At 30.9% G+C, this 70,966-nt stretch overlaps 9 protein-coding genes and 1 pseudogene across 13 annotated transcripts in view; 4 read left to right on the plus strand and 6 right to left on the minus strand.

Annotated features, from left to right (window-relative positions):
- Window positions 1-5,698: 5,698 nt before the first annotated feature.
- Window positions 5,699-6,495, minus strand: LOC124820483 (NAD(P)H-quinone oxidoreductase subunit S, chloroplastic pseudogene; annotated as a pseudogene).
- A 1,300-nt stretch (window positions 6,496-7,795) lies between these two features.
- LOC124820490 (uncharacterized) lies at window positions 7,796-11,067 on the minus strand. Of its 2 annotated transcripts, none has more exons than XM_088099090.1 (7): window positions 10,792-11,067; window positions 9,975-10,307; window positions 9,786-9,879; window positions 9,139-9,260; window positions 8,824-8,973; window positions 8,519-8,608; window positions 7,796-8,153 (listed from the first exon to the last, which is right to left on the minus strand). In XM_088099090.1, the coding sequence occupies exons 2-7, from the start codon at window positions 10,290-10,292 to the stop codon at window positions 8,103-8,105; spliced, it is 825 nt and encodes a 274-aa protein (XP_087955216.1). In that variant the 5' UTR covers window positions 10,293-10,307; window positions 10,792-11,067; the 3' UTR covers window positions 7,796-8,102. The 2 variants fall into 2 exon arrangements, with proteins under 2 accessions (XP_087955216.1, XP_087955215.1); XM_088099089.1 differs by having other exon boundaries at window positions 10,867-11,066.
- A 991-nt stretch (window positions 11,068-12,058) lies between these two features.
- On the plus strand, window positions 12,059-16,288 carry LOC124820516 (digalactosyldiacylglycerol synthase 2, chloroplastic). Its single transcript, XM_047292229.2, has 5 exons — window positions 12,059-12,235; window positions 12,993-13,386; window positions 13,491-13,757; window positions 14,508-14,857; window positions 15,584-16,288. The coding sequence occupies exons 2-5, from the start codon at window positions 13,105-13,107 to the stop codon at window positions 16,074-16,076; spliced, it is 1,392 nt and encodes a 463-aa protein (XP_047148185.1). The 5' UTR covers window positions 12,059-12,235; window positions 12,993-13,104; the 3' UTR covers window positions 16,077-16,288.
- A 2,003-nt stretch (window positions 16,289-18,291) lies between these two features.
- On the plus strand, window positions 18,292-25,903 carry LOC148192291 (uncharacterized). Its single transcript, XM_088098266.1, has 5 exons — window positions 18,292-18,639; window positions 22,009-22,107; window positions 24,914-25,060; window positions 25,207-25,314; window positions 25,678-25,903. The coding sequence occupies exons 2-5, from the start codon at window positions 22,021-22,023 to the stop codon at window positions 25,774-25,776; spliced, it is 441 nt and encodes a 146-aa protein (XP_087954392.1). The 5' UTR covers window positions 18,292-18,639; window positions 22,009-22,020; the 3' UTR covers window positions 25,777-25,903.
- Window positions 25,904-27,501: 1,598 nt separating this feature from the next.
- On the plus strand, window positions 27,502-28,430 carry LOC124822471 (kiwellin-1-like). Its single transcript, XM_047294476.2, has one exon. The coding sequence runs from the start codon at window positions 27,629-27,631 to the stop codon at window positions 28,193-28,195; it is 567 nt and encodes a 188-aa protein (XP_047150432.1). The 5' UTR covers window positions 27,502-27,628; the 3' UTR covers window positions 28,196-28,430.
- Window positions 28,431-28,537: 107 nt separating this feature from the next.
- On the minus strand, window positions 28,538-37,036 carry LOC148192292 (SPX domain-containing membrane protein At4g22990-like). Its single transcript, XM_088098571.1, has 13 exons — window positions 36,941-37,036; window positions 36,673-36,786; window positions 33,633-33,740; window positions 33,466-33,541; window positions 32,979-33,099; window positions 32,017-32,328; window positions 31,675-31,788; window positions 30,912-31,366; window positions 30,511-30,812; window positions 30,224-30,396; window positions 29,758-29,948; window positions 29,326-29,459; window positions 28,538-28,999 (listed from the first exon to the last, which is right to left on the minus strand). The coding sequence occupies exons 4-13, from the start codon at window positions 33,516-33,518 to the stop codon at window positions 28,761-28,763; spliced, it is 2,094 nt and encodes a 697-aa protein (XP_087954697.1). The 5' UTR covers window positions 33,519-33,541; window positions 33,633-33,740; window positions 36,673-36,786; window positions 36,941-37,036; the 3' UTR covers window positions 28,538-28,760.
- Window positions 37,037-42,204: 5,168 nt separating this feature from the next.
- LOC124833343 (uncharacterized) lies at window positions 42,205-43,469 on the plus strand. The gene is made up of 2 exons (XM_088098565.1): window positions 42,205-43,125; window positions 43,218-43,469. The coding sequence occupies exons 1-2, from the start codon at window positions 42,205-42,207 to the stop codon at window positions 43,467-43,469; spliced, it is 1,173 nt and encodes a 390-aa protein (XP_087954691.1).
- Window positions 43,470-51,751: 8,282 nt separating this feature from the next.
- LOC148192293 (uncharacterized) lies at window positions 51,752-52,462 on the minus strand. The gene has a single exon (XM_088099532.1). The coding sequence runs from the start codon at window positions 52,378-52,380 to the stop codon at window positions 52,045-52,047; it is 336 nt and encodes a 111-aa protein (XP_087955658.1). The 5' UTR covers window positions 52,381-52,462; the 3' UTR covers window positions 51,752-52,044.
- Window positions 52,463-63,255: 10,793 nt separating this feature from the next.
- LOC124838889 (uncharacterized) lies at window positions 63,256-65,849 on the minus strand. Its single transcript, XM_047314601.2, has 3 exons — window positions 64,066-65,849; window positions 63,457-63,495; window positions 63,256-63,330 (listed from the first exon to the last, which is right to left on the minus strand). The coding sequence occupies exon 1, from the start codon at window positions 65,825-65,827 to the stop codon at window positions 64,148-64,150; it is 1,680 nt and encodes a 559-aa protein (XP_047170557.1). The 5' UTR covers window positions 65,828-65,849; the 3' UTR covers window positions 63,256-63,330; window positions 63,457-63,495; window positions 64,066-64,147.
- Window positions 65,850-67,272: 1,423 nt separating this feature from the next.
- The window catches only part of LOC124838888 (uncharacterized), a 7,203-nt gene continuing 3,509 nt past the window's right edge, over window positions 67,273-70,966 (minus strand). For all 4 annotated transcript variants that reach the window (XM_088099051.1, XM_088099050.1, XM_047314600.2 and 1 more), the window contains 8 exons: window positions 70,690-70,785; window positions 70,290-70,403; window positions 69,964-70,017; window positions 69,729-69,776; window positions 68,964-69,114; window positions 68,598-68,763; window positions 68,155-68,224; window positions 67,273-68,068 (listed from right to left, as the gene is read on the minus strand). In XM_088099051.1, coding sequence (XP_087955177.1) covers window positions 67,820-68,068; window positions 68,155-68,224; window positions 68,598-68,763; window positions 68,964-69,114; window positions 69,729-69,776; window positions 69,964-70,017; window positions 70,290-70,403; window positions 70,690-70,785 — 948 coding nt within the window. In that variant the 3' untranslated portion in view covers window positions 67,273-67,819. The remainder of the gene's footprint in view (window positions 68,069-68,154; window positions 68,225-68,597; window positions 68,764-68,963; window positions 69,115-69,728; window positions 69,777-69,963; window positions 70,018-70,289; window positions 70,404-70,689; window positions 70,786-70,966) is intronic.

Below are 70,966 nucleotides of genomic sequence, written 5' to 3' on the forward strand. Positions count from 1 at the left end.
AAATAAAATATATATGAAATTTTTACCATGATAATATTATGCATCTACAATCAACTTGTTTTATTTTATTTTCATCCTAGTAGAGATTTTTCTTTACCCCAATTGGTCACCGGAGAGGACCCAGATGTCTGAACGCATCAAACTCACCTTCGACGCCAGCACATATGACTAGTCACAACTGACTGGACCAGGCCAGGGCTGCTCTATGATCAGGGATGTGCCAACTCAGGTTTTTAAGGTTCCTCTATCCTACCAACAAAGGGAGGCCTTCAATAATTAACAATTTATTTATTTAATTTATCTACCTTGTTTTCTTATGCTCTAAATCTTAAAATGCCTAATTTTACTTCCTCTCACAACAACCTCAAACACTGTATATATATTTAATACCCATATACAAGCTATTATAGAACCCTTATTCCAAACCTTCCAACAAGATTAATTTCAGCCAACAAACTCATTCAATAAAATCATCACAATAAACATCCATAATAGAATTCATACAAGATAATTATAAACAATTAACAATAATAAAACATTACTATAAATGGTCATAGAAGAATACAATATTTGACAATCATAAAAATAATCTTAATATAAAAATTCATGGGGAAACAAGAAGTTGAATCTGGCAGAGCCGGTTAGACAACTTCTAATCCATCCATCAATACAATATAATTAAATAACAAGAACAATACATGTCTGGGGAAATAAGAAGTTGAATCTGGCAGAGCCGGTTAGACAACTTCTAATCCTTCCAAAAATGCAATAAAATAAATAAGTAAAGAAATAAATAGTTTGGGGAAAACAAGAAGTTGAATCTGGCAGAGCCGGTTAGACAACTTCTAATCCTTCCAAAAATGTAATAAAATAAATACGGAAGGAAATAAAAAAAAGTTTGGGGAATCAAGAAATTGAATCTGGCAGAGCCGGTTAGACAATTTCTAATCCTTCCAAAATACAATAAAAATAAATAAGGAAAACAATAAAATGTTTGGGGAAACAAGAAATTGAATCTGGCAGAGCCGGTTAGACAATTTCTAATCCTTCCAAAATAAAAATATAAACCACTAATAACATACAATTGACATAACATAATCAATATCACATTTTACAATTATCACACTTGGATATTAACACACAAAAAAAACATATTCTCATTTAAAATTCAAAATCATACAGAAACAAAATACTCCATATTTAAGATTTAAAATCAGACAAAAGAAAAATATAGCATATTCAAGACTCAAGATAATACAAAAAGAAATACTCAAAGTTAGCTTCCCTTACCTCTATTCCAGACTTAGTTTCCTCTTCTCAAACCGTTCTCCGGAAACTTCCAGAATTTCCCCTCTTTAACTAGAATTTCCTCTAACTCTCTTCTCTCACAATTTCTCTAGAATTTTGGTGTAAATCTTCAGCCTCCCCCCCTTGGCTATTTATAGCCAAAAATTTTACTATTCATTTTTACTATTCATTTTTACTATTCACTTTTACTATTCATTTTTACTATTCAAAAATTATTTTTTATTCACCATTCTTATCTCTGAATGATTAATTCTACGTGGAGTGTTCTCTTCCATAATTTATTTTAATATATTTTTTTTTAACTATTCACTATTCACTATTCACTATTTACTATTTACTATTCACTATTCACTATTCACATTTCTAAAAAAATCCTAAATAAGTTATCAAAAATTTGAAGCTCTCCCTCCAAAATTACTATAACTTTATATCCAAAAATTTACATTTTTCTATCCATTAAAATTATTATTACTAATAAAATGTTAAAATTTACTATTATAAATTTTTTTTTTTTATGGATCTTACATTTTAACATATAAATATTTTCAAGGATCTTACAATAAGGGTTTGCCTTACAGAGATCATCGATCTCGATGAGTGCGGTGGGATCCTCGCCGGAGATGGAGATAGAGTGGGAAGGAGAGAAGCTCGCCGGAGATCTCTGGTCGATGTAGAGGGAAACAGTTTGCCACCTGGAGACGGAGGGAGAGAAGCTCGGCGTGAAGATGCAAGAAGGAATGACATGTTTGAGAAAAAAGAAAAATGATGTGGCACACCGTTAGGCACCTAAGAAAAATATTAAGACCGTTAATCATGGAGGACTAAAAATTATAGTTTCCTTAAGGACAAGGATCAAAGTGTACCAAAGTTTGAAAGAGGGACGAAAAATAAAATCGCTTGATAGTTGAGGGACTAAAAACATATTTAACCCAAAATCAAATAACAAAAAAGAACAAGTTTTTATTTGTCAACAAAATAAACATAAATAAAACAAAATATATATATATATATATATAAAATAAATTAAAAATGTCATTGTAAATGAGAATAAAAAAGAAGATATGTTAAGAGAGAAAAATATTATGAATTTATTTAATTATAAGTGATACAAAAAATTATCAATATTTATTTGTCTTTTGTGTTTATTTTTGGATGCACTTACATCATATGATATTGTTTTAGTGAGCAACGAAGTGAGTCTAATGAGCAAAACTTTTATTTGTGACCAACGAAAAGTGTTGTGCGCAGTGGAAAGGAAAAGTGAGTGTGCGCAAAGGCGACAAAGAAGAAGTGTGTGCGCAGAGGTGATGAAGAAAAAGAAGTGTGCGCATAGACGATGAAGAAAAAGAAAAAATGGGTGCAGAGTGGCGGTTAGAGTTTCAAATTCCAAATCCGTGTGTATCGTGGTGGGTTGATGTGTGAATTTATTAGGAGAGAGAAAATGTTAAAAATATTTACTTAAGTTAAAAATATTTTACCAAGGTCAGTGGTGAAATTTTTTTCTTTTTGGCCTTGTTCTTTTGAGTGGAATTTGAGGGGATTTGAGAGGATTTGAAGATAAATTTTTTTGACGTTTATTTGAGTGAATTTGGAGGTAAATGAGAGTGAATTTGGAAATAAAGTTTGTGAGAATTAGTATAGAATTGTATTGACGTGACAAATTAAAAAAATTTATTTCCAAATTCACTCTTATTTACCTTTAAATTCACTCAAATAAACGACAAAAAAATTTATCTTCAAATCCCCTCAAATCCACTCAAAAGAACAAGGCTAAGTTAGAAGTGTGGGAAGAAGTTCTTGGAGGTGCACGAAGAAACACCCATCAATTAATCCACATGAAAAAATAATAACTCCAAATAAAAATAGCATACCGAATTATATATCTACAATATTAAATGATCGTTTAATAGTAATGAAGTCACTAAAACACTCACAAGTGGATTTTGTTGCGAATAATGGACACTAAAAATATCTAATATATCTTGAGAAACATGTATATCCCATAAGATATGATATTAGCTTATATTACCTTAACTATACACATAAACTTTGAAACATTAGTCTGAACATAATATATATATATATATATATATATATATATATATTAGAAAGAAAACTAGAGAACTTTTAATCTTGTTTAACCTCTTCACTATCATTTATTACATCAAATTTCATAATCATATATAATATATATTATATTTTTACTCTAAAGTATCATAATAAATTATAGGGTTAAATATGTTTTTAGTCCCTAAACTATTCACCGTTTTTGGTTTTCGTCCCTCTTCCAAAGTAAGGTACAATTTAGTCCTCAATCTTTAAAAAACGTTCGTTTTAGTCGAAAAAACGAACGTTTTGAGGACTAAAACAAGGACTAAAAACAAAATTTTGAGGACTAAAACGAACGTTTTTCTAAAGAATGAGGACCAAATTGTACCTTACTTTGGAAGAGGGACGAAAACCAAAAACGGCCAATAGTTTAGGGACTAAAAACATATTTAACCCTAAATTATATACACATTATTTTTATCAAATGTTATAGAAATAATTAATTATATTTTAAAGTAATTTATTGTACTTTATATCATTTGAAAATTTTGAATTAGTTATGTCATTAATAATTAACATTTGATCCATGAAAAATATATTTAAAAGTGATATTCAATTTCTTATACCAGAGTAATTTGATATAAGAATACACATTAGTGTTATAAACTTGTATTACAAAATTTTGCTTTCAAAAACAATGCAACATTGTGTGATGAACGTTCTCCTCTAAACGTTCAAATCTCCTTTTCTCCAAGTATCACGATAAAGACTTCGTGAACAACTTTGACTCTGAAGTGAAATGTGAATTTTAGGGACAGTTTCCACCAAATATGGACCATAGGCCTTTTTCCCATCTCCTTTCTAGCTCTATAAATAGAACCTTTCTTTCATTCCAAAAATATCGTCAAAAACCACTCTTATTTCATTCTTTTCTTTTAGTTTCTTTCTTTCTCTTTTCTTCTTTTCCTAAAAATATTATAAGTTTATTTTTAATATTTTAGAGATTCTTACTAGTTCTAAGATACTTAAACATTTGGAGAAGTTCTTGTTGTATCCTAGGAAGCTCATGCAATACACGCAAATAATTCCTTAAAGACAATGATCTACACACTTCGAAAAATTCTTTACTTGTGATCTTTATTCTTTTATTGTTAACTTCTACCATAGTTTGTTTTTTTACATTTGAATTGCTTTAAAATTTTAATTTTTAATAAATTGCATTTTATCTTCTTTTAACAATGCACTCTAAAATAAGTTCACCCTATCTCATAAGTTTTATTTGATGTTATTAAGCATCGACTTTGATGGCTGATCTTATACTAATTATTTTTTCCATATATTGAACAAAAATTGAATGTAAATATAATAATCGATAAACATACACACAACCTAAAATACATAAAAAGTAATATAATATAATAGAGAATCTAAATAAAAATGTTATCACTCAGAAAACTAACTGGAAAAAAAAAAACTAAAAGACCAACACTTTATTTTATTGCTTCTACCATTAACCAAGCAACATTTAAAATTGGCTGTGTTTATACACAATGCATGCTTGAGGAAGTTTTTCTAAAAAACTAATAGCTCATAAACACTCAAAATGCTATACAAAATATGTAGTCATACATGCATAATTACTATATTTTAAGCAATTAACTAGAGATGTAATCAGTTTTAGATTATTAAAATTTAAAATTGAACAAGTTATAATTAGGATTCAAGCATGTTCAAGACAAACTTGTTTTATTCCTGAGACACACATGATAAAGTGGATATCCCTTATCTTGAGCAATCCTATAAAACAGATAAAAGAAACATAGGATACCTGTTTCACATTTGTGGTGAACAGAATAAGGACAATTTTAACTTTGGACTGTGGCTATGAATCAACCAGAGATATTTTGTCATAGTTTGGAGATAGAAAATTTAAATATTTGCATTCACATTAGTTATTACTAAAAGGTATAGATAATTGATGCTGCAATGATTCCAGTTTATAAATAATAGAAAAAGCACAGGATTGGATTCTATAATTACTGATAATTCTAGAATAAATTATATTTTCTTCTTGGAAAGATTCTGCAGTAATGATTCAGTCCAACAGAAATTACCACATTTTTTTGTTACTTCTTTAACATCAGAATTGGTAGAGCAGTTATCCAAAAGCTAACGAGTAAAAAGAAGAACATGATGTTATACTTTGCTAATCTATTGACCAAAATGAAAGCTCTTCTGAGGAAAAATAGAGAATCTCCTTAATACCTCACTCAAGTAAAGAAGAAGAAAAAGCTCATACGATGAACAATCAGAACATCACTGAAAAACAAAACAACCGCAATAAAAGCAGAATTTGAACTTTGGATGCACTAAATTTTTAACTGTTAATAAAGCTACATGTATGATATCTATGATGAACTAAAAAATGAACAGTCTAAACTATCAGTACAAAAATAGAGTCTCATCTTAAGAAGATCAAAGAAGAAGAAAAGATGGCAAACCTCATCAAAGTATGAAATGCCAAAAATCAGAATGGCAGATATATATACAGATAAATTGATGAAATGTAAGTGAAAAATTGTTTTGGTTGGTCTTCTTCACAAAGGGTCCTCTCAGAATGAGATGGTGAAAACATTATCTGGTTTTGGAGGAGAGTTTTTCTCAATGAACTTTTTCAAGCCTTTCTCACCACCAGGGAACCCCCCAGTAAGTCCCATCATTTCTTTCTCAAAACCATCTGCTGGAAGCTCATCACTTCCTTCATCACCAATTTCATCTTCTTGTTCTTTTGTACTTGATGCTGAGGGTGGAGGCTGATCAACAACAATAGGCCGTCTTTTCAGCTCTTGCTGAATACCCTTTTCTCCATTGCACAGTCCTCTCCCTCCCATCATTTCCAATATGTTGAACTTGGCTTGTGGCTTTAGCACCTCATGAGTTGGTGGAGCTTTTGGATGCACTGTGGAAGGTGGTGGTTTGAGAGGGAAAGGGTGTTCTTGGCCTAGGAATTGAGATCGAGGAAAAGGGTTGTTCAAGCCATGAAGAGTAGCAAAAGTAGCCATTCTTAGTTGTTTAATAAACAAGACACAAACATCTAGATTATGAACACAGTTTATGTATTGGGATATTATAGTTAGTCTCTATCTTTTCTTGTAAGAAAATTTAATGAACAGTTTCCTTGTGTTGTGTGATTTTAACCACATGTTAATGTCGTACGATTTTGACATACAATTGGTGGCTGTCATTGTTTTCGGCTGCACCAATAGCTTCAACTCTACAATGATGCTTTCTAGACTTAAATATATTTTTAGTTAAATTTCATAATTGAAATTCACCTTTCTTTTCATTTCGTATAATTGGTTCTCTAAATTATATATATATATATATATATATATATATATATATGATATCAAACACTCTTTAATGTATTAATGTTATTAAATTAAAAAATTGTATTTATTTATTTTTAAAATTTAGAAACCAAAATATATTAAAATTTATAACATTAATAAATTTTAATTTTATGTACAAATTTAAAAAATAAAAACCTATTTAATCTTAATTTATATGTTCTTCTTACCTTGAAAACACTATTTTAGCCTAGAAAAAGACTAATACACTTCACATCCTTCGAAAGTTAGTGTAATTTCAATCTTGTGTTAAAGGTGATAAGCATAGTTTCAGATTGCAACTCTACCATAGAAAAACAATAGGTAAAAGATTTTACTAAACAGTTAATAAGGTTTTCTGATAGCTATTTATTATTAATAAAATTAGTGAATATTTTGCATTGATAAAACATTATATTTAATTTTAAAAAATAAGTATACATTTTGAAATTGCAAAGAGTGGAGCTAAGCATGTTTAGGTTACAAATTCAGGGGAGTTTCATGTAATCTTATTTAATTTAATATAAAAAATAAATATTGAATATAACATGTTTCGGGCAAGAGTTATTTATTTAGTTATTTTTATTCAACCTTCAATATATTTCCATCCATTTGTTTTCCTACCAAAACCCCGTAACTATCATTTTATGTTCATATATATGGGTTTATATAATGTGAATTTTAGTATAAAATAGTTTAAAAAGAATAAAATAGGAAATTTACTAAAAAATTAATAAAGTTTGATAGATTTTACAAAATGACATATTAAGGTTTGAAGAAGAGTATCAAAATAACACAATCTAAACTAGAATGTAGAGCAAGTAAACCCTTTATTCATGACATGGTGTAAACAAAATATCATATATATGATATGTATATTATATGAAATAGAGTTGGAAAGAGTAATACTTCCTGTGTAATTCTAAGATATGCATGAATTTACAATAGGTGTAAGAATACCATAAAAAATTATATCTACAAAAAATTTGTGTGAATAGGAGTTTTATTTGGACGAATAATAAAGACACAAAATGAAAATGGAAGCAATGAGAAAACTTAGTTATTATATGAAGGAAAAACCAATAGAGGCTTTTGGTATATACCAATTGGGCTATATACAATCAAAAATCTAGTATGGAAGAAAATAGTAAAGACAATAATGCAACCAAAATTTGAGGTTCTAAAATCTACAATCCTCAGCCGGAATTTTCTAGAGTCAGTCATTGATAGCAGTGACTAAGTTGCACTAACATAATGAAATCATTATTTACTATTTCCATAGTTAAATAAGGTTCTAGTAATTTGAAAACTCCTTTCAATTCAATTTAATTCTTGCAGTGCTAAACTATGGTGCCTTCATCTGATGGAGGGAGAAGCATGCGACTTCTCAATAAGCAGCTCAAGTCTCTGCTCAAAATAAACACAGAATAAAAACAAGTCAGCTAAAGATGAATGCAAATAATCTAAAACAGAATTGAACAATGCAGTTCCTAGACGTGCTGTTCTGTTACGTTACTGTGATCAAACAATCACTCATGCCAGTGGGGTGATTTTTGAGGGAGGGGAAGAACAGAGATTTATTAAATAAGACCATGCTAATGAAGTTGAGAGCAGTAAATGGTCAACAAATACATAATTTTTTCTGAAGAAACAGTTATGTTTTGGTTTCCTAGTGCAAGAAGAAACTTAGAAATGGTGCTTCTATCTAGTTAGAGTGACAAAAATCTGAATTTCTTCAATAGAATTATGCTCTATTAAGAGAAGACACAAACCTTTACTGATTTATTGACTTCTTCAAGTTTAGTAAGCAGCAACCCTCCAGCTACTCTGCGCTCCAGTGAAGCATGCGATGAGCCTGCTGTCTACAGATGAGAGTACAATTCAATGTTAATCAAATCAACTGTTACAAAGATCACTTATGGCTACAAATCATTCTATGTTAGTCAAAGGTCATATTCCTACCAGCTCAAAGATCATAAAACTAACAACCAAAGTTACTAAAGGTACACAGATCAGCATTCATCCAACCCCTTAAGGGTGAATTTGCTAGGGTGCATGAGAGGAGGTCTAGCATTACCTTCAGACTTTTTGATGGTGATCTCAAATCAACAGATCCTTCAGTAGCTGCTGGCATACGAGTGATGTTTTCCACATCTGTGATTGGAGCAGCATGCATCGCACTTGTACTTGCATCTTGTGTGATCTTTGAAGCCTCTGTTATGATCATCTGCAAACCAATTGTAGCATTTTAAGACGATGGCACCCCCTTTGTTAGTAGTTGGCAGTATAATGATATAAGAATTCCTACAGGGTAAATGTAAAGAATGATACTGAAGATTACAATCTGGCTCTAAAAATAAAAAGAATCATATTAGGAAACATTTTGTTTCACCTTTCTCAAAAGAGACGGGTCATAAACTCCCTGAACTTGTAGCTCATCTACAGTAGCAGCTTTTCCATGTGCTATACTTTCAAGTCGAAAAGTATGAATACCATATATAGACTGCAGGCAACCTGGACATTGAAATGAGAAAATCAAGTCAAAGAAAAAAGGATAAGACATAACAAACATAATGTAGGTAAGGTTTTAAGCACAAGCTAAAATGTGCTTCGTTATTAGTATTTAGTCAATGAGTTTTAGCCATTCGAAACCCCATAGTCCCTCTCACTCTTTTGAAAGATATAAAACTCACAAATTGTGAGTAAAAGTTGATGAGCTAGAGTGTTAGTCTTCAAAAACAAAAAAAAAAAAAAATATTATCCAAATCTAATTACACATTTATTTCAAAATTTAAAATTTGTAGGGTCCAGAAAGGCATTCATATCAGTCCTTTCAATCACACAACATAATCAACAGACTATAAAATATAAACCATTTTCTAGAAGAACACTTCATTATTCTTTGCAATAATGGAGGATGGATACACACACACACATTCAAGTCTCGCGAAACATATCAAGAAAGCAAGATCAATTATTTTAAAGAAAGCGTACTAAAATAGGGTGCAAGAAAAATTTCAGGTATGCCTGCATCAGTACCTTGTTCAATAATAATATCAATCACCAGATAAAGAGGTACACGCCTCTCAATTGTTACAGTCCCCCAAAATGGTATAAATGAAGGCCTTGATACCTTGACCAAGGGAAAAAGGGAATAAACATCACTTGCCGTAACAAAACTCATTTCATATCACAAAATTACAATTATGCAGAACAACTCTTATATACCTTATAAACCACTTCAGTATGTGTAACATATAACCTGCGAGAAGACAAATCCTTTTGAAGCACATATCTCCTCATGGGCAGGTAAAGCAACATAAAAAGGCCAATTCCCCAAGCCAACACCAGTAGCAATGATATAGCAAGCCATATGACTGTGTCGTATTTAACGCTATTGCTTGCAAGCTCTTCAAAGGATGCTGAGTACAGTATCTGTTCCAAATAATCTTCTTCTTCATCATCAACTAATTCAGACCCAGAGTCAGCTATCTGATCCTTAAATGACCTAGACTCCGATATGTGATCTGCGTGACCAATCAACATCTCTTCAACCACAAACTAGTAAAGAAAAAAGGTACACAAATAAAATAACATTAGCACAATAAGAACTACAAAACCTCATTATTCTAGTGCAACTACTTCAGACATCCATAAGGCTCGTCTTTCAGAGTGAAATTAGAAACCTCGGATCTCAGAAGGCTAGCAAATTGAGATAAAAAAAAAAGACATTTCCCACATTAAATATTCATGTTATTTCAACTGGATTAGACAAGGCAGGAAACTCTAAATGCCAAAAAACTGGGAAGCTTTTTCAAATTCCTTTATACTCACATCTCTCAAAAAATACAAACAACTATCGTAGCTTTCCCTCACAACACACTATTAAACTCGAAATATAACTCCAAACAACGACCTAACTGGCAATCATAAAATCAGGACAGAAGAAATATAACAAACACCAACATCACAAACCATTTATCACATCCTAGAGAACACAAATAACAAAAAAGAAATATGGGTACCCATTTGCTTTAGACCCTACCGATAGAGAAGTTCCTCAGAATTTGAAGGAAACAGACGAGATTGATGAAATCCAAGACAAAGGTGAAACCTTTACCTATACTTTGAGGAAAAGCGTTGAAATGATTTAACGGGTACGTGGGTGGAACCTGCAAGATGGTGATTTCAGTACTCTCTCGTGTACAGGGTTTGTCGTATGAGATGCAAGTGAAGTGAAGTGAAACTGAAACTGAAAAAAAGAACACCAAACGTTCAACTGACTGAAAATGTGATTGTCACTGGTTTCACGGAAAAGAAGCAAAATGAATTGCACTAGTTTTATTTTTTTATTTTTATTTTAAATAACACTTGTATATTAGAAAAATCAACAAGTATATTCTACGGGTGTTTCGAATAATAAGGTTTAATTTATCTTAAAGAAGAATATTAAATTAAAGATGCGTGTCTTAAAAGAATTTTTCATTACAACAAACTGATTTGATAGGATTAAGGTTTTTAATTTAGAATTCACGACTCATAAGATCTTTAATTCCAACAATAAAAATATTTAATAATTACATTGATTTTTAAATTACAAAATTGTTAATGTAAATAAAATATTACAGCAATATAAGTTCTTATAATACTTTAAGATAAAAGTAGGGGATGATCAGAGAATTCCTTTTTATTTTTCTATATAGACATTTGTTCCTAATAGATATGCAATGAAAAAAATTAACACTGTAAATTTATATAAGTCCACCCATAATATTTTTTGGGATTATGTTTAGTTATCTTTTAAAAGATTTTAAGAGTTTCACTAATTAAATGTTAAATTACAACAATTATATTAATCACTCCTCACTTATTTTTATTTTACAATTTTTTTTTTAATTTTCGTTGAGACTAACTCATCAAGTATTATTTAGTGTCACTCCTTCAATCACCTATTGAATTGAAGAATTTTACTACAAGAAGATTGATAGACGATTTATATTTATTTACTGGAGAATTAATTCAATGAATAAAGAATATAAAGTATTGCAAGCATTATATATATATATATATATATATATATATATATATATATATATATATATATATATATATATATATATATATTAACTCTTTTATGGTGTGATGAACTAATTTAGTTAAAATATGAATTATAATCACGTTAAATAAGTATAACGCTTCCATGTGAAATCTACATATATGATATTATTTTTGATAATATATGATATACAATTTATATAAAAATAAATAATTGAGGATTGATTTGTTGTTTTTTAAGCTTAGCTTGTGCACGGATTGGTCCCAAAGCGAGCCAGAATTTTGGAAGTATGCATTGGATTTCTCTATCTTCCCTCTTCTCAATTTCCATCGTTTCCCTCTCTTTGCCATTCATTTTTCACCAACTTGTTTCTCTCTCTAAGATCCCTTCCTTACCATTCTTTCCTTCTACCCTTATACCTGACCCCTTCAAGGTACACTCTATATCCACCATTCCACCCTTTCAATCATTTTTTTTTTCATTTGATGTTATTTTTAGCAAAATTTATACGCAAGTTTGAATTTCGGGGTGATCTGGATTGGAAACACAGAAAGGAACCATAAGGGTATGAGATTCGATTGGGTGGATTTTGGTTTTGGAAACTGAGGTGGTTTTACTGATTTCTGAAGTATGCTTTTGTTGGGTGCTTCCTAATCAATCAGTGAATACTAATAAGTCTTTTAGAAAATAGTGTTGGCTTCTGATGAATGGTATGGATTATGGTTTTTCTTGTTTCCTCTAATTTGTTCTGTGATGGGTAAAATATAATTCTTTTTAAGAAAAATGGGATTTGTGACACTTTCCTTTTTATGTATATATATCAAACGTTTTGATGTCAAATGCATGATGGTTAATTCTTATTATAGATCATGTACGATTAAAAGTTTCATAGTCCAGGCAGCACCAAACTTTTTTAAATCCTATTCATGGTTTTTTTGCAGTATACCTAAATACCTTTTAATCTCGATAAGGTGGTGGGGATATGTTTTCTGTGAAATTATAACTTTATTTTTTGAGAAGTTTTGTCTTTAATGGGTGGTACTAATGTTACTTGTAAATTTGTAATATTATATGCACTAATGTGTATTGTTATCCATATGTCTCAGCTAATGTTTGATTTATTTTTCTTTCTTATTTGTGGTACTGTGTATAATAAGTGTCGGATAATATTTTTTTTTACCATTTTGCAGTTTAACTGATCATTTAGTTATCCTCTAAAGCTGTATGTTGCTGGTGATTTTTCTCTGCATTTGAGTTCTGAAACATGATGAGTTTTGTGAGTTGAACCTAACCAAGAAACATATGGATAAGAAAGAGCATATTGCAATTTTTACTACTGCTAGCCTTCCGTGGTTGACAGGAACAGCTGTGAACCCACTGTTTCGCGCTGTATATCTTTGGAAAAGTGAGGAAAGAGATGTTACCTTGGTGATCCCTTGGTTAACTTTGAAAGATCAAGGACTAGTATATCCCAACAATATCACATTTGCTTCACCCAAAGAACATGAGGAGTATATCTGTCAATGGCTGGAGGAAAGAGTTGGATTTAGTCCTGGTTTCAGCATACGGTTTTATCCAGGAAAGGTGATAATTTCTTTTTATGTAAAACTATTTGTTAATAGACTTGAACATCTATCAGCTTTTACTTTTAACAAGTAGTGATAATTTGTTCTATATTTCTAATGTAGTTTTCAATAGATAAAAGGAGCATTCTTGCTGTTGGAGATATTTCAGAAATTATCCCTGATGAAGTGGCAGATATTGCTGTGCTAGAGGAGCCTGAACACTTAACATGGTTTCACCATGGGAAAAGATGGAAGACTAAATTCAGGCTAGTGATAGGGATAATTCACACAAATTATTTGGAATACGTGAGGAGAGAGAATAATGGAACCTTGCAAGCCTTTTTGCTGAAACATTTAAACAATTGGGTTGTTGGTATATATTGTCACAAGGCAAGTTATTATACCCTTATAAAAAAATAGTATGTGTATTCAATGTTACCTTGTCATTCTGGCTTTTTCAATAAGTAAAGCTAGAAATTGGAAATTGTGTTAGTTTTCAATTTTTAGCTGCAAAGATAAATTGAGTTTTCCTCTTGTCATCAGCATTGGTAGCTAAGTTGATACTGTTCAATGCACGTTTCTGGTGGATATGATATTCAAACGAATATATATTGTCCACCTAATATATAAGTGTGTTGTTATGTGTGTGTATTGAAAGAATGTAAGTATCCGTAATTTCCCATATTTGCATGAATTTGAGGTACTGAACAAAATTTGAACATTTGTTGGAGTCAAACACTATTTTTAATTTGGTTTGTTTTTCTCATAAATTGACTTGACTTTATGTGATACAATGTGGAGTCCATTTTGATTTCTTAACTGGTGATTGTTTTAACTCTGAATGAATAGATCAGTTCTGTTTGATAGGCATGCACATGTGCGTGCTGTGCTTAGGTAAAGAAAATGTTTTGATGATGTTTCATAGTGTATTATTCTTGTCTGGATTAAAATCCAACAAAAGCCATCCTCAAAGTAGCAACTTAATGCTTAACTTAGGTAAGTGAATATCATCCTATGAGAGATGAGAATGAGACTCTTTTTTTTTTTATGAATTTTCATGAAAATAATATTAATGTTCATCATAAGCTTGCAAGTTTTGCATGCTTGTTCTCTTAGATCTGATTAGCTGAATAATTGCAGGTTATTAGATTATCTGCTGCCACTCAGGAATACACCGAGTCCATCATCTGTAATGTTCATGGTGTTAATCCGAGATTTCTTGAGATTGGTGAAAAAAAGAGGGAGCAACAACAGGAGGGCGTCAAGGCCTTTACCAAAGGTGCTTACTTTATTGGGAAGATGATATGGAGCAAAGGATATAGAGAATTGCTCCGCATTCTTCAAGATCATCAGCAAGAGTTATCTGAACTTGAGATTGATTTATTTGGCAGTGGAGAGGACTCAGAAGAAGTTCAGAAAGCTGCAGAAAAGTTGCAAATGGCAGTTAGAGTTTACCCAGGTTGTGATCATGCAGATCCTCTCTTTCATGAGTAAGTTCCCTACTGATCTGCATACATAATCACGTTTGACTTTCATTTTGTTTAAATATGTTAAATGTTTTACTTATTTGTAAGAAAACAGTGGTGCTTAATTTGGAAAGGAAAGAAGTAAACATAAATCTGCATTTTAATATTCAATTGGAATTAATTGATCAAATACTGAAACCATAACATTAAGTAAGTCACTTTAGGTTAAAAGACAGGAATCTCTCATTCAGATTTTCATACAGGGTAGTTTTCTGATCCTTATGAGCTCCTCCAAACCCTTTAGTCTTTTTATACAGGATTTGATGATAATTTCCTTCCAAAAAGAGAAATATGTTGAAATATAACAAGAAATATTGCACATTGTGAACATTAGTTTGCAAGTAAGAAAATCATTCTGTTATTTGTTAGCAACAGCCAATTTTGCCTCTGTCTTATCATACTTGTTTGTTCTCTTAGATATCAGTTTGTCACTTCTTCAGCTTTGCCCATATTAAGATTTATATAGTTTGAGCATTGCATAGATGTAACTATAAGCTGATAATATCTTAGTCTATGATATTTTGTCACCAATTTTGAGTATAAAAGTCAGGTTTCTTCTTTTTCACCATTTTGTTTTAAAATATTTTGTATAGTCTTTCTAATTATCCTATCTGAAATGAAATTCCTGTTTAGAAAGTACTAAGGGAAACTTATTTATGCTAACACTCCACTTCATTTCCTGCATGCCAGTTACAAATTGTTTCTTAATCCAAGCACAACAGATGTGGTTTGCACAACAACAGCAGAGGCTTTAGCCATGGGCAAAATTGTTGTGTGCGCCAATCATCCCTCTAACGAGTTTTTCAAGCGTTTTTCAAATTGTTGGACATACGATAACAGTGATGAATTTGTTAAACTTACACTCAAGGCACTGGCTGAAGAGCCTGCACAGCCTACTAATGCTGAGAGACGTGAACTGTCTTGGGAGGCTGCGACAAATCGGTTTCTAAAGGCTGTTGGCATGGACAAACAATTAGATAAAAGGTTGTCAAGAAATTCTTCAGTCTTTATGGCTGCCTCATTAAATTTGCAGCAGACAGTCGATGAGGCGTCAGCATATGTGCATCATGTAGCTTCTGGGTTTGAGGTATCAAGAAGATTCTTTGGTGCTATTCCACATACCTTGCAGCCAGATGAAGAGCTACGCAAGGAACTTGGGTTGACTAATGCTACCACAAAATAAGAAAAAATGATGTTGTAATGCTGTAGAGATTGTTTGTATGTTTTGTCCCTAAAATGTTTGTTGCAAAATAGTCTCTTCCTAGTCATGGTGGAAAATGTTCGGTCTTTGGAACATATATATCTAGAGAAAGGCATCCCTGTAAGTGTAGCATTAGACATGCGTCCATTTATATTACACAGCTTCTATTAATCTAAGTGATATCAATTTATAAATTATTATGAATAATTTATTTCAGAGGAATATTTTTATCTTTTCTTAGTATTTGTTCTAAAAAATATAGATATTTTTTTATGTGATTTTCTCTATAAAAACTTAAATTTATAGAGGAAAAAGATAAAATGAATTTTCATTTAAAATCAAAATGAATTTACATACAAGTTAAAAATAAAAGTTTTAATAAATTATATAAGTGAATTTCTAAAAAGTAGTTCATACATATATTTTGTTTTTAATTTTATCTTTTTAATATTTTTATATTAAAATATTATATATATATATATATATATATATATATATATATATATATATATATATATTAAGTGGTAGATACTTAAATGCACATATTTGTGTCTAATAATCTATGATGACAATAAATAAATAAATAATGTTAATAAGTATTACTAAAATTATAAAAAAATGTATATTTAAAAAACATCATAAACACTATTTTCTAATTTTAGTAATATTATAATTATATAATAGAAATATCCTCAATTTTTTATCAAATTATTAAAAAAGTTTAAAAAATACTATTTAAATATTTTTTATTTAAAAATTTATGGCTATAATTATATAATGAGATTACTTTTAATTTTTATTGAAAATATTTTTATCTAATAGAAATTAAAAATTTAGCTAATAAATATAAAAATACAAACAATAAATGAAGTAAAAAAATATAATTAGAAAATTCAATCTATTTAATATAATTATATGATGAAATTACTTTTAGTTTTTATTAAAAATATTTTTATCTAATAAAAATTGAAAATTTAGCTAATAAGTATAAAATACAAACAAAAAATATAAAAACAAATTTAATATATATATATATATATATATATATATATATATATATATATATATATATATATATATATATATATATATTTTGTTGTTATCTCACCGAATGAAGACCACAACCACTTAACATTATTCTCCACCGAATGAGATCAAAATAATAATGTATTATATAGAGAGAGAGATAGACATAGATAGATAGATAGGTTAATAAAAATATAGTAAATAGTCAAATTATCTTAGTCAGATATGAACAAGTGTATGATAAGTATTTTTAAATCAATTTTAACCTTCTTTTAACTCAAATGAAAAATGAAAATTAAATTCCAATAACATTTTTGTTTTAATTTTTAAATAAAAATTTATAATATATTATGAAACATTCTTAAATATTATGTTAATCTAAATATTATTTTCTATTTAAAATATATTCAAAAACAATGCTTTCTAAACAATAATAAAATGATAATTATTAATATTTGCACTTGAATGAGAGAGAAGTACTTCAAAAAAAAGGTAACAACATTATTAACAATTTAAAGTGATATTTTTTAGTTTTATAATTTTTTATAATGCATATACAAAGATTTAGTGAATTTTTTTGAATATGGTAAAATCATCCATTTCCATTGCCTGTGTAACACACAGTAAAAAATAATAATAACTAAATCCAAAATTACATAAAATATAAAATTGAGATTGAAATGCTTAAACTCTGACATGCATGAGAGGTACACAAATGAATAATAAAAATTAATGTATTGAAAATATATAATTGATTTCTCACTTATCATCAAAATCAGCTTAAAGGGGAAATAAATTAATTCAAGATGAAAAAAATTATAGTAGTAAATATACTAACTCAAATAAACAATAAGATGTTATAAGATAATTTAATTCACATTACATACCTAATAAATGCATTTAATTTAAAAACTTTCATATTAAGTATATGATAGATTTATCAAATTGTATAATATCTAGTTTAGAAATGACTTATTTAAGAACTTGTGATTGTTTGGTTGTGTGAAGATATCTCACATGAAAATTTGATTAGAAATATGTTCAATTTAACCTTGATTTTGGACACTTCAACCGCTGTAAGAACGTCGTCGTTTTATTAAACCAGCAACCTCAGATCGGACCTAACATTATTTAAACCAGCAACTGTTGTTTCCATAATTTGGTCTGGTTGTCACCTCAGAAACCCAGAAGCTATCAGCAAAACGACGAAACTACTTCCAACCCAGTTTCGAATTCATGCGCACAATCCCACCACCAAGTGCCGTTTGCAATTTGTGCAGTGTTTCATGCATTGAACACGTTATGGTCATTCCTCATTATGGAATGTATGACACGTACTCAAAACCAGCTTTACTCATTACCCCACTGTTGTTTTTACTTTGTTTGGACCATTGCATGTATAAATTTCCTACCTTTGGTATTATTTTCCTGTGGATTCTGCTGCTTGAGGCGCTGCAGCATAAAGGGGTTCCAAACTTATGTTTAATTCCTCATTCAATAGCTTCATAGATCCTCTGAGGTAAGCGCGCTGATTAATTGTTTTACAGCACTATTTATTATTCCATCAACATATTCTTCTTGAATTTCAAGAGTCTTGCAACATGATTGTATAATGGTGGATTTGATTTCTTTTATTTCATTTTCACTAGTTTTTCTGCCAGTTTCATTCATTTCCAGCTGATTTTTTTTTTCTATTTAAATGGATTTTCTGTATTCAGTTTGATGTATCCGAATTCACCACAGAAATCAGTTTCGGTTGCCTTTGCTTGTGTTGGAAGAAAATATTTATAGTGAATTCAGTGTTCAAATCCATTTATCAATTTTTTTTTTATTCTTTGATAGGTGGAATAGCCCCCTTTTCTCATTATAGTTTGATTTGGCTGTTTGCTCTTCAAGCGTAGTGTACTTTAGATTAATTTAGGGTTATTACTGCGTTGTTTTCCCTACATTAGAGCTTTTTTTTTAGAAATGAAATTGATATGTTGCATGTACCATATTCTAACCACAAGTCTTAATTCTATGTTTGATGAACTAAGTTGTCATTTTCTTCTTTCTCAGTCTCTAGGTGTTACCCAGAAGATTAGTCATTCATCTAAGATCCCACCTTGTCTGGTTAGAGTAACTAAAACCATTCTTAAAACTTTGCTAATAACCTTAGGTATGCAGGTTAAGCCGTTTTTGCTTTTTACAAGAACAAATAATCTAATCTAGCAGGTGCTAGGTCCGAACACCAATTTTTTTTTATTGTTTGCTAGATTGATATTAATATCCACGAGTATTACATGCCAAATATTACAATGTGCTATTTTTTTTATTAATCCCAGGAAAAATCTGAGGTAAAAATTTTGATGGACCAAGTGCTAACCTTTATTCTTCAGGAAGCATATGCATAATAGTATGCATTTATATAGTAGTACTAACAACCACTAACAGAAGCTACACGTTTAAATTATAATCAACAAGTCACAAAAAAAAGATGTTTTAAAACCAAATATACTGAACTAGAATTGTTGCTAGTTTCCTCTGTGGCCGATATTGGATACATTATGAGAATACACACTTTTGTCTAGTTGTATGAGCTTTTATAATCTATTTTTTAATGGTTCATTTGCTTATTATTGGTCACAGAGGACGCCTCCCTATGGATAAGTAAACATAGGTGAATGCTATTTTTGTGCCAATTTGTTGAAATGTAAAGAGTTCCTTCATTTCTTTTCAATGAAAGACATTACTGAACCATCTTTGGAAGCCTTTACTTTTCTTCTTTAGGATAGGACTTGCATGTAGCAAATTATTATAGTTGTTTAAAAAATAGCAACTTTGAATTTGTGATTATTTTGTGACAGAAATTTGGACACAAGGGATGCATTTTGTTAAAGTGAGGAGCTGTTTTGCTTTACTAATCTGCCTCATCATCTTAGAATATGAGAGCTTTTACTTCTTTCTGTTTATTGTTTAGTAGTTTTCTATGTGCATTACTAAGAGCAAGCTTAACAATTAGTTACTAAGAGCAAGCTTAACAATTAGCATGGTTGGTGCATGCCCTTGTATTTACTCTCTTTGTATGTAGTTTCTGACTTCGCAGTCTTGGCTAGAAATTATGAAATGTTAAAATTGTCATAGTTTGAGACTTTTTCACACTTTTTCCTGAATTTATACTTCCCGGGGAAAATGAGAAAATTAGAAACTGGAATTTTATATATGTTCTTTATGGGAAAAATAGGGTTTATAAATTTTTAGTTGTACGAATATATTATTAACCCATCAATCTCTTCTTAATAGTTAACCACTTGTCTAACTGATTATTCCTAATATAAACTTGTTTCCAGATCCAGTGAATCTAACTTAATAACAATAAAGTAAAATTTCAAAAAAAATTTGTTACTATTCACTTATAGTTTTTCCTTATTTTTTTTTGTCAACCTTTTCTTATTAGGTTTTACAATGGTTTTAACTAGTGAGTGAACCCGGCTCACTGTTTATTTGAACTGGGTTGGTTTAGAAAATTTAGTTCTTTTAAACATGGGTCAAACTCAATCCAACATACTTAACCTATGAGTTAAATAGGTTTAAGTCAGGTTAGAAGTGGGTTAACCGATAACTCTGCACTAATAATTCTTTATTATTTTTTTTATCATTTTTTTCATAACCTTTTTGTTATAATTATTTATTAGTTCTAATTATGTTGGTTGAAAATTTGATATTTTTGAAGACTACAATCTTGTTCAATATTGTTTGAATATTTTAGACGTTTAATTCCAATTACAGATGTTATTTTAATTTGTAATTACCATTATTATAATAAAGTTCATGGAATAGATGGACACTTTTATTGTATTACTGCAAATAGAGGAGGATAGTCAATCTGCTTTTTTTTACTACAATAAATATAAGAAAATAAATTAGAAGATAAAACATTCTTAACTGAGTAAATCCATCTAATCCAAGTAAGAGAAGACCTATATTGTATAGGCCTTTAAAAACAACTATTAGGATTATTTGTAAATACAGTTTGTTTTTGTTGTGATTGTAAAGCATTATTTTGTGAAAATAAACAAAACCTATTCTTCTTTTTTCGTCTCAACTTAATTTAACCAAAATATATTTCTCATTTACTCTAATTATGTCCTCCATTTATAACACTTTAACATAGTCCCTTACTGTGTAAAATATATGAATGCATTTATAGTTTTATCTCATTAGAAATCAACTCAGCAAGTGACGGGCTAGATATAGGTTGTTGATTAGTCACTATTTGGTATTAGCAATTCATTTGGTTTCATCTTCTTGGAAAATGATCAATAGAATCAGCAACTGTGTCACATGCCAAATAAAGCATGCGGCATTATTATTATTTTTTGTTTTAATCACTTGACAAACTGTCATATCATGAGATGACTCATGAAAGATATCCTTTTTCATGGAGGAAGTGCTCCCAAATTCAGTACAAAGTATGGTGGCATGCTTTTCTTTCAAAATTTGTCAAAATTTCTTACAGAAATGATATGTATACAGATTAAACCAGATGAACAGAAATGGAATAAAATGCTTGTTTAATAGAATCATCCACAGCATATACTACGTAACCCGTATAAGGTAGAAAATGAAGGCTTTGAGACATAGAAGCAGTTGCTGGGAATAAGCTAATTGCATCTTTAAATGGTTGTAGTTGCTTGTTAAAGGTCTTAAATGAATCTCCTTCACATAAATAAGTGAAAACAGGCTACTAATTTTGTTACCAATTTGTATGCGTTTCTATTTATCAAGTTCTTTGACTTCTTTATGGAAGAATAAGACTTTGATGATTTGATCTGTGAGGATAGCTAGTACATGCACTAAGGTTTTTTATATTTCTACAAAATTGAAAGAATGCAATTTGTGCTTGTAGTGTTACACGATTATGGATTTGGAGGATAGATTAAGTTCAACAGATCCACAAGGTTTGGCTGACAAAGCAACTGCAGAACCTGAAGTTGTTTCAAAAAAGGTAAGTTTTTATTTTTTGTTGCGTTTTATTTTCTTTGTTTTTTTCTTTATCACTAACATAAAAATAAAAAAGAATAGTTTATTTCCTAAGGCTCTACGAGCCAACCTATCTTTTATAGTAATGGCTTTTCAAGTTGTCTGACTTTGAATGCTTTAGACAAATCAAGCGTTGTCTAGTCTGGTTTCGCCTTTGTTTCATTTTATTTTCAGCAGTGATGTTTTTAGGTGAAAGGTAATTAAGGTATAAATCTGTCATGTGTTATTTGTCTCTGTCCTCAAATGGCTCAAGGAGTTAGATTTTGCTTCAAAGAAGAGATTATGAGAATTTATAGTTTCTTTGAGTAAATGATATACTTGATGTTCATACATACATACATATATATACATATATATACATACATATATATATATATATATATATATATGTATGTATGTATATATTAATTATTCTTAGAAGTACTTTTGATTAAGGAGCCAACCTATCATGCCACATCTTCATACTAAATTAACCCTGCCATAAATTCATTTTAGAAGATACAAAACGGAAAGATAGTTGGAGGTTTTGTTAAGCTATGATGTGTGTAGTAGTTTGTGAACTGTTTCTAGAAAAATGCTAGGATTTTCTATTGGAAGGGTTAACGCTGTTGCGATGTAAAGTGGGATTGGTCTTTGTTTCTGGCTACCTTGTAATTCCCATTTGACGTGTTTTATAAGTTTTTTATATTGATATTATTTTCCCAAATTTAGTAAATCATACAGCAATGGCAAAACCTTTCGGTATATGATGGAGTCGGCTGTAGGATCATATGATACTATAAATTTCTGTCATGTATGAAGTGTACTATTAAACTATTTACCTCAAAAGTTCTAAATTCTAATGATTTGACTATAGTTTTTCTATGATTCCCTCTACCTCCAATTTATTGACTTTCATCCCTCTAACCACCCTCTTTGTGTTTCCATGGCTATTCTCCATACATGCTCAAAACCAATTATCCCTCTCAACTTTCAACAGTTTGGTTTCGTTAGTTTAAGGATTATTTTGGAGGGAGGGTAAACTTCAGGAACTAAATTGTCTTGGATCTTGTTATTTACATCATTCTTTGTCTTGTCATTTTGTACAGTGGACCCAAGGTACTTATAACATTCAACTTGTCGCAGTGTTTTCACCAGTTTTTACCTACGTTAGAATTGCTATATTTCTTCCTAAACTTGCATTCGATTTATTTTATCTTATACTTCTACTTACGTGGAATGTGTTTCCAATGCTTGTCTTTGAATTTGTAACATCCATTTTGTTTCTTCTCTTGATTCTACAACTAAGATTATCTCATCTACAAAAGTATGCACCATAATACCTTTCCTTGGATTTGTCCACTAAGCATATCTAGAACCAAGACATTGACTCAAAGAAGGGACTTAATACAAGAAAACTTCTCCACACCACCGCCACCCTGGTCTTCTCTTTTCTATCTATCGTTTGCTTTACGAGTTCAGTTGTTTTCATGCTAGCAACAATGTTGACGATGATATCTTTATTGCATAATGCTTCATCTACTTGCAACAGTAATAAAACATGTCTAAAAATTTACAAAAGGGAGAAGAAAAAAATGAAATACGGAGAGAAAAAATGAGTGATGTTTTCAGAAGAAATTATGAAAGAGAGGAAGAGATTAAGAGTAGGAAAAAAGAGAGTAGGAATATAAGAAATTATATTCAGATTTTGAAAATTAAAAGGAGACACAAAAGCATATGTGATGGTACTTTTCTGCTCTGTAAATTAGAATCAGCTTTTCCAACTTTAATTATAAAATATATTTAAATTTTAAAGTTAGAGTTATCAATGATTCAACCAACTCTAAGAATAATATATAATTAATTTTTAAATTTTAGTTAATGTCAGCTAGACCAACTTTAACAATAAAATGAATTTAATTTTCACAATTAGTGAGTTAGTGTGCTACTCTAAAAAAATATTACACTTGTTTCTTATAAATTATAGTCACAATTTAGAATAGGTATAGGCGACTTTAACAAAAATATATTTCATCCATTCTCTATCAAAGTTCTATATATAGAGACGACTCTAAATATTTGGAAACTTAATAAAATGTATTCTTGTAGTAGAAGGTAACATAGTTGCATACTGATAATTAATAATGAGATCGGTTAGAATTTGATTGAATAGACTCAAAATAATAATCTAGTAAATCTTATGTTAGAAGTGGATTTTAAGACATTTTACATGAAGAAAAAGATCATCTAGAGAAATAGATATTCAAGAACCACTAACTCATCCCCACAAAACCGGCTTGTATGGTGAGGTTTGCATCTCACTTATATATTATAATTTGACCTTATTCTAGTCGATGTGGGACTTCCAACACACCCCCTTCACGCCGAGGTATAGACATCTCGAGCGTGATAGTAGAAATGGGTGATCCGATAGTGGCTCGACAACGGGTGGAATAGAAATGCCTAAGAAATAAGAAATATGGCTAGAATAAGCTCTAACCATGGCTCTGATACCATGTTAGAAGTGAACTTTAAACCTAACTCAATCCCACAAAACCGACTTGTAAGGTGAGGTTTGCACTTCACTTGTATATTATAATTTGGCCTTATCTCTAGTCGATCCGGAACTTCCAACATCTTATATAAAGAAAAAGATCATATGGAGAAACAGATATTCAAGAACCACTATGAATATCCACTTATATGACTTTAGTACTCTTATCTTAGAAACTGATCATACTTGATATGAGTTCTAGTTTGTTTCATTCTTGTTCATACATATTTATGTGCAGAAAGAACTACCATTACGTTTGTTTTTTGGGAATGGTCCAAGAGTCCACAAGAAATTATGCATAGCATGGGGTGTGGCTGACAGACGCTGTGGACAATGTGGTAAAGTTGGACAGCTAGTCTGCTTTTCCCCAAACTTCCGAAAATGGGTATGTAAAACTTTCATGTGTTGTTCTATAATCCAACTAAATTACCATGAACAAAATTATTCGCAAAAGTATTATTTTTGACAATTTGTTGAGCTCGTTTTCGTTTTCCAGAATGATGACATTTTCATATGCATTTATGATTTTAGGCTTTAAGGAGAGTAACCGTTGAAGAGCTCAATCAAACTTGCAATAGATGTAATGAACGTGGACACCTCGATCCGGATTGTGATCTCTCTTTTACAACTCAAAAATCGGTACTAGAAGAATGAATTACATACATAGATTCTGTTTATGATTAAATAACATAACACAGAAAAGCATACATGAATAGTAAACTCATTAGTAAACAAGAGTTGTTGAAATGAATGCAGATGATGAGAACTTTTGGAAAGGGAGAAAGTTGAGTCTTTTTTATTTCTCCATTTGACAGAAGATAAGAAACTAATAAATAGAGCATGATGCTTAATGGGGCACATGGAAATATGATAGAATGATGAGAATTGAAATGCATTTTAGAGTAAGATGAACTTAGAAGGAAATTTACATGTGAGATTGTTGGAGAGCATGGTTTGTTAATTCTAGATAGTTAATCCAACTTGTAATTCTGAATTTTGTAGGCTGAAATTCCTGTTCCCAAAAAGAGGTCAGTGCATTGTGGATTGTGTGGTAAAGTTGGACATAACCGAAGGACATGTTTGCAAGCAGGACGTGATTGAATGTTTATGGCTACAATATGTTATTAAGAATATCAGTACTTTTTTATCTTTTCATTTCTCAACATTCTCTTTTAAACTTTTTCATCTTAAACGAACTGATTATAAATACAGATTTGGTTCTTCCTAATTTTTCTCCATTCGGGCATGGCTTATTTGTATGCATAATCTCTGTTGCAAATGCTGATCATGACTTCATGTTGGAAAAAGTTATTTTAAGCATCATGAACTAAATCACAGTGTGGCTTTGATGGAGAATGACTTTTTGAGAAGCTAAATATATGAACATAAGGGCTTTTACTTCCTGCACCCTTCAATTTGTTAGCATACCTTCACAAATTTCCAAATAGAATTTTTGGAATCAGGTTTTCGGAATAGAAATTTTGGAATCAGATTTTCAGAAAACATTAAATACATTCCCAAGAAGGTTTTCCAGAATAGGATTTCTAGAATAAACTTTTCAAAATGTATATATTGTCTTTGGAAACTAGTTTTCTATAATATTCCTAAATGAAATATATTTCAGAATTTTTTTTTTCGAAATACATAAAATATATTTTGAAAAGAGCTTTTATGAAATACTCAAAATATGTTTCTGAAAGAGCTTTTCAGAACAAATTATTTTTTTTATTTTTTCTTTTTTCTCTGCAGCGTTTTTCCTATCTTCTTTTTCTGCAGTGACGGTAATGATAGAAGCAGCAACAATGATGTAGTGGAGGATGTTTGAATCTTTTTCTATCATTATAGGGGGTGCAGGAAGCAATATCTATCCCTAAACTAGTATTTTCTCTAACAATTCATATCTAACCATTACTTTCTACACTCCATCATTTTCTTCCTTCACTCCATCATTTCTGATATTTATTTTAAACATAAAAAACAATTTCAAATTTTTTTTCTGGAAGTCAAACATCCCCAGGTCTCATGTGAGTAGCTGAAACCCTAAATTTAACAAAGCAGTAATAAAAAAAAATTGCAGTCGATCAGAAGAATATGTATTAAGCCTATTCAATCAATGTAACGATCACATGGCAGTACATTCAGAAATCATATTAATTTAAAAATTTAAAAAAAATCAGAATCATTGATTTAAACTTGAAACTGAAAAATAAAAAATTCAAATTAATTCACGGATTTTAAAATGTGTATCCATTCAATCAAAAGAAAAAATATGTAATAGTTAGCACTTAGGTCCTAAATCACAAAATCAGCTCTTGCACAGGAAATATAATACCAAACATGAAACATTTTTTATGAATTTAGAGCATTGATTTAACCATTTATCGAAGACATGCGCAAATTTACGAAAGGTTAATAAATACTTTTGCAAAAAAAAAAAATTAAAAATCATACAGACTGCAACTTTGTATTTATTATGGTTATGAATCTTGTTTCTTTTAAGGGTTCTGTCCTTTTTATATGGATCGTGAAGGGTTATTATTTATTCATTATTATTTAGACCAACTTCTTGGTGCTATTCAAAATCAATAAACCAATTTTTTTAACATGCAACAAGAATGTTTATCATCCAAATAATAACACCATCATCGTTACGCCAACATATCATGTTCTGATTTTCCATAGTATGAGATTACGGTCTGACTATATTTATTGCAACAAGGACAAATATATGTTCAAAATCCAAATCAAACGTTATTTGAATTTCTGCTTGTCATTTTGACAACACAAGACAATTTATAAATCATTGCTTGACCCTAAAAGAAACCTATATTTCGAAGCAAAAACATGTACCTGATCAAGAGACCTCGATATATACAAAGTAACATCTTCACATTCAAGCATCAAACACTCAAAAGAAGAACAAATAGCAGAAACAGAGAAGTTGATAGATAGAATGAAGAGGTTTTTCTCAAACGCATCCTTCATTTTATTAGCTACTCTCATCTTAGCAAGTTGTATTGAGTCTGAGGCTCAAAAGTGTCGGCCAAGTGGGAGAATCAGAGGAAGGAAAGCACCTCCAGGACAATGCAACCAAGAGAATGATTCAGACTGCTGCATAGAAGGCAAACTTTACACCACATATGAATGTTCACCACCTATGTCCAGCCACACCAAGGCCTACCTCACTCTCAACAGTTTTCAGAAGGGTGGAGATGGTGGTGGCCCTTCAGAATGTGACAACCAGTACCATTCTGATGACACACCTGTGGTCGCACTGTCTACAGGCTGGTTCAACCACAGAAGCAGGTGTCTCCACAACATCACCATCAGTGCGAATGGAAGAAGTGTGGTGGCCATGGTGGTTGATGAGTGTGACTCAACTGAGGGATGTGATGCAGACCATGATTATCAACCTCCATGTCCCAACAACATTGTCGATGCTTCTAAGGCTGTCTGGAAAGCATTGGGAGTGCCCCAAAATCAATGGGGTGGCCTTGACATTACATGGTCGGATGCTTGATATTATAAGTGTAATGTTTAAGTAAATGTTTCTGTATTGGATAAGATCTTTAGTTTTTATTGTGTGTGTATCATGTATCATGTACATGCTGTGAGATGTGAGTGTGAGGTTATCATCCTATTGTATTGTATTATATTGAAGGTGTTGTGTCAGTTCTCTATGGCAAAAAGAACTGAAACGTATACGAGGATTAATCTTAAATTTGTTGACTATGGGACACTTACCATTATCATGATTGTTTTTTAATATACTCTGATAGTTACAAACTCATCTTGATTTCAAATCCTAATTGTTTTTTAATATACTCTGATTGATACAGCTCAACATTAGGGAAAGAAGGTGTATCTTGAAAAAGAAAATCATCCACTAGAGAGATATGTTCCAGCGTTATCTTCAAAAGCATATCAGTAGATGTCAAAAACGTTATTCTGTCAACTTGATTCAGTTATCTGCTGACACTAACTATTACAGCCTTTTACTGATCACAGGTAAGTGATCAGCTTACAGAATCACTATATACACTTCAGATTTCAATGCCTTTATGGAAAGGCTGACTGCTATTGTTCTAATAAAGAGAGTTGTAGCTGTAGCAGGTAGCAATAATGGATGAGATGCAGATGAGAAGTGCAGGGAGTAAGGTGGTGTTGAGGAGATTACTTTCACTGAAATATCCAGAGATTGTTATTGTTCCATCTGCAATTACTCGAGCTAGAGTTCCAGCTTCTGTTGACAGCAATCCCCCATTGAAGGTTCCACGTGAAAGCCTTGATGACATCACTTTTGATAGAAGTGAAAGGTTTACTCCTGAATACAGCAAACAAAAATAAGAGGGCACATTCAAGGAGCAGATTTCAGCCTCAGATTTTACCACAAGTTGTGAAGCAATTTAATAGATCTAAAATATTTTCATATGAGAAGACAAGCACCATACTGAAATTTCAGATTGTCACGTAAAGTATCCTTTTTGTTTCCTTTTTAACAACTAATGGACTTTGTTCATGTGACACTTCCCAGTTCAAGTAAAAATTCATAATTATCTGAATAGTTTAAATATTGTCATTTTCATCGGATAATGTAGAGTTGTCAGCAAAGATTCTACTTATAAATTTTGGGAATCATTAACAAATTACCTTCAAGAACTTCAGCAGACACAAATGTGAGAAGGGCTGATCCAACATATTGAGTCACTGAATAAGGAATCATTATATGGAAGCTTAGGAGTAGTCCAATGCAAACCATGATTTCTGATGTGAGTAGAATTTGCCTGCAACCAGAAGCCAACCAGAATGGAATGATCAAATGTGTGAGAAAGTAATAGAAAGAGGTAAGATTAGTTGTTTTGAGATAGCAGATGACAAATGTGGTACAAACTCCATTTAAAATGTACATTAAACCATGAGCAAGTAACTAAATTTTTTTTATCACAAAACAAATCCTAGAGCTTTTGAGGATCAGAAACAAAATTACTATTAAAACGCCAATCTTTACGATCACAAGGAATTTGAATGATGATGACGATGATTAATAAGACAAGATTTCCTTAGTAATACTTGAATCTGTACCTTTCTTCAAACATGTTGCTGATGTAGTTTCCAACAACAATATTTACTGGAAGCACTGTAAGACCAAGACATGCAAGAAAAATGGATACGTTGCTGGTTGACCAAATGAAATAGTATTCCGTGATGAGGCTTGATTCGGCAAGTACGATCTCCATTGCATACTTGAGCATAAAATACACAAATAACTGAACCTGATAAATATATTTATAGTTAGTGCAAAAGCTTGAATACCATCACATTAAATTTTTCCAGCACAAAAGCCATGAAGATTCTACTACAACAATAACAGAAAAAGTCAATAGTGGTTTTCAGATATCATACTTCTTTATCTGTTTTTTGTTCAATTTGATACTAGGAATAGGAGTTCAGTCCAGTTCAGTATTAGTATAACAGGGTTAGTGCATCATATTTTCTATCACATCAAACAATGTAGATGAAACAAAAATCATAATCATGGGTTTCTGACCTTTACTGATGGTGTAAGTAACTTGTATGCCACCACAATAGAAGTCACTGGTTTCTTGGTTTCTTCAGCATTATCATTTTCCTCTTCTCCTTCTTCATCATGCTCTTTTTCTTCGGAGTTCATTAGTAATGGTTGAGTAGGCTCGTTCTCTACTGCAACATGTATTGCTGGTCCTATGAATTTTAATGAAATGAAAAAAGTAAAACTAATGGAACAGTTTGAGAGAAGCATCACTTCAGATCAACATGGTGGATTCGTTTCATATAAAAGTGATCCTGCTGTCATACCTGTAGTTGCTTCATATAGCACAAGATTTGCTTCATTCTCATGAGCGGGTTCCTTGAAACAAATCCACAACCACAGTAGATAGATAAGCCATGAAAGAGACATTACCCAGCCAGGTAGAGTGTCTTGGTTCATGGTTAACTTGTAAATCCTAAAATCTGTCTGTAACAAACAAGCAAGAGCTGGACCACAAGCCATTCCCAGAGCACTTGCACTAACAAAACCTGCTGAAGCCTGCATCCGAAGTTTCGAAGGTACACAATCACTGATATAACGCCTGTTAATAGCCCTTGCAGATCCTAACCTGAAATATAATTATATCAATCATGTAACTTAATAAAAGATGGAAATCACTTTGGTTGTTCTAAAATGGATAGAACCAAAGAGAACAGGAACAACATACCCGCAGAAAAGGCGTCCTATTAGTAGAACTACTATTGAATTCATATCAAAAGCCAATGCATACAAGGTGTTTCCAATCAGAAGAACGATGCTACTGAATACGAGGGGTCTTAGATATGATCGGTTTGACCATGCACTGAAATAAACTGAAGAAAACATCTGTGCAACAGCCATTGTACCAATGACAACACCGCAGACACTTGCTGCAGCTCCAAGGTTCAAAGTATAGTTGTCTGCCGTAGGTACGATAATGTAAGTGTTCACCATATACAAAAATGTGTTTGCCAAGTTCAAAAGAAGTGACATAAAATGATATCTTTCATCAACAATTTGATCTTCTGATGGAGATGGTAGCTCCTCTTGCATGGTAAAAGCATGTCTTCCCAAAAACTGAAGAAAGTTTGTTGAGTTTGATAATCTGCCTACAGCTGCTTTGATAGATTTGAGAACAGGATCCTTCAAGAGAAGTCAGAAGGAGACAGTCATCAAGTGTTGCAAGGATACATTAGGAAATAGGAAAAATAGAAATTGAAAACAATCAAAAATTGTTTACACTGTTTTATGTACAAACTTCTGAAAACAGAGCATAAAATAGCCCCTTGGATGCTATAAATTGTAGAAGACCAAGGGAACTCTTTTTTAACTAAAAATAAAGATAGAAAACAAAAACAAAAAATCTCTGTGCTTGTCTTTTCTCCACCGAAATTGGTATCAGAGCAAAGAAAAGTGTTGGTAATGCCAACAAATATCATGCAACTGCTAACCTGATGAGTATAAGAAGGCTGGTCATATATAGAAATGTAGCTTCCTTGACATTGTTGTAGATCTTGAAGGTCTGCCAGACCATGAGATAAAACACCAACAACTGCCCCAATGCCCTGCAAAGAAGCTATTACTGATACTGCTCAAACAAACAAAGAGCAAACAGTGAAAAATAAAAAACCTACTGCATCATACAATCTCACATTTTGTAGTGTTAGTGTTGTGACATTAAGCAGGATGATAAAGAACCTACTTTGAAAAATAAAAAACCTACTGCATCATACAATCTCAAATAATTTGAACTAAAATTTGAAAAAAGTGGTATTCAGGGATAGAAACATTACCACTTGCCTGAAAACCTGCCTTAGTTGGGAATAAGGATGATTTGCTCGTGTCTTGACGTAATAGTCTGTGAATTTATAGCCAAACCGTTTGTCAATCTTCTTCAAGATCTTTCTCAGACCAATAGCATTCATTTCCACAAAAGTAAGAAGCCTTAAAAGATCTCGTCCCACATCTCTATAGGCTTCTTGGAGTTCAGAGATGTTTATACTATTTGGCTGCTGGAAAAGAGTGTTATGCTCTTTTCCAATATCTGACAGCCTATGTGCAAGTACTCCTTGTTGTTCAAGAAGAAACAAAACAATTTTTTCAATCTGAAATTCAAGATCAATGAAAGATTACTTAGTCTTTATCATATTTTGGATATATGACATGACTGATATGACTCTTAACCTCAATTTGTTTTTTGAAAATTTTAAGTGGCATTTTTATTTGATAACACAAAAACCTCTTTGGTTTTTCTCTTTGTACATGGGAAGTTAACAAAATAAAGGAATATCACAGAAAGATCATGTATGTTGTTGGAAAACCCATAATTGACTATCTAATAAGAGGTTAAGAAAGAGACTTTAAAAGTCTAACTCAACCTTACAGTAAATTAAGTTTGCATCCACTTATATATTATAAATTAGTCTTATCTCCGGTCGATATTGGACTTTCAACACATGTATTCAAGTTTTATACAGAGTGGGGGGTGTCAGTTTCAGTGTGGTTTACTTCATGTAGTTGCTATCTAAACCTCAAGGTTTAAAAGGGACTATTTTAAAGTACGGAATAATTAATTCCCATAAAAGAAAAATGATAACAATGTCTGGTGTGCTTATCCTAAATAAAGCATCTTTTGTAGTAGATGAGTTGGAATATGTTTGACAAATTCATAAAAGCCAAAAAAGGATGAGATGAACTTTTCCACACAAAGTGGAATATGTATTTCAATCTTATATAAGTGACAACATTAAGTTACCTGATTGTCTAGCAGCATTGAAAAGTCCCTGAGAACATTATGGCGATTTTGAGCTCCAACCTCCATTTGTTCTACATATCTCTTAACTTTCTTTTTCATTAACTTATAGTTGATATAATATCTGAAAAAAGTTCAATCAGTTTTACCAGAATTTGAACAACCATTTCTCGTTTTGGTGCAAGTATCATTACCACCATTAAAACAAAAGAGTTAAAAATACGACTACCAAATAGAACAGAAAGAATTAAACAATATTAAAGTTCACTAATCATGCCATAAACAAAAAAAAAAAGAATCAGAAAAATCTTATGAAATCATCTTTATATCTCGTCATCGTACTTGTTATTTAACAGAAAGTCCAATCTGTCCAAAGTCAAGGTGGAACAAGACATGGAAGGTGCTACACAATATAATATAATAACATAAATATGATATAAATAAATAAAAAATCTTCAAAATTTTGATAGAGCTGATCAAACGAACGTACCCTTTCCATTCTTGAATCTGTAATTCTCTCAACTTTTTACCGTAGCCAACCATACTCAAGAAAGAATGTCAGTGAACTGTAGCAAACCAGAAACAAGAGTTAGAATCCCTACAAAGCTACATAACAAACTTCAAGCTTTGTAAGACTATGGAAATGGAATGATGAACCTGATAATAATAGCCGCAACTCTCTTTCCTCTCAGATCAATACTTCAATCGGAAGACCACAGAGAAAAGGAATACTAGTAAAGGGTACAGCATCATGGACTCTGCAACCTTAATCAGGAAGAGTCATTCAATGAAAACTTATGATCTTCTTCACGAACCATTGATATCATAAACACAAAAAATCATTTTGAAAATCAGCACTGAATTGAAAATCCAAAACTGCAACAGTGGTTTTATGCAGAAGTAAAAACACCAAACATGCCCTGTGATGATTTCCAAAAGTAAATGATCACCAGGAAGTGAGGAAAGAGAGTGCAGAAAGTAAAGAAAGCAATACCGAGTTCAAAATATTGAAACATAAGCACCTTTGTCTATGTCATTGTCAGGGACATGGATATAGTATCTTGTGTGTTCTAGTTTCATCAGAAACAACAAAAACATGCATAAACAATTCAGAAACTCAAGTTCCCATGACAAAGACAAACCAAGGAAATGCTGTTAAACGGTAATTGCATGTGATAGAGAATCACAAATATTTGGGATTCTAGAAACGGAAGCATGCATGTTTGCCGATAGAAAATGGTTGTATTTAAAATTTAAATTTCTTCTCATTTAATAAAAAAAGTTTAATGACTATTTCTTAACAAATTAAAAACTTCTGTTAGATCACTTTGAAGAAATCAAATTTATCGTAATTTATATTTTATGATTAAAGTATAAAACTAAATAACTTATTTTCAAAACTAAAATTAGTTATCGGTTTTAGTCCAATTTTTTTGGGAGGATATTTCGTAAAATATATATATATATATATATATATATATATATATATATATATATATATATATATAATATAACTTTTATTTGAATTGGATTAAATTATGTTTTTAAGTTATATTCAAAATTAGTTGCAATATAATAAAAAAATGTTTTTTAGTTTATATAACATCAATTTCAATTGAATTAAATCAGTTTTTTAAAAATAAATTAAAAATCCAATCTAATATAAAAAAATTAGTTTATATATTTAATTTGTTAAATTGTTAGGTTTTTTGTCTTTAATTCTTTTTTCAGAGTTTTATTAAGTTGAATTAGTTTGTTGAAGCTTAAATAAATTTTAAATTTTAAATATATAACCAAATTTTATTAAATATTTATTTTTTAAAATTAAATATTTAATAAATACTATTAGGTCTTCAAAAAAAACATGGATGACATACCACTACCTCAAATTTATTTAAACCTTTTATTTATAAACAGCAATCGGAAGTAACAAATGTAATGTTGATAGACGAAGCACGTGACATGAAGGAAAACTCTCTTTGCCACCACACACGTATGCACTAACCTATGTATGTGGAGACGAGTTTTCTGAATTTTTTCACCATCAACTAATTAAAAATGTAGTTTAATTTTTTATGAAAAGTCTATATAATGTAAAATCAATCAATCAATTTATATAAGCTTTAAACGTTAAAATTACCTGGATCTAATTTCCTTATAAAAGAATTTAATTGACAGTGTAATAGACTAAAAACAATTATTTATTTTTTACATATTATTGTAAAAGAATACGGTTATATGTTATATTCAAAATTGCTATAGTGCTTCTTTTTATTAACTTCCTAAAATATCATAGTTACTCTAAGGTTTCCTAAAATTATTATAAATATCAGTTTTATAGTTCCTTTGAAATTTGTTAACTATTATGATTTCTTTAAATATATGTCCATTAAACTCATTAAAATGGTTTATGACTAGTTTCTAAAATTATTTATAATATAATTTCTCGTGGCTAACGAATAAAGATTATAGAAGATAAAGAAAAACTGAGCTTCTCAAAAAGTAGTAAGACCATGTTTGGAAAAAGCATCAGCCACATCATTCTTTTATCATCATTGATCTATATATATATATAGATAGATAGATAAATATATAAATTTAAAAAATATTTTCACAGGAGAGTCATGTGTGATCCTGATGAGAAATCTCATGTAGAAAGAATATGGACCAAGTAAAACTATATTTATATAGAAAGAAATTAGAGAAACACGAGCAAAGCATGAAGGTGATAGAGAGAATCTTAAGAACACATACAGACAAAATGATTCTTCCAAAAGAATATACAACACAGAATAAAACTGATATATCACAAAGCTTGTTCTCACCAGTGACTCATCAGTTTAGCTTTCTGAGATTATGCATAGAAAGTAAGTCTTGAAAAATCATGCACCATAAAATATGTGCTCAAAATACAGATATGAGCAAAGAAATAATAAGAATTACTGTTGTGTGAGAGCAGAGCTATTGCTTATAAAATTCTTACAGAAGTAAATACAGTTAAGTTTAACTACAAGAAAAAATGAGTTTTTATAACAGAGATAAAGATACTCTTGCACTAACTAAAATATTACTTAATTTATGATGAGTATGGGACCCAATTAATCACCCTTCTGATTAGTAAAGAGGTAATGATAGTAGCAAATATAACATAGCTCTATCCAGTAATTATTTTTTCCTTGCAATGGATATATATGGTCTACTTTTTCAGATTTGGCTCAGTAAAGTAACATCAATGATTGCTGAAAAAATAATGGCCAATCTTTTAACAGATGCACACATGACATTAACCATGGATTTTCTCATTGATAATATAGATTATTTATATAATTGCTCGTTTTATTAGAATAATCCAATCACACTTTTCCTTGTCTGATTCTTTCCTACTTCTGTGTTACAGCCATATCCACTTGCTGATATAGAAACGAAGGACTTCATGTTTACATGAGGAGAGAAACATGATGCCAAGAAATTCAAATATGACATAGTACTCAACAACAACATATGCATATATATATACACACATACACACACACCGTGAGATGCAGATTCTATTTTAAGAAATTGTATATTGTTTTTTTATGTAAGTATCATAGGATTCAAAATACGAAGTATGTGTACTTTTAACTTGTCAATGAAAATGAAAATGAAAAAGGGAAAATATATGCACGTAGTCAGATTAGAGATATGCATTACTTACCATAGCTGATATGAGATTGAAGATATCATTTCAATCATGAGTGCAATGTTTCTGGTTTAGTACTTTAGCCACTCCAGTTTGACAGAAGCTGAACTCGATGGAGGAAAAATTTACCTGAAAGAAAGTATATGGAAATTAAGTTTTACTAGCGAATGCATGTGGTAATGTTAAAAATATTTCAGGAGCTCTTAGATACACATAGACATGTATGTGTAAGAAACTGAGTGATTTGACAACCAACAAATCCATTTTTACAGGCCACACTCACCAGTATGCAGCACTCAGACACTCTTTTGGCTTTTAGAAAAACCAAAGGCCACATTCACATGTTATACAGAACTCCTCTATTGAATTTATAGCCTGGTAAGAATCACCATGATGATCTTAGTAAATGATGGATTACCAAACCTTTTTATCAGTAGTGGACAGGTGTTTTGTCCTGATTGCAAAAGTGACTTTATGCAGTTTAGTTAATTATTTTTGTCCATAGTTGTTGATAATTACTGTTATATATAATATATCTTCCCTTTTCTGTCATTAACAGTGTTATGAATTTCTTATAAGCACTACCCTACCAAACGTGAAGGACTTCTAGAGTTTATCAGAAACTCTGGGGAGTGTTTCTATCAATGTGTCTTAACACATACTTTTCAAGAACTTTATGTCATGTAAACTATTAAAAATTCAACTGTTAAATCATATTTTATTATAACTACATACTATCATAAGTGTTGAGTCGAATCTTATGAAAAAAAGGAAGTCATGATATAGTAAAAATTCTTATCTTCAATTTGTTTAAATGAGTAAACACTTAAAATAAAATGAGATCTTTCTAGAGTTAAAGTTAGTTTATGTTACGAAAAAATAATATTAATTGTTTTTCTAAAAGTATTAGTGAAAACATATTCTTGCGTTAATCATATCAAGCAAATATGAATTAATTTAAAATTTTTATAATATATAAGAATCTTTTTTATTAAATTTATTTTAAAAATTATACATCACTTATCATACAAAGTTATAATTTGAAGAAGAGACATGGATATGGAATCTTAGGTGGAGAGTAATTTGTGTGAGAAAAGGATTGTGGATATACTAATGACATATAGTTCTTACCTAAGAGTGTGGATAATTTGAAGTGAAGTTAAGAGAGTGACGATTAATATATTGATTGACTAAAAAATTAATTGATGCTTTATTAATTTATTATATATATATAAATATAAATATATATATATATATATATATATATATATATATATATATATATATAATCAATTTAAATGAAGTTTATAGCATATTATATTATAATTATATGAATAATCACATGGTGACATATTTTTACATTTATTTGATACGATATAAAAATAAAATAGTCATAAAGAACATTTTTTTAAAATTTTTTAAAAAAGGAAGAGAGTTAAAATTAAAAAAAGTAGTGTCAAATAAATGTAAAACATTTATGTGTGTCAAACTATATTTTTTATAATTATATATATATATATATATATATATATATATATATAGTGGTATAATATTTTTTAATATAATTGTATTTATTATAAAATAACAAACATAAATATACTATAAAAATATTTATCATAACTATATATATTTAATACTATTTTTAATCTAAATGAAGGTGTGGAATGCATATATATATATATATATATATATATATATATATATATATATATATATATATATATATATATATATATATATATATATATATAAGTAATAATTCAAAAAATTTAAATATATTATTTATATACTTTATGAATTATTATTATTATTATTATATGTATAATAATAATCCATAAACTATATAAAACAATTTTATATATGCTTAAAAAATGTGAAAGAAATAATCCAAATATTCCTAACTGTATTTCTGATGCAGATATATATGAGTTTGGATACTTCCCAAACTAAAAATTTAGTATAGGACACAACAAAATCTAGTTAGGGTCCATATTGATGAAAATAATAAATGACTATTTTGTATGGTCCACAAAGAATATACTTGTTCTATCCATATCGCAAGATGAATAATATACATGGTCTCACTTTTTCCCACAATTTCTTTGTTTAAGTATTCTTTACACTATAAATGTGGGTCACTCAGACATAGATAAGAACATGTAAGTTTATGTGCTGGCTAGATGTTATTCGTCAATCAAAATTGCCAAATCCCAAATGTGGTAGTAAACAAAGTATTAATGTAAACCATGTAAAAGGTGGTTCTTCATTTTCTTTTATTTTTTATTTTCCTACAATCTTTTAATACTTCTTTCTTTCCTTTATTATTTATTAATTATCTCTTCTAAAACTACAATCACTAATAATTTTTCTTTGATATTTCTTGATATTGTCATCTCCGATTTACACTAATAATTCATCGTTAGGTTTAACTAGACTAAAGATTTTTGCATTAGTGTCTATAAAACCGTGTTTAATTTTTTTACTTAAATTAAAAGGCACGTGCATTTAAAATAAAGAGGAGTGATGTAATGTTATAAAAGAGAAAGATATTAACTTGACAGTTCACATATAGAGGCGATCTAAACTAAAATATCATTACATTCCCATTCAATTTGTCACTTTTGGTCTAAAAGTTAAGAGCACTCTTAATCCTTTTCATTTAAAAAATAATTAATGAGCATTGGCTAATAGTCTTTCTAGTTTACCTTAGTGGGAGCCCTTTCTTTTTATTTAAAATGTGTTAGGTTAAGATTTTGAGTAGGCATGATTCTATTTTAAGATCTTAGCTTCATATTTTAATATTATTCAGCACTAAACAAAATCTTAACTAGTTTTTGTACTTTTGGCTATTAATTTAACTTCAACATCCTAACGGGGAGTTTGCTAAGGATGGTGTAAAATTGTTAAAGAATTCGAAATTAGATATTTTTTTATTTCATTTATTGTGAGAAAATTCATTAAAATAATTCATCATTAATGATAAATAAATTAAATTTAGGGTTAAATATGTTTTTCGTCCCTTAAGTATCACATGAATTCAGTTTTAGTCCCTACTCAAAACTTTGATGGTTTTTAGTCCTCATAGTTTTGAAACTGTTACTATTAGTCCTTAAAATTGGACGGCGTTAACTTTTAGTAGATGTGGCAAACGGCGAGGTCACATTTTATGCCAGTTGCCCTGTTCACTCTCTGCCACGTTGGTTGTTTAATTTTTGAAATGAGATTAAGTGATTGGCACATTGTTGATTGAAATTAGATTAACAATTAGGGTTCTTAATTGGGCAAAGTTTATTTTTTCAATTGGAGAAAAGTAGTTTTACTCGAAGCATTGTACTCCAAACATTGTACTGAAAACATTCCACTCGAAGCATTCTATCAAGGTGGTCCTTGCGGTGCTCGTGAAAGAAACGGTGGGTGTGAAAGACAAGCGTAAAGGTAAGCTAAGCTATTGTTTTTCTTTTTCGGTTATGGTTGTTGCAATTTGGGCGTAAAGCGTTGATGTCTGAATGTAGGTCTAGAAATGGTTTTCGACATTTGTTTGCATCACATGAGAAAGTTTGTTAGTAATAAGGGGGTACAATATGTTGGAGGAGAGATACACGTGATCAAAGGACTTGATCCGGATCATTGGTCATATTTTGAAGTAGTTGAAATAATTAAAGAATTTATGTATGATGCAGACTTCAAACTATGGTGGAAGGGGTCGAAACAAAGGCTGATGAATAATGTGAGATTATTGAGTGATGATAGGGAAGCACTGTACTTGGCTAACTATGCAGAGGAGAATAAGGAAGATGTAGAAATCTATGTTCAACATGTTCCTAGTGAGGCAGTGGAAGTTCACTTTCTTAGTTGTGGTGAAGTGGCAGATAAAGGAAAAGTGGAAGAGGAGGAAGTGGTTTCCAAAGTGGGTGACGAAGAGGTTAATTTACATGACAAGAAGTGGCTGAGATTGTATAAGAGGATGGAATGGGTTTGGAAGAGGGTGATGGTGTTGTAGAAGAGGGTGAATGTGTTGAGCAACAGGGTTCACATGTTAATTTGGTTGTAGAGGTTGAAATGGGTGAGGAAAGGGAAGAGTGTGATGGTGGTCATGAACAAGAAGAGGTTGAAATGGGTGAGGAAGAAGAAGAGTGTGATGGTGGTGACGAACAGGAAGAGGTTGAAATGGGTGAGGAAGAAGAAGAGTGTGACGGTGGTGATGAACAGGAAAAGGTTGAAATGGGTGAGGAAGAAGAAGAATGTGATGGTGGTGATGAATATGATTATCTTCGTGGAGAAGAGGAAGGAAGGAATGTGGTTGAGGGGGAAGTAGAAGCTTTAGCTAAAGAATGTCTGGATGACAGCGAAGAAGACAGAATGACTAATGATGATGATGGGTTTGGTGTTGACCATGATAGGGTGGACCAAGTTCGTAGAAACATTAATCTAGTTTTGGATAGGTGGAATACAATGAATAAAAAGAAGAAATGTGTGACTAGAAGAGGGAATGTTGGGGAAGGTTCATTTATAATGAATGAAGAAGTTGGAGATCATGACATCAAAGAAGAATACAATAGTGATGAATTGGATTCAAATGTAGATAGTGATGAGGATGTGAGGTTGAAAAAGGGAAACTTTAAAAAGTATAGAAAAGATTATATGAACAAGAACTTCATATTCGAATTGGGGATCGAGTTTTGTTCATTAAAGGAATTTAAAAATGCACTAATGAAACATAGTGTATTAAATGGAAAAGAGGTTAAGTTTGTGAATAATGACCTGAACAGAGTAAGGGCAGTTTGTAAAAACAAATGTGGTTTTCTTGTTATGGCTAGCAAGGTAGGAGGCAAGCAAACATTTAGGGTCAATAACTTGGTTGGACGACACAATTGTGGAAGGGTTTTTGGAAACAAAAGTGCAAATGTAAACTGGATTGCACAAGTATTAGTAGACAGGTTTGTAAATGTGGCTAACATGACAGTCAATCAAATCATTGATGACATTAAGAAGTCATTCAGTGTTGGAATAACTGCTTGGAAAGCTGGAAAGGCCAAGCAAATTGCTTTGGATTCTTTTGTTGGTGATGGAGAACGACAATATGGTCGTCTATATGATTATGTGGGTGAATTGCTAAGAGTGAAGTCTAGAACCTTTAAAATTAAAGTGAATCAACCCCAACCAAGTTTGCCACCAAGATTTGGGTCATTTTATATGTGTTTAGAGGGCTGTAAGCAAGGCTTCTTAGGAAGTTGCAGGCCCTTCATAGGGGTAGATGGTTGTCATCTGAAGACAACATATGGTGATCAGTTGTTGGTGATAGTGGGCAGAGACCCCAATGACCAATATTTCCCACTAGCTTTTGTTGTGGTTGAAAATGAATGCAAAGAAAGTTGGAGATGGTTTTTGACACTACTTCTGGATGATATTGGTGGCATTGATTGTCAACGTTGGATTTTCATTTCTGATCAATAAAAGGTATTTTCATTTTAATGTTTTCCTATTTCTATTTCGTAGCAGTGACATTATTTACTATTGACCAAGACCTTTTGTGTTTTGCAAGGACTAATGACAGTTTTTTATGACACCTTGGATGGAGTGGAATATAGATTGTGCTTAAGGCACTTGTATAACAATTACAAGAAGAAATTTGGTGGAGGAGTGCTTATTAGAGATCTTATGATGGGGGCTGCCAAGGCCACATTTCAACAGGACTGGGAAAAGAAAATGGGTGAGTTGTCGAATATTAACATTGATGCTTACAATTGCTTGCTAGCTATTCCCACTAAGTGTTGGTGTAAACATGCATTCAGTAGTTATCCTAGATGCGATGTCTTGATAAATAATTTGTCTGAGTCATTTAATAGTACAATTTTACTAGCTAGAGATAAACCTATCATAATTATGATGGAATGGATTAGAACTTACATTATGAGTAGGTTTGCAACACTTAGAGAAAAAGCAGAGACATATACAGGAGTTGTCATGCCTAAACCACGAAATAGACTTGATAGGGAAGTAGAGAAGAGTGGATATTGGATTCCAACTTGGGCAAGGGCTGCAAAATTTGAAGTCACTCACGAGTTTACAATGGATAAGTTTGTAGTTGACCTAAGTAACCATTCATGTAGTTGTTACTTTTGGGATTTGGTAGGAATACCTTGCAAGCACGCTGTGGCTTCCATAAATTACAAAGTAGAAAACCCCAAAGACTATGTACATCCTTATTACAAGAAAGAGGCTTATGAAACTTGTTATGGCCCTGAAATTGTTCCAATCAATGGACAACAATTGTGGTCTACTTCTGAATCTGGTGCACTACTGCCTCCAATTTATAAAACACCCCCTGGGAGGCCTAAAAAGCTAAGAAGGGAGACTGATGAATATGTGAGTCATACAAAGTTGTCAAAGAAGAATCTTGTTATGAAGTGTAGCAGCTGTAATGAATTTGGTCATAATGTAAGAACATGTAAAAGGAGAAAGAAAAAGGTACAAAAGCACTCTTTTACAGCTTCACTTATTTACACATTGATAATTATTTATACTATGATAATTGCAGTGTCGCTTACTTCCATTTACAGAACACAAGGGGCACTTCAAGTGCAGGAGGATCTGGCAGCACAAGGGCAACTCCCACTGCAAGAGGTTCTCAAGCACAACCAGCTCCATCAACGTCACAAGGTGGAGGAACATCAAGAAGGGGGACTTCTCAACTAGGAAGACCTCAAAGTGGCAGTGGAGCAGGACTTGCATCAAGTCACCAAGGTGGAAGAAGAACATCCTCACAGCCACTGGCTACACAACGTCTAGGGTCCCAAGCTAGTACCAATTGAAGATTTATTGTAGCCAAATGTTTATTTTAATGTATTTTGTAAGTCACAGTCACCCACTTAGGGAACAATAGTAGTGGGTACAGTGGGTACAGTGGTTGCTTTTAACATCTACCATCATATGTAATTGTAAGGGACCACTTGACTTACTTTAGTACTGCTATTACAATATTTTTTGTCAGTGATAAGGGACCACTTAACTTATCTTATTTAATAGTATGGGACCACTTCATATCATATCCTGCTTCTTGTTGTATTCCATCTTTGCATTATGCCAAGTTAACTTTATTTATTCCAAGTTCAGATTTATAGATACTTTGCTTGGTCAATTTTAGCATACAAACTCTACTTAGTTCAGATTTACAGATCCGGGACATGGAAGTGGGTGAACCATGAGCAGTTGTTTATGATTAATTTTAATGAGTTGAATGCTAAAAATGCTACCTTTAGTTAATTCTTAAAAGTAAAAAGTGGAATGTTTTTTCATTTACTTATAGAACTATCTTTGATTCTCCAAGGATTAATGCATGCTTCTAGTTTCTTATGCTGCCCAATGTTTTCTTTATTAGCATACAACAAAAGTCTAGTAACAGTGGTGGAATGTTAAAGGGAAAAAAAGTTGATCATCAAGTGGCAACACAAGTAAATTAGTTGGAGAATTTTGTCAAGTAGAATTTGGAGACAAACTCAAGAACCTCATTTTATTCAACCATAATTCTTAATTACAATTCATCTTCAACAAAAACATAATACAAAAGAAAATTGTTAACGCCCATGACAAAACAAACAACAACAACATCATTTTCCAACTTTCTTCTCTTGTTCTAATTTCCTTTTCAGCTTATCGTTCTTCTTCCTTAGATTTATTACAAGTTTTTCATTTTCCAAACACATTTCAAGTTCTTCACGTTTTCTTTCAAAGCTTCCTTCAATTTCAGAAACTCCTTCATCATGTCATTCAAAGTAATTACAACTTGAATTACTATGCAATCAAAATAACACACGATTAATACAAAATTTAGCACATGAATTGAAAGATTTAATCACTTACTGCCCAATTTCTACATCTATAAAACAGTCTTCCTTTGTTCTTCACAGTAGTTGCCTTCAAAAGCAACAATATTTCACCACAACCATACAATTTAGATGGTAACCGTGAAGATGATCCATAGCTTTGTGACTTTCTCGAACCAATTGACCTTCGCATCCAACCATTTCCTCCACTTTCACCTTTCATTTCACTACAACAAAGAAATCCCTTCATCAGCTTTCGTGCCCACCCAAACCCTATATCCTCAATCCTTATATTCACATGAAGAAGAGCAAAACAAAATGTATCAACTTACCTCCTCAAGAAGACGAACTTCAACCTTCAGATGTACCTCCTCAGCTTTCTTTGCCCCCAACTGCAGTGACGAAGAAGAACCCAACTTCTTAAAATCTCATTTATAAGAGATGAAGAAGTGCGCTTCAACCAAATGCACACTTAACATACTTAATCTCATTTCAAAACTTAAAAAACCAACGTGGCAGAGAGTGAACATGGCAACTGACATAAAACGTGGCCTCGTTGTTTGCCACATCTACTAAAAGTTAATGTCGTCCAATTTTAAAGACTAATAGTAAGAGTTTCAAAACTATGAGGACTAAAAACCATCAAAGTTTTGAGTAGGGACTAAAACCGAATTTGTGTGATACTTAAGGGACGAAAAACATATTTAACCCTTAAATTTATGTATAAGGTGTTTTTAAGACAATAAATTTATGAATTTTTATTTTTATAAAGTGTTTATTTTTTTTAAATACAATTTAATTTAGAAATTGATTATGAATTTGGAGAGAAAATTTCTAATTACATGAATTACCAAAAGTAAATACCTTTTATACAAGTAATTGTTAAAACTATTTTAATTAAGAATTTTATTGAATAAATGAGTGTGAATGGACATAATTGACTAAAATTTTTCTACGTAAACAAGATTGTGATAATTAGGAAGTCCATAAGATAATTGTCTATTAAATATATTAACCTAAAAATTCTATTCATACAAGTTTTTGTGAACAGATACTAGTTAAAAAGTGAGGTGCGCACTCATCCATAATGTATTATCTAATGTTACATTACATGTCCTTAAAGACATGTGTGGATTAGTATTACCTTTTCCTTTTCAATGGATTAGCATATATAATAAAATAGACACTTAGTGTATTAAAAATGCATTATGGACTAACAAGTTATAACAGTCCATAAAAAAATCTCTTATTTCTAATATACATAAAAGAATTATTGGAGCAGCTATAGTTAATATTGTTTAAATTTAGTCTTGGACCAGCCTAATTTGAAAAATAAGAGATAGAAAGAAAATGACACTAAATTTATACACATTTTTTTGTACATATTATTCTTCTTATTTAGTTTCCATCAATATATTATACTTAAATTCCTAATAATGAAACACATCATACTTAAATTATATTTAAATTTCTAATAATAAATCACATCACACTTGTTTTTACATTATCGAGATATCTTCGTAGTAGCTTGTGTCTACTTGTTTTCTTCACACTTCAAGCTGACAACCAAAAAGTATAAAAAGACACTTCAAATCTCAAATTAACAATTTGTTATACATGATAAATATTATAATTAATGAATAGTTTACCTACCTCATAGACAAACATAATACCTATCCAATATAGACCTATAATATGTAGGCCATAGGGTTTAGGATTTAATATCTTTTTTTCACTCACTTTCTTTTTTCACCTTTGTAAATATGAATAAATCTATTATGCCGTTTTGGTTTAAATATTTTTCTAAATTCTGCAATTTGGAAAGTTGCTGAATTTTTTAGTTTGAAAGTAAAAAATTATCTAAGATTGCATAATTTAGAAGTTATCCTTTGCATAAAAAATTTCAAGTAATTCGAAAGTTACTCTTAAATTTTCGAATTGCATAAAAATAGCTTCCATTATAATGCGGTATGATATGTTGTGTTTTTCTAAGTAGAGAAAATGTGAGATAGAAAATGTATGATGAAAAGAACAGCCAGGCTTCAGAAGAAAATGAGGAAACAGTAGCAAGGAGGTGCAGGAGAAAATTGGGGGGTCCAACTTGCTTTTAATGACCCAACCCGTTAAAGAATAAAGAATGCCGCCTTCTTTTTGCACTCATCATATTCATACTTCGCTTGCTGTTTTATCAATGTTTTATTTCGAAACATGATGAAATTAAATTGTGATCATACTTCTAGAAACTAATTTTTTTTTAATGAAGGTTACACTAACATTTTCCATATTCTTTAATAATATATATTAATATAATACATTATTATCATATTAGAAAGTAATGATTAACTATTTAGGTTTTTTTTACCTGTTTCACTCATCTCTCTCTCTCTATAGGTTGTAAGCTCTTATTCATTTCTAATGAAAAATTGTATTCAAATGTATTTTTCTTTTCTCGTATTAGAGAAAGTTGCAAATCCTTCTTTCATCTTAATGCATACTTTTATTACGTAAGATGTATTTTTCTATTATCAATATCCTAAGTCAATTCATGAAAAGTTCAAAAAGTACTTATCTTCAATATATCAAATATATGTAGAAGGTGGTTGATTTTTAACACCTATCAAACAAAAAACAAAATCCCTACTTTATAAACCAAAATAATAATATCTTAATTATGTTTATTTTATTTTTAAACTTAAAATTAGAATATATATTATTATATTAAAGTGAGTTGTAAAATAAGTATATATTTTTTAAGTGATATGAAAGTATTATTTTCCATATATATTAAGAAAAGTCATTTCACAGCTACTCTTTCATTGGTCAGTTTGTCTAAATATATTTTGTCAATTTAAGGGTTATTAGTAAGTTATACTTAGTTGTTTGGTGTTAGGTTCACAGATAGTTTTTTTTTTCTTCTTCCTTTTTTACTTATATTAAATAAAAAATTTTGAAGAACAAAACAATAAAATCGTAGCATTTGGCTATTCCTATAGATTTTTTTCTTCTAACTAAAAGGATCCTTTCCCAGAATTGTTTACATTTTAAAATTTTAATTTTTAAATTATAGAACTAAGTATATAAGTATTTATACATTCAACATATATCATCTACATTTCAATTAAATAGACTTTTGATAGATATATTTTCTGCGAAAAATATCATACAAAATGTAAAAGTTAGTAAACTGTAAAACTATTAAATACTGAGAATGCAAAAATTTTGTGGATATTGTTTGAAATTGTTTCTGTTTTGAAAATTTTTCAATTGAGTATAAAAAGATGATGGATAACTATATATCTATCTCTCTCTCTCCATACCCAATTCAAATATCAATCATCATCTTCATTTTTTCCCATATTTCATTTAAATTATTAAAATACTCAAAATTTATTAGATAATTTAAATATAAATATATATATATATATATATATATATATATATATAATATTCTCTCAGTATTTTATTTTATAACCTTTTCTTTTTGTCTTTCGTTACACATTTATTTCTCTTCTATTCTAATTGTTTTGTTTGTTCTCTATTCACAAAATTCATTTACATTTCTAAGATATTTTTTATGTTGGACAATTATGTTTAAATGATGTATAATTAATTAATAGTTTAATTCATTTACACTTCTAAGATATTTTTTCTATTGGACAATTATGTTGGAATGATGTATAATTAATCGATAGTTTTTAGGTCTCACATTGGTTATTTCTACTCTCTTTAATATTTTTATTTCTTTTTTCACATTTTCAATTTCAAATATTGAATCGCATAAATCCTTTATTTACTAAATTATCTTCTTTATTTTCTTTTATCTTTAATTTTTGTTTCACTTTAAGAACTTTTATTTTATTTAAACAATTTTCATTATTAGTCAATAATTCGACTAGTTCAATATCTAAAAAGATATCATAATTATAATTTTTTTTTCTTATATGCAATTTTCTTCATTGGTATAATTGTTTTTAAGACATACATTTGATATTTTTTATTATTAATTTTAAAATTTTTATTTGTTGTTTATTGTTATCATGTAGCATACTGATATTGTGAGTTTTTATGTAATTAATTTTCTAAACTCATTATCGCCACAATTGTATAAAGACGAGTGTAATACAGTAACTTAATATCATTATCATTGCTATGATTCAATAATTCGTTGTTTCAGTTTTTTCTTTATATATATATATATATATATATATATATATATATATATATATATATATATATATATATATATATCTTGTATTCTCTGTATAAGCACGGTTTCACATCAAACATTTTAAAAATGTTTTCTTCTTTTCTCTTCTTCGTGGATCTCACAATGTACTTTCCATAAATGCTTTTTGTCTTTCACATGCACACACAAAGAAAGAAATAATATCACTCTAATATGGTTTAGAACCTAACATATCCTAGTGAGATTTGTTATTTTCTGAACATATATATTGTTTCACCAATTATCGAGTCCTTATCGGACTATCCATTAGTCAAGTCCCACACATAATATATATATATATATATATATATATATATATATATATATATATATATATACCTCGACGTGAGGAGGGTGTATTGAAAGCCTCACTAGAGATAAAGTTAATTCACAATATACAAATGAGTACAAGTCTCACTTTAAAAACATTACTTCACATAAAACACTTCCAAAAATGTTTTTTTCTTTTCTCTTCTTTCTGGTTTTCGCAACACACTTCCCATAGATGCTTTTTGGCTTTCACATTCAAACCCCTAGAAAGAAACCATATACCCTATAATATGGAATCATAACTATTATTTAAAGCTTATCCTTGTGAAATTTTTTGTTTGTTGGACATATTGTTTTACATGTTATCAAACCATCCAATAATGTCAAGTCCCACACAAAAAATGTATATACCACGATGTGAGGGGTGTGCATTAGAAGTCTCATGTCAACTAGAGATAAAGTGAATTCATAATATATGAATGGGTTCAAGTCTCACCTTGCAAGCCGAATTTGTGGAGTTGAGTTAGACTTAAAGTTTATTTCTTAACATAGTGTCAAAGCCTAAGTGAAGTTTACAACATCATCAAGACTCAAATTCTTCTCATTGAATCGTTGTCTCAAATAAATCAAGTTTTTCTCTTGTTCTTCAACAAGAAAGACAACTCATTGGAGGTATTAACATAGATAAAATCTATCATAAGCATGGTTAATAGTCTGCCAACATGGAAGCAGCAACAAGGAAAAATTAGTTATAACTGGAAAACTCAAGGAAGGGGAAAAGGACGCAATCCTAATTATAGGTAGTCAACTACTACATGAGAGCTTCAATGAGTCATATATCTTCTAAAAGATCTCAAAATCCAACCCATTGTTCTTGTTGTGTTATATTGTGACAGTCAGCCTGGACGCTATATAGCCTTCAATCCCGACTTTCACGAGCACACAAAATACATTGAAATTAATTGTTATGTGGTTCATGAGAAGTTCCAAGCTAATTTGTTCCACCTTCTTCCCATCTCTTTAGATAAATAACCAGTTGATATATTTACAAAGGCTCTAGAACCAAAGAACTTCTACAACGTTACTTCCAAGCTTGGTATCTTTAACATCTATGTCAATGCTTTGATGATTCATCGTTTCAGTTTTTTGTTTTCTTTATCTGTTTCCAACTCTGTATAAATAGAGTTTATGATCTTTGTATAAACACTACTTATCAAACATTTTAAAAAATGCTTTTCTCTTTTCACTTCTTCGTAGGTCTGCAATGCACTTCTCCTACATGTTTTTTGGCTTTCACAAAAATATATAGAAAAAAAACGATATACCTCGTAATAATCATAATTCTTTTTATGACCACCTAACAACATGTGAAATTCAAAACATGAAATATCTATGCTAAATTTAAATTATTATTTATTTAATCTCTATTTTTTGTTTTATTTTGTTAATCAAGTGGTGTATAAGAAAAAAGAGATTTTATTATAATTTAATAAATGAAAGAAAGAGACATTTGAAATATTTTTGAATTTAAATATTTAAGTTTTCAAAATTAATAAATATTTTAGTTATCATAAAATTTATTTATATATAATTGTGTAATATTTTATATAACTTTTCTAGTTGTCCAGTTGTTATTTTATACTTTAATTTTTTAATTAATTAATTGGTATTGAAACAATAAAACGAGTATGGAAATGAATACGGATATACTCACTTTCTAGTAAAAATAAAGATGATAAAAGAAATTATACCCATTAAATATAAGTAAAGATCTTTAATTATACTCATCTAGATTATTTTTTTTTTCAAAATGAATATAAAATAATAAAAATCATCTCCATCACCTCCCATTTCTAGTAAGTACAACCACAATACCTAAATCAAATTTAAATAAATATATAATTATAGTAATATATATTGAATATTTTGGACCCTTAAAATTCTTGTTAAAAATTATCTACACTTAGAATAAGACTTAACTTATAAATAAAAAATCTTTATAAGTGGGTTTTATAAATACCTAATAGATTAATTCTATTCCAGGTGCATGGATCGATACAACCTTAATTTTTAACAAGGGATGTTCAACAACTTTGACAACAAAATTTAGATTTGTAAAGTTTAAAGAAATCACTGTTTTAAAGGAAAAACATACGTCTCAATAGTTTGGATGCAAACAGATAATCTTAATAATTTAAGAGAAAACAAAAATGATATTATCCTTTGCTAGGGGAAAAGTCTTCAATAGACGAGTGTTCAAAACTTCAGTGTCCATAGCTATTGCAATTATTCCTTCACAAATAAAACTTTTTGGAGCTTTCTTTTGAGAAGTTTTCTGGTCCTCTGATTCTGATTTTTCAAGTTATTTTTATTTGTGGTCAAATAAATTATAACTTACCTAAAATATTGTAATGTGTAGTTACTGAATTGACCAATCTAATATTGACACTAATATATGAAACTTCTAATCTAAAAAATATTTGTTTTGTCTAAGCACTAGAAAGAAAAAAAAAATTGATTGATTATTCTTGTGCTTTAAATTACACTTTTCTTATAATTTTTTTTTCTCCTCTAAAGTAAAAAAATAAAAAGAATAAAATAAGAAATTACTGGTTAAAATTAAATATACGTATAAGTAAAATTAATAATTATTATATTAAAAGTTATTATTCTTCCTTTTATTCTCTAAAATACATATTAGACTACTCTCCTTTCTGGTGGGAATAATTTTAACTTGTCACCTTTGACTTCAGAAAAAGAACCAACCCTGCTATAATTTATCTAAAAACAAAACCTTCTGCTAAGTATAATTCTTTTCACTAAGTACAGAAGACTAAATTCACACTAACATATACAGAAGACCAAAAGACTAGTATATATAACACATTTTCTTCCTATTAAGCACAGTCAGTACATACAACAAGCTAACCAAAACTACAATAAAAACATTATGAAGGTGCCAATAAGGGATTCTTTTTCTTTTCCTTGTTGTATATATATGAAAGAAAGTAGATACATACATGCATATATATATATATATAGATAGATAGATGTGTAAGAATTGAAATTTCAGTTGTTGTGTGAGGGTGTGATCTTGATAACAAGGCCTGGGAAGACATCATCAGGGTCATGGATGTGAGGGTTTTTTTCCACTATGAAGGGGTCACCACATTTGTCACTGATTGTGTGAAGTGTCTCTCCTTCTCCGACCACATAGATTTCATCACAAGGCTTCGACAACAACACTTGTTTACCCCTCAGCTTCCCTTCATCATCCTCCTGAAGAACAGAACTGTCACTGAATAAGCACAGCAGTATGAGGGTCACGAGAAGACATGCACAGAACCATGATGCTGCATCAACCATGGCTTTTGAACTTGATGCTTTTCTTGGATTCAAAGCCATCACTTTTAGAGAGAGAGAGAAATATGAAAGAGAGAGTGAGTGAGTTTTGGTGATCTATCAGAGATGATAGGTTCTACAAAAGAGACAAAGTGGAACACCTTTTATAACCCAAATTTCCTCAATTTAATTCTTTCACTTAGGCCAAAATTTTAAAACACTGAATCAGAAAAAAAAAAAAAATACTATATATTAGTATGACTTTTACAACATAAATTTTCAATTATAATACTTTGAATCTAATTCTTTTTAATGCAAAAAGTTAAGACAGTCAAAGAATAAAAATAATTAAATCATTAACTTATATGTCTAGTTTTCTTCTTATCATATTTTAATTTTTAATTTCTATGTATTTTTTAAGTTAAAAAGTTCACACAGTCAATAAGTCAAAAATTATTATTAATACAACTTATATATAAATTTCAGCCACTGGTATAGAATATTAAAAAAAATTATATTAAAGTTTGTTAATACTATATTTAAAAACTTCTATTTTTTTAAAGTATATTTCGACTAAAATTAGTTTAAAAAATTTAAATTGACAAACAGTATTTTAACCTAAAAAATCTACTAAGAGAAAAATCACAGGTGAGAATAATAGAAAAATATTTCCATTAAATGGAAAAAACTACTATATCTACATGAAGATAAGAAAAAACAGTTAATTTCTTTCTTATAATTGAATAATATTGCCCTTCTTATTATAAAATTGGAAATGCACAAAATAAAGATGTAATATCATCCCAAGTTTTTTTTTGTTATATTATACACGAGTGGTGAAATTATATATATAACTATTTAATAAATAAATATTTGGGAAACAGCACATATATTAATGGGTTGTAATAATTAAATGTCTTAAGAAAAATAATAAGCGAATTTTCTAAAAAATTGCTGTTTTAAACTTTTGGGTTATTTGTGTCTCTTTCTTTAAATTTGTAGCTTAATTGTGGTTCCATAACTGGTCTACCACAAAAATATAAACTAAAACATTATATTTAGATTTATCAAATGTTTATTTTCAGAACATATATATTTGAAAAAGTGAATTTTAAATTTTACTTAATCTTAACGTAAAATATTTTTACTATATTTTTTATCTAGGTTTAACTTCTGTTATATATGAAAAATGTACAGTGATATTTTTATAATTAAATTGTTAAAATTTATATTTGATTTATAAGCATCACACATAAAAATTGGTTTTTACGTCTAACGCAGGAGTCAAACGTAAGTTTACACCACAAAAACCAATTTTTATGTCTGATTTTTAATATTAAACGTCGATTTGATTAAAAAAACCCTAATGTGCTCTTTTTTCCTTCATTTTGTTTATTGTACAAATATAAACACTTAACTCAACATAAACATGTTGTGTATATGTAAGGTTGCATTTTCTGTCATTAAGGTTAGTTTTTCTCATTATTTTTCCATTATGACTGTTTTAGCTTAATCCACAAGATATCGAATTTATAAAATTCATTAAAAATAGTTAGAAAATGTTTTCTTACTCAATTTTTGTGTGGAAATTTTTATTAGGTTGTATTTAAATGTAGAGTGTTCATATATGTATTGGTCATATATTTAAAGTTGTCATGGTGTTTTATGCCCTAGTCAAAAACACTTTAAGATTGTATTTGACTTTTTTTATACTCTTCGAGTAAAGTAGTGTGAGGTTTGAGTTAAATTTTGGTTTTGGAGAGTGTGGGTGTAGGGGGCATGACAGTTTGTGTTGTACAAATTTTCACATAATATTATTCTCTGATTATCTTTAGGCAACGATTATGGTTTTTCTTCAAATTTGGACTTTTCACGTTATATTCATGTGTTAATCTTATTTCTCTATTGGTAGGGTGATTCTTAGAGGTAAAAAAGGTGAAGTTCTTCATTGATTGTGCATTTTTTTCTCAACAAAAACTTTAAATAGTCATAACTTTTGTTACGGACCTTAAATGGAGACACTCCAAAAGTGAAATTTGTTGGAAATGAGGTGAGGAACAGGATGGCCAATACCCGAAGAGGATTGGGGATTTGGAATTTTGAAAATTCCATCATTTATGATATATTTAGTTAGAAAAAAAAAATATTATTAGATATTGTGAGAGTGTCTTGGGTTGTAAGGGATGCTAACTTTGTTGTTTGTTGACTTTGTTTGTTGTTTTCATTATTTTGTGTGTAGATATGATTACTAGTATTAAATTGTGATTATTTGTGAAGGTTCTTAAAGTGGCGAAGTTGGATAGATAAATTTATGAACTATGTTTGGGTGTGATTGTTTATAGATGATCTCCGGAGTGTCAAAGTCAGATGAGTGATGTGTCAGGGAGAGAACTCTATGAATTACGTTTGAGTGTGTTTGTTTGTAGATGGTCTTTGGAGTGTCAAAGTCAGAGGGTTGATGTAAGATAACTTTATTTTTACTTGATCCTTAAGTGTCGATGGCAGAAAACTTATGTCTATGGACTAAGAACTCTAAAATTTAATGTTTTGTTGTGTTTTAAAAATCATTCATATATAGGGTGTTTTTCATTATCTAAATTTTCTAATGACTATTCAAATGTTTTGAGATTTTAAACACTTTTAGAATTTATTTTCAAAATTAAGGTTTTATGTTATTTTGTTAACTTACCTTTACATTTATACTCATGATTTCCAACTGCGATGACCAAATAATCATATAAATATCTAAAAAATTGCATATCAGAAGTCAACATTAAAAATGTTTGGGACAAACTTTTAGTCTAATGTTTTTTTCTTTTCAATAAAGATTATGGTGGTAAAATAATGTTTTTGTTATTATAGATATTTTTAATAAAACAAGAACAAACTTTTATTTTAATTATTACTAATTATAAATTTTTTCGCAGAATAAATTGGAAGGTTACCCATGAGGTCATCTTCATCTTCATATGAATGTAGAGATAGCCATAAATAAAAAATTTGTTTCTAGAATCCCAATTATATATATTGCAATTATATATTGCTTGTGTGAATAAGTTGCAAAGAAGAATGCAATTTCCATCTAATTAGAAGTGCTATGATTGTGGTTTAGTGGAATAATAGATAACGAAAATTGAGGTAAATAAAACAAGAGTTTGTAATATTTGGATTATTATAGGAGTCACATTAGACTCCTCAACATTCATTTAAACAAGTTTGTGTTAATTAATGTGGATGAAGTAGAACCACAAGTATCACTAATGGAGAATCATTACAAGATGGAGAGGGACAAAACTATGGTACTGTCGATTATCTTTAAAACATAATGGAAGGTGACTAGGAGAGTAGTAGTATGTCGACACAAGAAAATGTATTTATATAGTATTTTAGTATAGTTTTGTGTTAACAAAGATATAAATAGAAATAGAGAAAGAATGTTACGATAAGTATTTGGTACAAAAATTAATGATTACTGAAATCTATAGCATGCTTGATGAAAGATATTATATTAGAACTTGGACTGTGAATGGTGGAATGTTGACTTGCAAATGTGGTGGTCACCATTTCGTTTGAGTGCTTTCGGTTTTGGTCGAGAAATTTCAGAATGATTACATCATTAATTCATACAAAATCACTACTTTAAATAACTTTTATCAGTCTAGATTTATATTTATCTTTAGTTTTTCAAAATATATTTAGTTCCATGTCTTAAAATAAATAATAAAAAATTTTAATATATTAAAATCAGTATATTTTAAACGCGTTTGCATAAATAATACCATAAATTCAATAAAAAAAAGTACAAGTTTTTAAATATTACTATCCAAAACTATAAGAATTAAATTAAGGGGAAAAAAAGTGATTCCATTAACATGATTACACTAATAAGAATTTTGTGGCGAAGTTGAATATGCTAATTTTGCACATATGTAAAGAGGATATTTGAAGTGCTTATGATCGTGACATGATCCCATTATACTTATAAGTGTGTGTTTAAACGTTTTATATATAGTAGCCCCCACCAACTAAGCTTTGTCATGTATATATAATTTTTGTGTGAAAAAGAAGATGAAGTGGAGTGGTGTCTCTTCCACAATGAGTAGACTAGAATAAGAGAGCCAATTGGCTACGACAGTGGTAATCGTAAAAAATAAGTTTCGATTTTAGGGTTCATAGATAACACCAAAAAAATTGCTATTAATTACTATTAAGAATGTCTTTAGGAGAGACAATTTAGGTGGGAAATTGAGAGGATTCAATACAAATATAGTAGTAGGTATTCAAAGCTTAATCGTTTGGTGAAGATGAAATTATGAGAAGAGAAATGAAAAATGAGTCTTTTAAAAAAAAAATATTCTATCTTAATTTGGTGTGAAAGAATTTAGTTTCTTAAATGGCTTCATTCAACTAAAATATGGAGTTGTTATTTGATCTTTTTCAAAAAAATTATATAGACTAAAAATAAGATCAAATATTATATATATATTATTTTATAAATTATTTTTATAGAATTGAGATGAATTTAAAATTCAGTTCTTAATCATTTTCATTAAAATTTGTTTTAATATTAAGGATGATTTTAGCAAAAGAAAATATATAAAATCACAAGAAAAGTAAGTTAACAATTTAATATTATCCTATCAAAATAATGTTTATAAATGATCTCATACAATCCTTTTAATTAACAATGGCATTCCACACCATTTTACAACATACATATCATTGATTCCGAGCATTTTTGGTCTACAAACCTTAACTTCATGAAATCAAGATAATTTAATATAACTAATGCCTTTTAAAAACTATATATTAAGTATATCACTTCAAATAATAACACTTGATCCATTTAATATTTCTAGTATATCAACTTCAACTTCGTTGCATGAATGATTTAACCCTAAACCCTAAATCAACTAACACTTGCATAATAATGCAAAAACTTTTTAAAATTTCTCATTATCCGGTATCTTAATTTACTATATTTAAACTATTAAAGAAACTAAAATATCTTATTTTTCTAATGAGTTTCAATACTCCATACTATAAATCACAATTTAACAATTTTGAATATTTTATCGGTTTTTTGGTTAGCGACATGTTCTTTCGGTCAGCAATTGAAAAATACATTTAATAATTTTGAATATTTTAATGTCGATGGAGGAGCATAATCTTGATATTGGAATATTCTTTATGATTAGTGTGGTAAGAGGTAACGGGTGTGTTGTCCTTTTCTTTGACAAACATGAATCTAGAATAAGAACAAATATAGAATCATAACTATAATCAAATGAATTACTTGTTATAATTATTTTCATAAATGCTTAATTTAATGCTTTATTATGTAAAAAATAAAAAATAAAAAAAGAGCACAGTGGAAGAAGAGTGCAGACTCTTACCAAACAAACAAGTGTCACACAATTATAGAAAAAGAAAGGGAAGCTGAGAGAATTGTCGGCACCTAATACGACAAAAACAAAATATAATCTTTCATGTGCTTGTTCAAACGAACTTCCACTTTAAGAGAAAAACAAAATAGTTTTCATAAGTTCAAATTTAATAAGCTAAATTTTAAAAACTCTCATAGTTTCTATATATAAAAAAATTAACTTGTACATGAATTGATTTTAATTTAACTTGTACATTGATTGATTTTAATTTATAAAAAAAACTCATTTTTTTTTCTTTCTATTTTTTGTCTTCTAGAAATCCTTCTTTTTTTCTTAACTTTTTTCAATTTTTAGAAATACACAATAAAAAGTCATGGTTAGCTTTTGAGACGTGTAATCTGAAAATAAAAAATAACTTTCGAATTACACAATTTAGAAAAGATAAAAATGAATCCCTTTTATATGGAACGCAAAGGGAAATTTATGGAGGTGCAAAAAGAAGTTGTTTAGATCTATTCTTTAAAGTGGCTCACGCTAGGCATTTACTTCCTACACTCCACAATTTATTCGCACACACCCACAAATAACTCCAATGTTTTTCTCCATTTAAGTCATCTCATTTCTTTACTACCTGACATTCTCATAATTTCTCCATCATTTTATATGATTCATCCCGTATATTTAAACTACGCGATATACACATATACATAATATATTAACTAGATAATTCTTAGTCCATTGTTCATGAATGGTTAACAAAGAATATAACAAATTCTTAGTAACACTACTCCTTTGGCAACTTTTTCATGCAATAAACAACACCAAATAAACCATTTCAATATCAACAAATTTACAAATTTAATTTGAAACATGCATGTATACTGTTTTTCCGACATTTAAGCTACATTGTATCAGTTGTTGGAGCAGTCTATCTAAGTCTAACTGTACTATATGAAGTATACCGATCGGAATTGATTGTCATTAAGCAAGTACTAATAGGTCAGATTGTCTTAATTGGGTTTGATTATCTAAAATATATTGCACTAATGGTTAATCAATGAACGTGACTGTCACAAGCCTTATAAGTAGACAACTGATGTCCAGGTACAATGATCATTTTCTATCCTAATAAAATATAGACCTATTTATGAAACATATCTGACTTGAGCGTCGGAGTGTCTTCTGCAGGTCAACAACCCATTGGAGTGGATCATGTTCTCGAAGAGATTGAAGATCAAAAGAGAGCAGAGTAAGAAAGGACGACCGACCCTCGAACCAATTCAACCGAAACATTTTGGCGCCCGTGGCCCGAGCGTCATCCTCATGCTGCCACAAAGAATCAGACGCGCGCTCGATCTCGACATCGCTACTTCGGATCAACACCAGGTTTTGCAACAAGAGTAAAAAATTCCGTAATAATTCCTAAAGGCATGTCTTTTGTTTTAAGAACTTTCAGGAACGTTCAGCCTACATCCAACCTTGACATACATCCAACCTTGACATGTTCTAGTTTTCATTATAATTTCCAAATTATATTTGTTTACTCATATTTTTGTGAGTAAAAATATTATGCACAAACCTTGTCAGGTTTTACCAACTCTTAATTTTAAATTATAAAATATTATGTACAGGATAATTTAGAGTTGCGTTCAACCTTGTAAGGTTCTAACCACTCTTAATTTTAAATTATAAAAATTATAAAATATTATGCACATGATGATTCAGAGTTGCGTTCATTAATTTTAAATTATGAAATATTATGCTCAGATGGTTCAGAACTGCGTTTATACCTTGTCAGGTTCTAACGACTCTTAATTTTAAATTATAAAATATTATGTACAGGATGGTTCAGAGCTGCGTTCAACCTTGTCAGGTTTTACCAACTCTTAATTTTAAATTATAAAATATTATGCACATGATGGTTTAGAGCTACGTTTAACCTTATCAAGTTTTACCAACTCTTAATTTTAAATTATAAAATATTATGTACAAGATGGTTCAAAGCTGCGTTCAACCTTGTCAGATTCTAACGACTCTTAATTTTAAATTATAAAATATTATGCAGGTTTAGAGCTGTCTTCAACCTTGTCAGGTTCTACCAACTCTTAATTTTAAATTATAAAATATTATGCACAGGATGGTTTAGAACTGCTTTCAACCTTGTCAGGTTCTACCAACTCTTAATTTTAAATTATAAAATATTATGCACAGGATGCTTCAGAGCTGCGTTCAACCATGTTAGGTTCTACCGACTCTTAATTTTAAATTATAAAATATTATGCACAGGATGGTTTAGAGTTGTGTTCAACCTTGTCAGGTTCTAACAACTCTTAATTTTAAATTATCAAATATTATGTGCAGGAAGGTTCAGACCTCAACTTGGTCAGGTTAAAATGGCCGCACAGGGGAAGTCAGAAAAATGACTTCAGAAATCTCCGCTCAACGCAGGAAGTCAGAAAAATGACTCTTGCCTCAGGACCGCTCGGGGGAAGTCAGAAAAATGGCTTCAGAAATCCCCGCTCAACGCAGGAAGTCAGAAAAATGACTCCTACCTCAAGCCGCTTGGGGGAAGTCAGAAAAATGGCTCCAGAAATCCCCGCTCAACGTAAGAAGTCAGAAAAATGACTCTTGCCTCAAGCCGCTCGAGGGGAAGTCAGAAAAATGGCTTCAAAAATCTCCGTTCAACGCAAGAAGTCAGAAAAATGACTCCTGCCTCAAGCCGCTCGGGGGGAAGTCAGAAAAATGGCTTCAGAAATCTCCGCTCAACGCAGGAAGTCAGAAAAATGACTTCTGCCTCAGGACCGCTCGGGGGAAAGTTAGAAAAATGTCTTCAGAAATCCCCGCTTAACGCAGGAAGTCAGAAAAATGACTCCTACCTCAGGACCGCTCGGGGGGAAGTCAGAAAAATGGCTTCAGAAATCCCCGCTCAACGCAGGAAGTCAGAAAAATGACTCTTGCCTCAAGCCGCTCGGGGGGAAGTCAGAAAAATGGCTTCAGAAATCCCCGCTCAACGTAGGACGTAAGAAAAATGACTCCTGCCTCAAGCCGCTGGGGGGAAGTCAGAAAAATGGCTTCAGAAATCCCCGCTCAACGCAAGAAATTCGAAAAAGAACTCTTATCAGTCAACTACTCAACTGGCTCAGCTTTGTCAGGTTCCAATGCTTTTTCATTATAAAAATAAATATTGAAGCGTTTACTTTATTTAAAAGCATATTTTTTTGTAGTGAAAATCTCTTGCAGAGAAAAAAGTTTCAAAGAGAACTCTTAGCATTTTTTGTTCAGTCTAAGAAACAGATCCAAAGAGAACTCCTAGAGTTCGCCGCTCGGTACATAGAGCAATAAAGACTTAAAGCATCGAAGATAGACTCCCTCAATACAACGTGAGCGACCTCTTTTAAAGCTCATAATAATCCCTACACACCTCTTTTAATAAAGAGCTTGCTCGGACTTACTTAGGGGGCTTATGTACTATATGAAGTATATCGATCGAAATTTATTGTCATTAAGCAGATACTAATAGGTCAGATTGTCTTATGCTCTACAAATATTTGGCATTAATGATTAATTATTGGGTTTGATTACCTAAAATATATTACACTAATGGTTAATCAATGGACGTGGTTATCACAAGCCTTATAAGTAGACAACTGATGTCCAGGTACAATGATCCTTTTTTATCCTAAAAAATATAGACCTCTTTATGAAACATATCTGACTTGAGCGTCAGAGTGTCTTCTGCAGGTCAACAACCCATTGGAGTGGATCGCGTTCTCGGAGAGGATTGAAGATCAAAAGAGAGCAGAGTAAGGAAGGACAACCGACCCTCGGACCAATTCAACCGAAACACTAACCATGGTAGAATGATCCAAGAACCAATTCAACAAACACTAAAAGATGAATGGCCCCATGTAGAAAAATTACAGATCTTGATCAATTCAAGTATGGATTTTACAGATAAAAAATATATCAGAAAAACATGCAACACAACAAATTATTTGTATATATACCCCGATTAAACTGATCAAGGAATGTGTAGAGACCAACCCTTGGATCTTGGGTTGACATCAAACACAACATTTATACCTGATTATAATAGAAGAAAATGTGAACAAATTATTCCAATAGATACATGTATAAATTCCCTTATAAGGAGACATACTCACTACCAATTGGTTTTGTCACATGAGCAATGTAGCACCAGCTTAAACAAATAATCTGTTGTGCCCAAATTTTGATTACTTCTTTGGGAATAATTTTGAAAAAGGATTAAAATCATATACTATCATTTGAAACTTGAAAGGGGTTTCAGGAAGAACCGTTTCAGATAAAATCAGCAATAGCTTTTTCATAAGCTTTCTTGGAAGTAAAATGCTGTTGAAAAATTGAGACAGTAGAGTTGATGCAGAAACCCGGGTTGGAGAGGTGGGGCTAGGAGTAAATTTGTTTGGATAAATTTCACAATAAACAATTAGGGAGAAGACAATATGAAGTCAAAATTAAATAGGCTTCTCCAAAAGCAAAAAGTTGTGTATATATAAACTAAATTGTAGAACAACATAACTTCACATTCAATTTATCCACGTTAATAAAGTCCATATTTAATTCATATGAATTAAAAGGTAAGTTCATGTCTTATATACTTTTTCACGAAAAAGGCTCCATATCTCTATTGTGACTAGGATGGTATAATCAGTAAGTACAATAAAACATAATAAAGCAGATGGATATTAAGATGCACTTATAAGAGAAACTGAATATACTTTGCAAACCCTTCCTAAAATATGAAGATTAACTTGCAGAATGCATAGTTCACCTACAAGGTCTTGGCAGCAGGGTTTTCCATTCAAATGATGGGCACAAGAAATACCGATGCATCATCTTGTGGGGGGTTTCTGATATGTTAGACATAGTTGACTGTTTATTCTATCTGACATGCTAACAAATGCTGGATTGCTGTGGGAATATTATTGATTTGGAATGGAGATATTAACTTGCAAATTAGTATGAATGCAATTGTACGCCTAGAGCAAAGTGTGTTTCTAACAACATCCTCTTTCTCTCCCCTCTCTAACTTTGAGTCCTTCTACTGTCCCGCTACAAATACTGTTCTATATTTTACTATTGACAACCCATACAAAGGCTAACTTGGCTTTTAAGTGTATAAGCACTTATTACTTTGATTACCAGTAAGTTTAAAAGAACCAGATAAAGACAAACTTATGGTTGAAATATTGATTTTAAAAATAATGACTGACTTTCCACTTTGCATTGAATAATGCTTTCTCTAAAATGAAGGCTGAGCAAAGAACCTGACTATCTTCCATGTCTCTTTGTATGTAAGGTGGTTTTGATCAAGATCAAAGACCTTGGCATAGCTGACAGTGGATCGTAGAAATAACCACATATTTACACCCCAAAGCCAAACCATCATAGTCTGTATTCAGTGAAGTAACAACAAAAACCATCAAGAAAAGTTCCATAAAAATTGTGAACAATGTAAAACATATACAGGAGAATTAAACCCCCAACTCACCACTAGAAGGAGAAGATATTAATACAAAAATGCTTCATATATAAACAGATCATGCAAATTTGCATCCATTCTCGTTACAGAATCCGGAGTAATCTGATGTACGACCAGGAAAAGGCAAATGTTACGTATGGAACAGGTAAGGAAATTATAAGAGGTCTTCTCGATAGATGCTCATTGGACTACTATAGATATTATAAAAGTGAAAAGACAGGTTCTAACCTTGAAGCAGGTAAGGCCCCATATAGAAAACAATGTCACCTGAAAAAATGTATACATACGTGGGCAGAAGTTCATAGGCAGTTCAAGTAAAACAAAAAACAGAGAAATTAAAGATGTTCAATTATGATAAGAATACAGTTAAACTGACAGGGACTTCCATAAACATAAAATTACAATCAGACAAAATAAATCTTCGTATATTTTTAAAATTTAATTCTCTAGCATTACCAAAGAGGAGCATTAGAATAAAACAAAAATTACAATAACATACAAGTTTACAGACAAAAACATACAGCGGTAGATTTCCCACAAATTATAATGAAAGCTGTGCGAATATCAATAAGCACCAGCATGATATATATAAATTGCATAGTGTGGAGGAGAAAGTATTATATATAGGCTGCTGAAGTTGGAGAGACCCAAGATAAAATAACATAATTAAGTCTACAATGAACAAAGACCAGATATATATAAAGAAACTTGCTAGCAATGCCATTACAACAGTTATCATGACACGGATGCTTGTTTCTTTCTTTTACTTCGTTCTAATATATGTGTTCTGCTGTGAACAGTATCAAAATAACATTAGTAAGCACTGAAGTATCTAACCTTGTCATATCCTTTTTCTAGAGACAAAGCTCCCAGCAGCTGTTTGTATCATAAAAAATCTTGATGGTCCTAACAATTCCAATTATTTTGCTAGTAGAGCACGAACTAAGGGATCAAAAGTTACAGCATTAGGAGGGCAACCATTATCTATCATTTCCAAAAGTAAGGCCTCTGCTTCATCAAACAATCCCTCTCTACAGAGCCCATTGATCATAATATTATAAGTCCGGATATTTGGACCACAGCCTTTCACAGAAGAAAGTTGAAAAATCTCTTTAGCTGCGTCTAATCTTCCACGTTTGCAAAGACCATCTATAAGTATGTTATACGTACGAATATTTGGAGAAATTCCCATATCAACAATGTGCTGAAGCGCCTTCGCCTTATCAAGACAGTGGCGTTTGAGATAATCATCTAACAACACATTGTAAGTGATCAAATCCGGTGCTTGACCACTCACACGCATCACCTCTACCGGATCCCACTCAAACAAGGCTCTCCCAGATTTCGACAAACCATCAAAAAGGCAATTATATGTCGCTGTATCTGGAACCAAATTCCTCTTATGCATCTCTATTAACAGCCTCATGGCCTCATCGACCATCTTAACCTTACAATACCCATTAATCAAGGTACAATAGCTAACAACATTCGGTGATGTACCTCTTTCAACCATTCTATCAAACACCTCTTTGGCCTTATTCACACAACCCTTCAAACAAAAACCATTCGTCAAAGCATTGTAACTAACAACATCAGGTTCCAACCCTCTCTTAATCATCACACCAAACACATTCCTCGCCTCCGTGACCATCCCCAACTTACACAACCCATCAACCAATATATTAAAGGTATAAACATCCGGCCAAATGTCTCTGTTCTCTTGCATTACCATCTCATTCAACAACCTAGCCGCCCCCTGAAACCGACCAGCCCCACACATACCATGAATAAGAGAATTGTAAGTGAAAATATCAAGACAAATTCCTTTGCCAACCATCTCAGAACACAACCCACAAGCTTCAGTAACAAGTCCCTCTTTGCACAAACCATCAACAACCATATTATACATTATCAAATTAGGCTTAATTCCAACCCTCTCCATTTTCCTCAGCAACTCAATGGCACCCTTTGTTTTGCCCACTTTGCACAACCCATTGATCAAAGTGCCATAACAAACTTCATCAAAGGAGAACCCTTTGGACACAGCATGGTCATGCAAGTCCAGTGCCTCAAAGGTCCTACCTTTGAGGCACAACCCCTTCATAAGGGTAGTGAGCGTTAATGGGTCGACTTCAAAACCCCTTTTGATGATTTTCCCCATGACAGAGAACGCGAGGCCCATTTGGCCCAAGTGTGAAAGGGAGTTTATGAAGATGCTGAGAGTGACGAGGGAGGGTTTGGGGATGCCCTTTGAGTCTAACTGGGAACAGAGGAAAACGACGGTGGAGTAGCGTTTGGTCTTCATGACTGATGAGAGAATCCTGTTGAAAGAGACGATTCGGGGTGTGGGATGGAGATGGAGCATGCGGTGGAAGAAGGAAACGGCGTCGTCGAAGGTGGAAGGGTTGGGGAGGGGTTTGCGAGTACGAGAGAAGAAGCGAGTGGAGAGGGTGAGGAAAGGAAGGGAAGTGAAAAGGATGGTGGCCTTCAACATGGTGGAGGAGACATTGGAGGTTGTGTGGAAGAAAATAGAATAAAACAGAGTATTTGCAGAACACAACATAGTACATACAGAACATAACAGAGCATTTGATATCATTTATATCAGTCATAATCCGAAAGTAGAAAATCTTTTGCATTACGTGGTTGAATTGAAGACGCGGTAGTTGTCACAGGTTTTAGTTTTAACATACAAATTTGTATCAGGTTTTAGTTTTAACATGATATTTTAGTTGCAGAAAGGAGGATTTGAAGTGGGTTTTTTATTCTGATTAGTCTCTTTATCTTAATAGAAATTAAACCCTTCTTAAATTAAAAAATAGTGATTAACCGGGAAAAATTAAAAAAAAAAAGACACTAAAAAAAAGAAGTGTAGATGTGGATAATGTAATTTCTTCTCAAGTTTTGATATGAATTTATATTGAAAAAAAAAAACTCATCATTAACCCCTTTAATTCGATAAAAAAAAATGTTGCACTGTTACAATTAATTGCTCTGGCTATTTCTGTGAGATCCATTTACCTATTCGTATTTCATTCCTGAGCCTACTACACTCAACACCTCAAACTTAGATGCAACCTTTTTTTTCAGACTTTAGTATACTTTTAATCTCCTGTTATATTTCATTTATAATTTTGGTCCTTCCATTTCAAAATAGAAATATTTACTTCACCTATTTAAAAAAAAAATCAATTTTCGTTCAAACCTTGTGGATGAAAAAAATAATCCAATTGGAAGGAAAATTTCACCAAAATTACAAGTTCCATAATACACAAGTCATTAGCAAAGTCACTATATACTTCATACCAATAACATGATTACCAAAAAAATTATCCTTAAATGTTTCATTTATACTATTTTTCTTCAATTAAACTCTAATTCTAACACTATTTAAGACACCATCCCAAAACAAATTAATCAATCGAAATACACAAAAAGAAAAAGAAATGTTGACAGAATTGAAGATTGTTGATGTTGAAGAAAAGTGTAAGAAATAAGAAAGTATAAAAAATGTTGAGATGGAGGTGGAGGGAAAATTAGTTGCATTGCATTACAATATCACATGACATGTGATCCGTATATAGAAGAACACAGGAAAAAGATGAGACGTAAGAGAGATAATGCATTTCTAAAGGACTACATATTCTAAATTTTTGTGTGTTGTATGTTTCAATCTGGAAATTCCTCTGTTTATCTTCTCTCTATGCTTCATGTATTTTCTCATTCTGAATCTCTTTCGTTTATTAAATCAGATTCTGTGATCCTGGCTGCAGTCACCTTGGTCCTGGTTGATAGCTGTGAAATTTACATCTTTTAGTGGATTGAGATCTCAGTTTCTGTAAATCCTTTACGGAACACACTATACTTGTAAGCAGATTCATTATATTCTTCATAACAATCTTATCCAATACATACTATTATTATTTTGTTGTCAGTGGCTTCTGTTACACCATAATTTCAGATTTTTAACAATAGGAAGATCAAATATCTCTAACTTTAAATGAAAGCACCGAAATTTTTTATGGAACAAAAGAAAAATGAAAATTGTGTTTAAGTCTTCTTTGTACTAGAAGTGTATCCTGATTTGATTGAGTGTAGCAAATAAACATATATTTTGTGTCCATTCTCGTTACAAATGCTGATCTATTTAAAGAACTACGACAAAAAAGAAAGGGAAAATGAATGCAACATCCATTATGGCCACCATTGTTCTTAAGTACAACTTCTTGCAGCTCTTCATGTATAAGTGAACATATTCATTTAAGAATCTCTTCAATTATGCATGCAACCGTAGGCTTGCTTCTTCACTTACATTGAACTGCTGAGTCAGTGACAGAATCTATTCCCATTTCAGAAGAAAACATATTGATACAACTTACAGAAGGAACGACCGAGCCCGGGGTGCTTTAGCAATGGAATTAACTATTCTCAGACAACCATGCATGTGCATATTGAAAACTCCCTCATGTTGGTGGGCCAGGAACACATGAAGAAAAATGCTTTTGGGATTAGAACTAATATTAGCTTAAAAATTGAATTAGACCTGTTGCTGATATGAAGATATTGGCAAAAATTGGTTGACTGAGATTTTCTATACATCATGAATATTGGAACCTAGCAATTTCTCCTCCTCTCTCGGAATTTCAGTGAGTTGAACACCAGATCGCGTGATCTTGTTCCACTCGTTTTCAACTCTAAAAAATATCCACTGGAAGCGACGTAACATCTCCATAAGAGTGATGGCAAACACTGTCAGGTAGTTATGGCGGAGATGAGCAGATAATTTGTATGTCCATGAGCAGCGCAGAACGAAGTTGCTTCCAATCACCCAGAAGTATATCTGCAGCTTAGAAACCAGATTTGTTAGATCAAATGAAAAATGTCTTGCATCTTGTTCTAAGACGGTAAGATGCTTCTGCTTCTTACCCATTGTCGACCATATAACATGTTGGAGACTGTACTTGATTTGTTGAACTTGAATATGCGAGAAAATCCACTGTCAGACAAAGGGAAAAAGATAAAAAAAAAAAAAAAGTCAATATAAAGTGAGATCAGTGTGGTTACTTGACATAAAAAGTAGAGTGAAGCGTAAAACTAGTCCATAGAATCCATGTGCATATATTTTGTTTCCTCGACTATCATTCTAAATAGGAAGACCCTGTTGAAGGTACAATTGAACACTAAATTTAAGCACCAGTCGCAGTGAGGAATCAAACAATGGCTGCATTATGTATACCTTGAGTCGAACCTTTGGTACATTTATTATTCATAAGGTTTAAAATTAAATTTGGTAAAAGTAACATTTCCATCTGGGAAAATTGTTAGGCCTGTTATTATCAAATAAACGGGAAAGATGATAGATTCGGTACCTTAAATCCCAATCTCTGGTTATATCCCAGTAAAATGAATAAAGGGAATTAATGACACTAGAGAGAAGCCAGAGTGGCCGATAAAGAGTTTCCCATTTCTCATGGAGAACATGGTATTTAAGGGCTGAAAGAAAAATGACTGGGACTGCTGTTGAATATTTCAAAGCTGGAAAACAAAATGCAAAATGGTGTTAGAATACTAGGATATCGAACAATGCAATCATCACAGACTTTATTCTAAATAAGCAAGACAAAGTTGATTTTTGTGCCTTCAGATGACGAGCGTTTGCACCATCATGACAACCACTCAACTGGGACATCTTACACTTTCAGGAGGCAAGGGAGAAAGTTACCAAAAGCAATTACCATTGAAGAGACAATTTTTTTCTTTGGTATCTCTGTACTGGCGCAGACATTGCAATAAACGCCACATATAAGGAAGGACGAGGGCCATTGGTATCGCAACTGAGTGACTACCACAAACTGAATCAGCTTCAAGCCAAGCAATTGTGGCGACCTGCATATTATGAAAAGTACAAAATAGAGTATTCAAGTTCACTATAACAAAAATATGGAAGGAAACACGTAAATTTGCACAGCCAAAAGATGAGAGAATGGAATACGCCCTTCTTCTTTACTATTTTCAAAAACAGTTTCTGGCTTCTAAAATTTTTTGTCCTCTGAAAACTTTGGAAACTTTGTCCCTTGTGCACGTTTGTGTTTTCTAGAAGATTATCCTCTAAACACTACAATACAAAAGAGGACGAGAAAACATCTTCCAGCTCTTTCTGTTTTAGTTTCTAAAACACTGTTTTGGAGTTAAATTTCAACATTTAATACTTGTTGGATGAGAAATTGTTTGCAGAGCTGAGTAGTATGATTTAGAAAACAGTTTTTAAAACAAAAGAATCAAATAACACGGTAATTTTGTTGAATCTACCACATAGCACTCTGCTTGGCACCAATTGTATCCAAAGGATCTAAATGCAAATGAGAAGATTATAAACATAATAGAAGATCAATGACCAAAATGAAGTGTTCATGCAATGTAAGGGTAAGAACAGAAGAACTAAAATAGAGATCGACAACTTACAAGCAATATAAAGAAAAAGAAAATTTGGTAACGTATACCTGTCTGTTTACCATTCTGCAAACTGAACGTTCTAAATCTGAAAACACCTGTATGCAATGCATAATTAGGAGCAACAACTAGAAAAACAATAATTATAAGCATTAACATAATAAAAAACATTGGTAAATATAACAGCACCAAACCCTTTTTTCCAAATAAATGATTAAATAGGTAAGGTGATCATCAAGATAGAAGAATGCACCAAGAAATAAGTTATTAAGCTATGTACTGTACTTTTGCCATGGAGGTCAATATATCGGCCACGAAAAAGTCTGGAAATGTAATTGGCTGTAAGAAGGAAAGAAAATATGTAAGAAAAGTCAAAAAATTTATAAATGTCAGACATAAGAAAACCAACTAACAAACTTATAGAAACTAGTAAAATTAACAGCTTAAATTATTTAAACCATTGAATCAAACCAGTAGTTCTCAGATTTGTAAATTCACAACAATAAACTAAAAACACAAAACTATTGGATGTTTCAGGTGCTTTGTAAAAGGAACCAAATGCTGACCAACACTCAAACTTCCAAGTCAAGCATGACAGTCAAAAATCTTACCTGCAAAGGGAGAGCTATTCGAACTAATGTCCTCAAAAAGAAGTATCGAGAGGACAAATAGAAAATATCAAAGGGAAAGATGAAGATTACTGCAACAAGAATGTAGAGAAGCACCTGCAATACAATATACATGTATATGATCAGAATAAACGCTAGCCAAAATGCTTCTCATAGAAAGGATCACAGGAAGCAATTCATTTCCTGGCAGAAAGAGTTACCGGCCTTAGGAAAAAGAAAATTAAGACATCAGCTTCCAACTCCACACAAACATGAAAAATTACAACTACATATATGTTTAACATAATGAAAAAATGTAGATCAAATCAAGCATATAAATATCAAATTCAAAGCAGTCACATTCAACTATTGGTGAGAGAGGAGAGACAAACAGATACTAAACTGGTTGGGATGCAGCCAGCGATACTTCCCCATGAGAATAGAGATAAAGGTAAGCAGTCATGCTAGTAGGGACAATGATTGTCATCCAAGTGCTACACTGAAAATATCGTAACAGTTGAAGTTAATACATAAAACATGGATAATGGATCCACATAGTAGCAGTAGCAATCCATTTTACTGACACAACATCCAAAAGCTACACTCCTAACAAAACAATTAAAGTTCGTGCAGAAACATGGGTTAGAGACTGGGCTACAAAATCAGTTTTTGCACAAATT

This window comes from Vigna umbellata, chromosome 9, assembly GCF_029865625.1.
Source record: "Vigna umbellata cultivar VRB3 chromosome 9, Vumbellata_1.0, whole genome shotgun sequence".
In the NCBI taxonomy this organism is placed as follows: Eukaryota; Viridiplantae; Streptophyta; class Magnoliopsida; order Fabales; family Fabaceae; genus Vigna; species Vigna umbellata.

What these genes read in the sequence shown, in the direction of transcription:
- LOC124820490 (XM_088099090.1), bottom strand. Translation starts at nt 10,292, where the DNA reads ATGTTGATTGGTCACGCAGATCACATATCGGAGTCTAGGTCATTTAAG. An exon ending in ACCCGTCTCTTTTGAGAAAG is followed by an intron (nt 8,974 to 9,138) that starts GTGAAACAAAAT and finishes ATTGGTTTGCAG; the next exon opens with ATGATCATAACAGAGGCTTC. An exon ending in AAGTCAATAAATCAGTAAAG is followed by an intron (nt 8,154 to 8,518) that starts GTTTGTGTCTTC and finishes TATTTTGAGCAG; the next exon opens with AGACTTGAGCTGCTTATTGA.
- LOC124820516 (XM_047292229.2), top strand. Translation starts at nt 13,105, where the DNA reads ATGGATAAGAAAGAGCATATTGCAATTTTTACTACTGCTAGCCTTCCG. An exon ending in TTGGTATATATTGTCACAAG is followed by an intron (nt 13,758 to 14,507) that starts GCAAGTTATTAT and finishes GAATAATTGCAG; the next exon opens with GTTATTAGATTATCTGCTGC. An exon ending in GCAGATCCTCTCTTTCATGA is followed by an intron (nt 14,858 to 15,583) that starts GTAAGTTCCCTA and finishes CCTGCATGCCAG; the next exon opens with TTACAAATTGTTTCTTAATC.
- LOC148192291 (XM_088098266.1), top strand. Translation starts at nt 22,021, where the DNA reads ATGGATTTGGAGGATAGATTAAGTTCAACAGATCCACAAGGTTTGGCT. An exon ending in CTGAAGTTGTTTCAAAAAAG is followed by an intron (nt 22,108 to 24,913) that starts GTAAGTTTTTAT and finishes ATTTATGTGCAG; the next exon opens with AAAGAACTACCATTACGTTT. An exon ending in CTTTTACAACTCAAAAATCG is followed by an intron (nt 25,315 to 25,677) that starts GTACTAGAAGAA and finishes TGAATTTTGTAG; the next exon opens with GCTGAAATTCCTGTTCCCAA.
- LOC124822471 (XM_047294476.2), top strand. Translation starts at nt 27,629, where the DNA reads ATGAAGAGGTTTTTCTCAAACGCATCCTTCATTTTATTAGCTACTCTC.
- LOC148192292 (XM_088098571.1), bottom strand. Translation starts at nt 33,518, where the DNA reads ATGGTTGGCTACGGTAAAAAGTTGAGAGAATTACAGATTCAAGAATGG. An exon ending in GGCAGGTTTTCAGGCAAGTG is followed by an intron (nt 31,789 to 32,016) that starts GTAATGTTTCTA and finishes GCTTCTTTGCAG; the next exon opens with GGCATTGGGGCAGTTGTTGG. An exon ending in AGCAACATGTTTGAAGAAAG is followed by an intron (nt 29,460 to 29,757) that starts GTACAGATTCAA and finishes TTCTGGTTGCAG; the next exon opens with GCAAATTCTACTCACATCAG.
- LOC124833343 (XM_088098565.1), top strand. Translation starts at nt 42,205, where the DNA reads ATGACAGTTTTTTATGACACCTTGGATGGAGTGGAATATAGATTGTGC. An exon ending in GTAAAAGGAGAAAGAAAAAG is followed by an intron (nt 43,126 to 43,217) that starts GTACAAAAGCAC and finishes TTCCATTTACAG; the next exon opens with AACACAAGGGGCACTTCAAG.
- LOC148192293 (XM_088099532.1), bottom strand. Translation starts at nt 52,380, where the DNA reads ATGGCTTTGAATCCAAGAAAAGCATCAAGTTCAAAAGCCATGGTTGAT.
- LOC124838889 (XM_047314601.2), bottom strand. Translation starts at nt 65,827, where the DNA reads ATGATATCAAATGCTCTGTTATGTTCTGTATGTACTATGTTGTGTTCT.